This window comes from Bidens hawaiensis, unplaced genomic scaffold (assembly GCF_021521415.1).
Source record: "Bidens hawaiensis isolate Kalapana, Puna unplaced genomic scaffold, B.hawaiensis_p1.1 tig00014826_1, whole genome shotgun sequence".
Taxonomy (NCBI): Eukaryota; Viridiplantae; Streptophyta; class Magnoliopsida; order Asterales; family Asteraceae; genus Bidens; species Bidens hawaiensis.
The window spans coordinates 267336-339424 of NW_027492308.1; the positions used below are offsets into that span (position 1 = coordinate 267336).

A 72089-nucleotide genomic window follows, 5' to 3' on the forward strand; every position below is an offset into this window, starting at 1 on the left:
ATATTCTATTACAGATGTATTCACAATTATAGAAAACATAATTTTTGGTCAATCAACGCCTTCCAATAAGAAGATTTCAAACAGTTAGTCAGTTTTATATTTTTTAGTTACCCTTTAAATTTTTTTAAGTATGCGTATTTTTTGTAAACTTGCAGCTTCAACGCCAAGAGAACTACTTATTAACATTTTGAACGGTAATATTTTATTTAAACGCGTTAATACACTAAAGTATAATTTCTTTATTAACTAAAATATAGTAAATAAAAATTAATATGTTATTACCTAAAAATTTGGCACTTGTAACAGAAATTTATAAACGATTTTTGATATTTTTATTATTAACTACATTATACTTTTTTAATAAACGAATTTTTAATAACATTTAATGTATGTTTACATATTTCTTTTTTCTATTTTCTTTTTTAGAATTGATAGGAAACATAATTTCCAGTTATCCATACTATTTTATTTTCTTAAAACCAATTAAAATATATGTTTTAATTAAGATGTGTATACGAAGAAATTTATGTTAATTAGAGGCGCAAAGATATTTCTCCATTATTTTTTTACTTATATCGGGTTTACTTAATTTATATTGTTTTTATACTTAGCAACAAAATTAACAAATTTAGTTGTGCTCCATATAAAAAAATCATTTTTTTGGTTTTTAATTAAGACCATACCAATTATATTTTTATATTTTAATTTGAACTAAAATTTCAAAAACACATTATGCTAAATAAATCAGAAAGACCAAAATTATTTTGACTCATAGATTGGTTTTAAAAGTCGATGTGCCAATAATGTTACTAAAGAATATGGATTAGAAGAACGGTTTGTGTAATGGAACTAGATTGCAAGTAATTAATTTGGGTATGCGTTTTGTTGAAGTAAAAGTTATTTCAGGTACTAATGTTGGTTATCGTACTTATATAATTCGTTATGGTGTAACACCTTTAGATCGATAAGAAACTTTCGGTTAAATTGAAGAGAATGTAGTTTTTTTTCCAGTTGTAATCTGTTTTGCAATGACAATTAATAAAAGTCAAGGTCAATCTCTAGCAAGAGTTGACATATATCTCAGAGACCCGGTGTTTACACATAGACAACTCTATGTAGCTTTATCAAGAGCGAAGAGTGGTGTCAAAATTCTTATATTAAAAAAGGAAGACAAAGTTACAAATAAAGAATCAATATGGTTTATAAGGAAGTTTTTTTAATAGCTTATGTATTTTACATTTTTAACCTTTGATTAGATTTTCACTGTAATTTGAATGTTATTTTGGTTTATCTTTTTATTTCACAATCATTTGTTTTCGTACAAATATTATTTACAACTTAAAGTATGTTGTCGTCCTAAATAACATATAACAACTTATGTTGTCCTTTCAAATGACACGTGTTAGTTTGAAAATTTCAATATTTCCACTCGTGTCGTACACGGGTTAATAACCTAGTATATATATATATATATATATTTTAATTGATCGTTTTAAAAAAAGTATCATTCATATTAATTAAATACGCATGCAATTTGCTCTATTTATTAAATTAATAACATTAAAATAGACGGTTTCTCATTGATATATTGGTATTCATGATACAAAAGGCCTAATTACCATAATACTTAAATCTAATGTATTTGACATATCTTTTTCTCTACGGTATATCAGAAATACACTGGGTTTATTATTACTTTGTGGTCGAATTGGAAGATGTAGTGATGGTGAGACTAGATTTGAGAACAAAAAAAAAAGAAAAAAAAAAGTAGATATGAGAAATTTATTAGGTCTAATAATTTTTCATCTCACCCAACAATAGTCTAGTGGTATATGTCGGCTGCTCTTATAAATATAAATGGTGAGTTCAAATCTTTATAATTATGGCGTTATGTGTAAAAAAAATGTTAAATAAAAGTTAATTTTTAATGCTGTTTGACCATATTAACATTGATTAGGCTTTGATTAAAGCGTCAACAAACCACGTGGATTATGCCTGTTTTTTTTTTCTTACAAAACAAATCATTGTTTTGGCCGATTCTTAAGAGTTAGGACAGCTAGCAACACTAAACTAAAAAAAAAGAAGGTAAATCTATAAAATTGAGCTTATAAGTGTCTTGTGATAGTTATTACTTACATAGTCAATAAAAGTGGTGATGGCTGGCTGTTTGATAAATATAGCACTTTGCACTTTAACACATACATAATAAAAACAACAATGATTCATGTTGTTTTATTCACTTAAAACCCATATTTGATTACACACCGGCCAGGTGTCCAAGTAACAAGTGGTAGATTTTTTTAAATTGAGTAAATAAAAAAGTGTTTTAAGGACAATAGTCTACGCTGCTATCTTTATGATTCATTAATTTGGCGGGTCATCATTCATCAATGTAACCCAAAGGGGTCGGGTTTGGGTAGGGGTGTCAATTTTGACCCAAATAATTTCAAATGAGTTAATTTGGGTTGTTTGAAAATTATATGGGTTGATTAGAGTAAGAGACTTTAACTAAATGTGTCATTTGAAATTCCACCTTGTTATTTTCGAGTCAAAATGGGTCGGCAAATTCAAAGAAATTGATCGATATGGGTTAGTGTCCTAAGGAAATGTGACATGTATCAAATCAGGACGGGTTTCGGAGTGGCACGGATTTTCGTCACGAGACAGGTTTCGGCACGAAACGAGGTCGGTTCAGGTTTCGAGCCAACACGATTTTTCACACGGGATGAGTTCGGTTCAATTTCTTAGTGTTTTTTTATGGAACAAGGACACCGGAGAAACATTTTTGTTTTTTTAGTTTTTGATTTATATTTTGAGTTATGAATTTTTTATTGAATTTATTTTAAGGGTTTTTGATCTTAATAGAAAACCCTTCCAAAAAAATTCAAACAAAATCATAACTCAACAATATAAGTCAAATACAAAAAAAGGTAAAAAAGAAAAACTAAAATGTTTCCCCCGTTGTCATCGTTTAAAAAAATAAATGATAAATAAAACCCGAAACCCGTTCCGACCCAAACCAAAACACCCTTTTTTATTTGACATGTTATGACCCTAACCCATTTTGACCCTAAACCCATTTCGACCCAACCCAACCCATTTGCCACCCCTATCTTTGGGTATTCCTAAACCCGTACCCAATTATTAAAGGTCGTCTCAAACCCGTTTGGTTTTAATCAGGTTATTACCTGTCAGATTTTGGTTTTCTTATCGGGCTTTGACAAAATATCCGTCGAGTTTACCCGACCCAAACCCGTCGGGTTTTAACAAAATATAACAAAACGATTACAAACTATTATTACCATAATAAAATGTCTCAATAATCGTCATAATAGATTTCGACAAATAATAAATTTAGAATGTACTATATATACGTGTATATACATGTGCGCGTACATAAAATATAATATATAATATAGAAATTGTTATGTCGGGTACATCAGACATATAATCGGGTAAATGAGCCAATGTTATCGCGTAATTAATCGGGTATATTACAAATCTCAAACCCACGAAAATTTTCAAAACTAATCCCAAACCCTAATGGGTTGGGTATTACCCGTCCAAATTATATCGGGTTTCGGGTTTTCCCACCGAGTTCAGGTTTCATTGTCACCCCTACACCGTTCCATATACGAGTTGACCATTTGAGTAATTGACCCCTCATCATTACTTAATTGAGTCATTTGCATATCACTCCAAGTTCTTTTTTCACCAGTTTCATGATTAGAAATTATTAACATGTGTCAAGAGAATATTACATGAAATTATATATCTAGTCTAACCTAGCCTCGAACTTTAAATTGAGAATATGATCACACAACGAATAAAAATATTGGAAGCTTCTTTCAGGAGATACGAATACACTAACCACCACCATCCAAAAGCAGCATAGAGCATCATTCCATGTAGCTCTAGGTTAATAATTATTAATTAAATTATAGATCACTTCACACAAGCACATGATTTTAAGGGGATGTATTACTTGCAAGAAGACATGCCTACTCTCAAACAAGATTAGGCTGTCTAAGGTATCACTATATACATGGCTATATAATATCACACACATATAACTATAATACTCTAATAGCATATGGCATATGCACCTTAAAAATTCACTAATTCCACTTGGATGGTCCCCTTATTATATATGTCTAAGTTCTTCAACCATGTTACAAGCATACCAAAAAGTGGATTCTATTTGATAACCATGTTACAAGAACAAAGTTCGACTTAGAATCTAATACTATCCCAACCGCAAACTAAAACCCTCCCATCGAAAAGATACCGATAAGAAAATAATGTTCCCATCAATTAAAGTTAAGTTGCGATATATACTTTCATCCTCAAAATATCTTGTTAATCTTGACACTTCGATAAGTAAATAATATATATCCTCATTAATATTACCTTTAACTGATGACACTGCTAGAAAACTGAGCAACTGAAAGACAATCGTATCAATACGAATATTGAAAACCAGAAAAAAGAACATATGCAAGATCAGTTGGAATATGGAAAAAAAGATGGTTGCTATATATTCATTTCAAAGGTTCCTTCAACATCAACTTTAGATTAATAAACCCACCCTGGGCTTTCTACTTTCCCTCTTTATTGTTATTTGTTTACTTTAAGCCATTTGCAATTATTAGGACAGCATCAATGCTCCTCTCTGGTGGATGGCCCTGAATACTCATTTGACTGGATATTTTTAATCATTTACTTTATCATGCTTATGAATGCGTTTTGTATCATATCGTATCAATTAATATTATAAAAATTGCGGTTACATTCCAAAGAGATATATTTCCGAGACCCCATTTGTTGGTTCGTTTATCTTTATTGATTCTTGAATACACTAACCTCGGACGTGTGTCAATTCAATCGGGTGTAGCATTTTTGCCTCTCCAATATGACCATTAATTATTAGGGTTTTCGGTTTCGATTTGCGACTTGTATCAATGATTTTTAGGTCATTTAAGTAGAATATATTATCACAAAATGGCATTTGAACCGAAAGGAAGTGAATTAAATTAAGTTGCATGATCATATATCCATGCAGCCTTAGTTGGTCGCTATAAAGAAAAAGATCTAAAAGCTAGCAAGCATCAAATGATGACAAAGAGATTACAATAAATAATAATGGACTAAAAGAGAGTGTTGCAATACTTTGAAAGAGGGCCCACCATATAGTCTAGGGCCCACATCAGATTCTTTTGATATCCTCACTTTTTCTTGACTATATATTACTTGTATATATACTATACTTGAGTATGCACATACCAAAACTCAAACTAACACCAAACCAAACTAAAAAAACTTCTTTTAAGAAAAGCATTTATACACACATCATTAACTAACACTTGCCTAATGGCTATGCCCCCCAATTCTGTAGTTCCAACTACAGAACACACCACTATGGAAGTTCCGGTGAAACCACATCATGATGCCCATTCGCCGTCCTTTCTACGCCTCGGCTTATACCCCATAACTTTAAAGGTTTCTCTCTCGCACTTGCGCACATCATGATCGTTTATGTTTCAATGTTGTTACTAATGATTGTTGCATTTGTTTTCAGTTTGAAGATGTTGTTTACAAAGTTAAGGTCGAGGGAAAGGGTACGTGTTGCGGTGGAGAAGTGAGCATGAAAGAGAAGACAATATTGAATGGTGTGACGGGTAAGGTTAGCCCCGGGGAGTTACTTGCAATGTTAGGTCCGTCTGGAAGCGGAAAAACCACCCTCCTCACGGCTCTTGGTGGAAGGCTCAAAGGTAAACTGCCCGGAAAGATTACATATAACAGCCGCCCGTTTTGTGGCTCAATGAAGAGGCGAACGGGGTTTGTGACCCAAGATGATGTGCTTTATGCTCATCTTACTGTTACTGAAACCTTATTATTCACTGCTATGTTAAGGCTACCTAATAGTATTAGTCAAGATGAGAAACTAGAGCACGTGGAGCGAGTTATAACTGAGTTGGGGTTAACTCGGTGCAAGAATAGTATGATAGGCGGTCCGCTTTTTAGAGGCATTTCAGGTGGAGAGAAGAAGAGGGTGAGCATTGGCCAAGAGATGCTAATCAACCCGAGCTTGTTGTTGCTGGATGAGCCGACGTCTGGTCTAGATTCGACCACGGCTCAGAGGATTTTAACAACTATTAAACGGCTAGCTAGTGGAGGCCGAACCGTTGTCACAACCATTCATCAACCGTCTAGCCGACTCTACCACATGTTTGATAAACTAGTTTTGTTGTCCGAGGGCTCACCAATTTACTACGGTCCTGCATCAACCGCTTTGGAGTATTTCTCATCCTTTGGATATGGAACATCCATCACCGTCAATCCGGCTGATCTTTTACTAGATCTTGCTAATGGTAAGTTACTAATTTACCTTGTAACATTACATATGATAGTTTAAAGAAAGTGTCATGTGTTCATAATTTTACAAAGCATCTTATCTTCATATATGTAAACTTAAATGACAGGTATTGCACCTGATGTGATGCAAGAACATGAGCAAGCTGAAACCACAGAGAAGGATCAGAAACTAGTCAGGCAAAAGCTACTCACAGCTTATGAAACAAACATTTCAACAAGACTGAAAGCCGATTTATGCGGTCTAGACGTGAGCAATCACATAAACCAAGCAAAAGAAGTCGCAACAAGTGAGTTGTGCAAATCCAATATTATTGTGCTTGATCAATTGTGCAAAATGCATAAAACCTAACTTATTTAGTTGTAAATGGTGTAGGAAACCATGTGAACTCAGAACAATGGTGCACGAGTTGGTGTCATCAGTTTCATGTGCTACTTCTTAGAGGAGTAAGAGAAAGACGATTCGAGTCTTTCAATCGGCTTCGAATCTTCCAAGTAATAAGTGTCGCTATACTTGGAGGACTTTTATGGTGGCATACACCAACATCTCATATTGAAGATAGGGTAAGAGTTGTATATAATGATATAATCCCTAAATTTGTATAAAGTTAATAACTTTTGATGAAAAACTAACTTATTATCCTATGGGCAGGTAGCAATGATTTTCTTCTTCTCGGTTTTTTGGGGTTTTTACCCGCTCTACAACGCGGTTTTCACATTTCCTCAAGAAAGAAGAATGCTAATAAAAGAAAGGTCATCGGGAATGTATCGACTTTCGTCTTACTTCCTTGCAAGAACCATTGGAGACTTGCCACTTGAGCTTGCACTACCAACCGCCTTTACTTTCATACTTTACTGGATGGGAGGGCTAAAGGCCGACCCAGCCACTTTCGTCCTATCCCTACTCGTGGTCCTATACAATGTCCTTGTGGCTCAGAGTCTCGGGTTAGCCATTGGTGCCATACTCATGGATGTCAAACAAGCCACCACTTTGGCCTCGGTTACAACTCTTGTTTTCCTTATTGCTGGAGGATATTACGTACAACAAATCCCGCCTTTTATCGTGTGGTTGAAGTATTTGAGCTATAGTTACTATTGTTACAAGCTTCTTCTTGGGGTTCAATACAATGAAAATGATTTATATGAATGTTCAAAAGGGGTTTACTGTCACGTTGTGGATTTTCCGGCTGTGAAATCGGTGGGATTAACTAACTTAACGGTGGATTTGTTGATTTTGGCGATGATGTTGGTTGGTTATCGGCTTGTTGCTTATATGGCATTGCAAAAGGTTCGGTGATGTAATTAATTTACTTGACAGACAAGTTTCGTGATGAGATTTGTCATTTTGTCGGAAGAGGAATAATAGCAATGATAATAATAACGATATTAGATTAGATACTGTATTTGGCCGTTTTCAAAAGATGTAGATGTATCATCACCATAGGCGGAATCGGAGATACTTTTAGGGTGTTAAAACAGTTACTGAAAACTATTCTGTAGAATTGCTTCCTGATAAGTTAAGAATTCAAAGGTTGAAGGTAACCTCACAGTAATAGGTTCTTTTAGATTTATCCAAAATAAAAAAGAATAAATTCCTCATGGATTGGATCTGGATTAATATATATCAAGGTAGATGGTAGATACATGGTTTTACAAGAAATTATCAGAGAATATTTATCTGCAAAATCTTACAAGAATCTCCAGCCATATGAACATGAATATGTTGATTTTATATCTAATCTTAATCTGGATCTAATTGGATCCAAGATCAGTTATAAAATTAAACATATTATTGGAATTACATATAATCATACTCCGTAAAATTTCACCTATATATAGCAAAGCTATTAGTAGGATCTAAGATTGAATGAATACAAAATGCTATAAATCCCGCTCACATATGTATATATACAGTATGAGAAAATGGCACGTGACGGAGCCAAGACGCTTTTTAAACTACGTAAACCGCCATTTCCATTTACTCACTAAAAATATGACACGTGACAGTGTCATTGCGTCTTTTTGAGCTCCAAAAAGCACCAATGGAGAGCGTGGCGTCCTTTTTATTAGATTATACTTTAACTTAATCATTTCTAAGTTCTAACGTTTAACCGGGCTTATTTATAAAAACTTAGTCAAGCTACTTGTGTATAAACTTAGTCAAATGGCACTATCAACCGCAACAGGGCAATAAACCCAAGATTTTCTATAGGCAAAACTAGTTCAACAACTAATGTTTCAGTATGAATATACTAGTCCCATATGTAGCAGGATTCTTTGAATAATAAACAACGGTTACAATTTTTAATGATTTGTTCAAGTAACATCCAAAAATTCCTTTTTCAAGTGTTTATAAGGATGCCTAACTTTGTATGAGTAGCACTAAAACTAGAATTAACTAACTAGCAGCACAACTCAATTTAATAATCCACCCACTAAGCAACTTTTGGTGCTAAAGTTCACATTAATCATCCACCACCATCCAAGTGTAGTCTCAACTCACCTAAAGTCTTGTCATAAACTAGTTGGGATATAATTTATTATTAGCAACTATAAAAGAGTAACAGGCCAAATCCATTTATACACATCGAACCTAATCTAAATACCTTTTGTCTAATATAAACAACCAATCGGTAGAAACGATACTGTAAGCAGACCCGTCAGGTCGAAATCAGAAACGAGTGTAAACTATTAACTACATCTTACTGAAAACTTAAAAATCTGTAACAGGCAGAAACATCAAGAGTTGGTGTGCAGCAAACAATGTATTACACTGAAACAAGACTTACTCACAGAGATGGGATAATAATTGGTTTTCTGACATCTTGAAAGACGGAATCTGCCTGCTTGTCGAGATCACAAGTGGGGTTTGATGAATGGCTCTTGACATCATGAATCGTCACTCGTCAAAAAAAGAAATTGTTGGAATCATAATCATCATCATCATGATTTCCTCTAAATGTAATGTGACCACTTTCTGTACTTCTAGAATATTAAAAGCATCTTATCAAAACATAATTAACTAATAATTATATCCACATTAAGCATAAATCCAATGATACCGAGGCAAGAACCAAGATATCAAAATGACCCACTAAGCAATCAGATTGAATTCAAGTTTAACCTAATGATGCCAAATCAAGCACTTGCACGCGTGCGGGTAAATCAAATTCATTGTAACATTGCTGTTTAAAAGTTCAATGGAATCCAGCTGGTAACTGTGTTTGGATTTGACTAAAGTTGCTAATCACAAAATCAAAACCATTTGTAGCAATTTTGACAAGAACTGGTCGAACCATAACCCAAAAATCAGCATTTAGAGCAGTTTTTGTAATTAAAAAAGTATCAGAAATAGCTTGAAACATTTTGGAATTTACTTTCTTTTGATCCAAGAATCGATGCTCGTTAACTTCATAAATCCGTTTTCATTCCTCTGGTAGTTGTAGCAACTCTCGTATCCCTTGTGAAACCTGCAAGGCCAGAAAAATTTTCACTTTTTCGGTTTTTCAAACCGGTTCCAACAAAAACCAGGTTTTGACTTTTGTTGACCCAAACCGGAAGCGGTTCCAACCTACACTGGTTTGGGAACAAAACTAAAATAACGCACTATGTTTGTGTTGGTTTTGGGTTTTACATTTGGGCTTCAAATGTTTGAGCCCAACAAAAATTGGCCCAAAATAATGAGTTTCAACTTGAAACTTTTAGCCTAAAACTTTTGTTAACCACTTATTAATGAACTTAGGCCTGAAAATTTAAGCCCAAAATAATGAATTTAGATCATAAAATCCAGTAACAAACATTAAAACAAGTTCAGTACAGTTTGCTTCTGAGTTTCGGTTACCAAGTACGGTTCGGTTTTGGAGCGAGTATAACCGAAACCGAACCGTAATTCTCGGATTTCCAAAACAGAAATGTCTTATTAGTTTAGGTCGGTCATTTTTGTGCAGTTTATTAGTTAACCGATTTTTCCTCACCTCTGCACTTTTCATTTTTGAGACGTGTCATCGTAAAGATGATAACTATGCATAAATGTTAAAAAGAAATAACGAGTATTGAGTTAACTTTTTGTAAGTAAACTTACCATCTTGATTTGGGCTTTAATTTGGGCAATGAGACGCGTGTATTCCTCAATATGCCTTTAAAAAAAACAACAAAATTATTACACACTATCATAAACTATACACAAAACTAGAAATAAAACAACTTATAAATTACTTTGCCAACTTTTCTTCTCTAGCGGGGATGATATTCAAAGCCTCGGACCATGTGAGCTCGACATGAAATCCAAGCCCAACATCTACAAATATGCGACGTGTATCAGGTCTGCAGACATATAACAGTTTTAAGCATTAGAATGATTCACTAACTTAACTAATAACAGCCATCTAAATAACATGTTTAAATATATATATTACACATCTGCTTGAGCGTATACTTCAGAACCAAGATTGACCATCGACCTTAAACTCGTTATACTATTCTTCTCTAAATTCTCCAAATTTTTCCTTAAATCTAAGCTACAAGTAAACAATGTCAAGTGAAAGCACACGCAGTTTTCAAATTCACTGATCTATATTCTATACAAATTAATATAGAGTAACGGCATACAAAAGGTTACAAGACTTTCTGTTGTTCAAAAACCTTGTCCCTGAAATATTAATGCAAAACCAATTAGGTTTGAAAATATTAAATAGTCAGTATGTAACAATAAATATTATCATACCTTTCGGCAATGGCACGAACAAGGTCGGGTTTTAAGCGGCGATCAACAAACTCCTCAAACTTTTGTATCTTTGCTTCCCTGAGTCTATCCATTTATCTCCTAGAAGCAATATTAATAAAATTAAGCTTCTACATCTCTAAAAATAGTATCAGTTCATTCACTGTATGAATCATTTAATCAGAATATAATAAATTAGAAACCCTAAGGCTACAATTGGGTCGATAAGTAGTTCGATCTTAAGGGAAAAAGACGTAGATTGTCGAAAATCTTACCTCGTGTTTGCCCTTGTTCTGTGCTTCGGTTCAAAACCCCCCAAATTAGTGAGTATAAACCCTAATGTATAAACAAGTTAAGTTATGTTACTTTTTGAAATAGGCGATATAAATAAAGATGTTTTAAAATTATTAATTTATTTTATTCATATGTCCTAATTTCTTAAATTATAATCATATTTTTATTTTGATCATTTTTGTTAATGATCAAAGTATGGAATTTTTGGCACAAGTAAAAACGGGTCACATAAGAATTGGGGCCGGTCAATACGGGTACAGAGTGTTAGACAATATTATTAGATGTATTTTATATTTATTGTTCTTGGTGGTACTTAAGTGTAACATCTAGTCTTATATATAGGATCATATTGTAATCAAATATTACACAAGAAATCAATGACATAACCTACGGTTTATTATGGTATCACATCCTGGTAAACCTAGCTGCCGTTGCAGCCTCTTTGCCTAACCCTAGCTGCCATCGCAGCTTCTCCTTTTTGTTTATTTTTTTTCTTTCTTCTTCGATCCACAAAAACCACTCCCTTCAATGGCGATGATTGCAGTCTTTACCACTGCAGAGAAAACTGCACATAACTCTCATAAGTTTGCTTTCAAGCTATCACCCACCAACTATGGGTTCTGGAAAGCGATGATTCATCCCTTCTTAGTCTCCAACAATCTGTTCGGCTACATAAACGGTACAATTAAATGCCCACCACCGAAGACTGCTGCAACCATAGTCACAACCTCTGTTGACAACCCTAGTTATTTCCATTGGATCGCCAACGATGCCCACGTAAGAATGATTGTCATCTCCACCATCTCTGAATCATCTTTTCAGCATGTTCAAGGTACCACATCTAGAGCTTTATGGCTCTCGCTTGAAAGGGAATATGCACCGAACAACTCTTCTAGGGAATACACGTTAAAAAACTCATTGTTAAAGATTGAGATGAAAGGCGATGAAAGCCCAGCCTCCTACCTCAGCCGCGCACAAGAGTATGCCACTGCTTTAGCTAATATCGGTGAACCATTTAAAGACAAGGACTTAGCCATGCTTGCTATTTCTGGCCTTCGTGACGAGTATAATGGCCTCAAAGCAACCCTTGTGGCTCGATCACCACCCATCACCTTCAATGAATTGCGTGGATTACTTGGTGATCATGACTTTATGATCAAACATCATACTCCAACCGCACCTCAGGTTTTCACAACCTCCATGGCTGGTCATGCACGTCATTCCAATCCTCCATCACAAGCTTCATTGACCACTTTGCAACAAATGGCGGCACAATTAGGGTATCAACTCAGCCCTATTATTTCTCAAAATACTCAACCTCAAGCCTTTTATGCAAATCGCTTGTCCAACAATTATCGTGGCCCTTATCGTGGAAACTCAGGTGGTAACACGCGTGGCAATTACCACAGAAATCGTGATGACTCTTGGGGTACCGGTGGTCAAAACCGTCAACAGCAGTTTTCTTGGGCGTCTACTCAAAATACAGTGTATGGTCATTGTAACCGATGTGGTATTGAGCATATTCCTGCCCAGTGTCCCAACAAGTCCGGTTCTTCTGCTCGTGAACCGTCTCAGGCAAACTATGCAGCCTTCTCAAATGGATCAGCATCTGGTTCCCCGTGGTTTCCATACACAGGGTCCAACAGCCATGTCACACCAGACTTAACAAGTTTGGACACTTATGAAGCTTATTCTGGTAACAACTCACTTCATGTTGGCAATAATAATCCTCTTCCTATCTGTCACATTGGTTCCTCAAAAATCTATTCCCCTAACAAAACCTTTAATCTATCTAATGTTCTTCATGTACCCCAAATTCAAAAGAATATCCTATCTGTTCAACAATTCTGCATGGATAATGATGTTTTTTTTTCAATTTCACTCATCTTTTTTTGTTGTGAAGGACGAATCTACACGTGCCATCCTACTCACGGGTCTAAGTAATCAAGGTCTATACTCAATTCGCATTCCTCAGTTGAAGTCTCTACCACATGTTTCTTTCACAGCCACTAAAGCATCCTCAACAATTTGGCATCACCGTCTCGGACATCCACATGCTCGTGTTCTCCAGTCTATTATTTCTAGTAGTTCTTTACCAGTTTCATCAAAAGTGTTTACATCTTTATGTTCTTCTTGTCAAATGGGGAAATCTTCCAAATTGTCTTTGAATCTTTCAAATTTTCGTAGTAATAATATTTTGGATTTGGTTTATTGTGACGTTTGGGACCTGCTCCATCACTTTCTTTTAGAGGACATAGGTTTTTTTTGTTATGTGTTGACCACCACTCACGATATATGTGGTTTTATCCGTTGGCTCAAAAATCTGATGCTTATTCAACCTTTAAGTCATTTGTCATTATGGTCGAAAGACAATTTAATACTAAACTTAAGCGCGTGCAAACTAATTGGGGGGGGGGGTTGAATTTCGCAACCTTGCACCCTTTTTCTCTTCACTTGGTATCATTCATACACGCTCATGCCCACACACAAGTGAACAGAATGGTATTGTCGAGCGTAGACACCGTCATGTTGTTGAAACGGGCCTTACCCTCCTTGCTCATTCCAACACCCCTCAACGTTTTTGGAATTTTGCATTCGAAACAACAGTTTACTTGATAAATCGAATGACCTCTCGTGTTAATTCCACCAAATCACCATACGAGAGTCTCTTTAAAAGCCCCCCTGATTATTCCTTTCTTCGGGTTTTTGGGTGTCAGTGTTTTCCATATCTACGTCCGTATAATCGTCACAAAATGGATTTTCGATCCACCCCGTGTGTCTTTTTAGGATATTGTCCTATTCATCACGGGTATCGTTGCTTAGATCTTAATACCGAACGTGTGTACATTGCTAGACATGTTCGTTTCAATGAACAGTTCTTCCCATTCACCCCCACTCCTACACCCACAATCAATGACCAGATGCCTCCTTATTTTTCTTCATACCCTACACCTATTCCTACAACTGAATCAATAAACCAACCCATTCCCAATATTCCAGCTGAACCCATCCACCAGCCCACTACAGCCCCCACTCCTATAGTTCCACACACACCACCACAACCTCTCCCACAATCATCCATAAAGCATCACCCTCATCCATCTAACCTTCGACCCAATCTGAAGCCCACATCTCGCTACAATCCTTCAGCTTATCACACCTCCATTAGCTCTTCTGATTCCTTCGAACCATCCTCCTTTACTGTCGCCAATAAGTCGCCAAGGTGGCGCCAAGCCATGGCTGAAGAGTTTGAAGCTCTTGTTCAGAATGGGACATGGACTCTTGTACCGTTTGTTAAAAAATACTAACGTTATTAATTCCAAATGGGTTTACAGGATTAAAAAGGATGAGAATGGGAATGTAACTCGTTACAAAGCACGGCTTGTCACACAAGGATTTAACCAACAACCTGGTGTTGATTTTCAAGAGACCTATAGTCCTGTGATAAAGGCTAGTACAATTCGGGTTATTTTATCTCTAACCGTAACAAACCAATGGTCTCTTCGACAGCTAGATGTAAAATTTGGAGCAATCCCAACTTGAAGGACCCGAATGGTTAATAAGAAAAGTATAAGGGTGGTACGGAAGATCTCAAGGGGCGGTTTGGTGGAGATCCAAAGTTCAGGGACCAAGTTGAATAACTTGGTGTCATAATTATCTTTTACTTATTATTAAATAAATTAGGGGTCTAGTTTAATTGTGATTCCTAGTTTGAATAGGATTAGAATTGTGGGTGTTATATAAACCCATCAAAGGTTTTATTTGTGTAGAGTAGAGAAGAGTAGAAAGAGTAGTTTGTATTCCGTTGTTTCTTATTAATGAAAAGAGTCGCATAAACGTTTTATGCAATATCGTGTTTGGTGTTCTTGATTCACTTGTCTAAGGTTTAACACTAGATGTCCAGAATGCTTTTCTCCATGGTGAATTGAAAGAAACTATTTATCTTCGTCAACCACCTGGCTTTGTTGACAAATCTAAACCTAATCATGTTTGTCTCATACATAAGTCTTTATATGGTCTAAAACAGGCACCAAGAGCCTGGTTTGAACGTCTCTCAGCTGCTTTGCATCATCTCGGTTTTGTTGGCTCCAAAACCGATCCATCTTTATTCATTCTAAAGGCTCAAGGAACCTTGGTGTATGTCCTCGTTTACGTGGATGATATTATTGTTACTGGTAACAACCCTACGGCTATTAATGATGTCATCATCAAGTTGTGTACCTCTTTTGCAGTAAAAGATCTGGGTAACTTGCATTACTTATTGGGCATTGAAATTGTTCCCCATGGAAAAAACCTAATTTTGTCCCAACGTAAGTATATTTCTGATTTGATCAAATGGCTGGATTATCCGAATGCAAATCGGTGCCTTCTCCAATGAGTAGCTCGGAAAACTTAAGGCTTGGTGACAACCCCTTATTGGCTGATCCTACCAAATATCGTCAAACAGTTGGAGCTCTTCAATATGCCTCTTTGTTGAGACCTGATATCACCTTTGCTGTCAATAAAGTTTGTCAATTTATGCATGCTCCGACTGAAAATCATTGGTCGGCTGTTAAACGGATTTTACGTCATCTCAATGGTACCTCTCACTTTGGTCTTTTTATCCGGCATGATTCTGGGTCTTCTCTTCATGCTTTCACTGATGCTCATTGGCGCACTACTCTGAAAGCGTATTCCGACGCTGATTGGGCCGGGTGTCCAGATGATCGTCGATCCACGGGGGGGGGGGGGGGGGGGGGGGTTTGCTGTCTATTTAGGATCAAATATTATTTCGTGGAATGCTCGCAAACATCGCACGGTATCTCGGTCCTCCACTGAATCCGAGTATAAAGCTCTTGCTGACACTGTTGCTGAAATAACATGGTTGGAGGCTCTCTTAAATGAACTTGGTATTGTCTCCAAGGTTTCACCCACGCTTTGGTGTGACAATTTGGGTGCCACGTATCTCGCTGCCAATCCCGTGTTCCATGCCCGCACAAAACACATTGAAGTTGATTATCATTTTGTTCGTGAGAAGGTTGCTCGAGGGAAACTACATGTTCAGTTCATATCTACGCATGAGTAGATAACTGATGTTTTTACAAAGCCATTATCGTCACAAAGATTTCTGTTGTTAAGGTCCAAGTTGCAGGTCGTTCCCCGCCCTCAACTTGCGGGGGGATGTTAGACAATATTATTAGATGTATTTTATATTTATTGATCTTGGTGGTACTTAAGTGTAACATCTAGTCCTATATATAGGATCCTATTGTAATCAAATATTATACAAGAAATCAATAACATAACCTACGGTTTATTACAGAGCAAATTGAGTTCGAATCAAAACAAATAGTTTTAAAAAGCTATTTATTTGGTATGGGTTAAACCGGATTGTAGCCAAAATAAAGTCAGATTAAAAAAAGTCGTTTTACAAAAAGTACCATAACAGGTTCATCCACTAAACCCTTTACGGTGGCTAGTGGTGACCATGGAGGTGGCTGCGACAACAATTGTGACCGACATGAGGTGGGGTCGGGTGGAGGCACCAATGATGGTGGCTATGAAGGAAGTGACAATGGTGGTGGTGATAGCAGTGGCGACGACAAGTGTTCGATGGCAATGGACGTGCTAGTGGCGGTGGAGAGGTCGCAATGTAGGTGGTGGTGGCGGTGCAGAAGATGTGGTAGAGGCAAACAATGGTCATGGTTCGTGCTAACTTGTTTGGACCCTTTTTTTACTTTAATATGTTTAGCATACTTGCCCGTTTTGATCCGTTGCTTAATTTGAATAGACCTAAATTGACCACTCGACTAATTTAAGGTGATCCAAATGAAAACATTTACAGATAAATTTTGCCCAAATTAACATATTCTTTAAGATTTCCACCAAGATGTAAAAGAAAATAGTGATTACATTGTTTGGTGACTATGATAATATAGATGAAGTTGATATAAGGAACTTTTGATTTAATCTCATTGGTGTCACTAACCAGAAATTTAAGGAGAATGAAAAAGTTTTGGATGAGTTGGAATACATGACAAAGAAAATACAGTAGTTCTTGTAGCAAGTATTACAGAAAAATGACATTACTAACAAGAGCTGCAAAGGTTAAGAGCAACAAGGTCATTAAATGTCCATTGTTTATACTTTATAACAGTGGTATTTGAAATGTGCAGGGTTTATGTAACAGTGTAGTTCGAAACAATTTTATGTGATTTGATGATGCTTTATGCTTTTAAGTATGGGATCAATGTGGTTTCCCGATGGACACGCTTTAAAAGTTCAAAACTCGGTTTACATGTATCAAATTTATATTCAACAAAACCATAAATACCCGATGTTTCAGTATCAATTTAGTATCCAGTTTCAGCAATTAATTTGAGTATAGACATTGGTATCAATTCCAACAACTTTACCCACTGCAAGTCCATGGAACTAGTACAACATAAATAAATACAGAGATTACAAAACCTGTCCAGCTACAAAATCATACACTTCCTCATTCTATTGGCTTCATCTTAACTTGCTTTTAATTTTACTTCAACATTAATAGACCTAAAATGATCTCCATATAAACATTTTTTAGGATTAAACCATCATGTGAATCTTCATTTTCATCCTTGAATTACCAGTATAACTATTTTAGGAAAAATTATGGCTATTAATTCGGCCAAAAGCGCACCTCCCAAGTTCAATAGCATCACTTTAAGTCAAGCTACTCGGGTCTGGACTCAAATCTGCCTCACCTCAGGTTCAAACCATAAGAGCGAATCCAGAATAACAGTGGTATACCAAACTATGACCATCCTTTGGCCCATACGGGAACCGAGAAAACAAGTGTGCCTAAAGTAAACGAGATAATCACAGTCGTGAACGCATACAGATACGCTCGCCAAGGATGCATACTTGCCCTCATGGCTTCAAACTCAGAAATAAAGGTCGATACCGTACTCAAACAACCACATAAACCAAACTGTATACCAGTAGCCACAATATTAAAATGCTTATCCTTCACCTACACACCACAAAACATCCATTAAAGATTAAACCAACATAAAAACAGTTAATATGATGTTAAACTTGAAGGTGCAAAAAAAGTTAACATAAACTCACAGATTTCTTCATTGTTGCAAAGGCTGCCATAATACAAGCAGCAGCCACATTAGCAATCAATGTACCAAAAGGCATCCATTTCATCCTTTGTGTTCTTCCTAACCCTTGACCGTTAAGTTGCGCTAGATAGAACCTAATCCACACGCCGATGGGCCCCACAATACAACCAAACCACATGTGACTCGTACTACCATCAAAATCTTCCTTCAACACCCCATAACAAACCGAGCATAGTTACCATCACCACCATTAGAACAATCTGAATTATCATACCATTTACTTGACAGAATCCACATTTGGAACTTAGTTTTGTTCGGTTAAAAGCCCATTTGAGACCGTTAGTGGTCTCCACCCCGAATATGAACGAATATGCAACAAGAAACAAACCTAGTATAAACCCGAGAACCGAGAAAACCCATTGACCATCTACACTAAGCTCAAGCATTTTCTGATTCCAACCACTAAACGTGGTAAGACTTCCCAAGTAGCCCGTTGTCAACCCGACAGCTAACTCAGGCGAGAAGTTTGATATATCTCCTTTAAAAACTGAACCAAACCAGCCCATAAAAAATGATCCAACCTTCAATACAAAATACATGATTTATGATGGTTTTACATAAAAGTTAGGGGAAGATAAAGACCGAAAGAAACACAGAAACAATGATACCATATTGGGAGCAAGATCGATATACATATAGCTATCATCACCTGTAGCACCAACCACTTGAGGACCAAATAATTTTTCTAAGAGGTACCTTGTCATTACCTGCATTATAGGAAAATGTTATTTCCATCTTAAGCGAAATGAGCTTGAATAGTTAACAATATTTTCAACAGTATGGATCACGTTTGGCTGAAGTCAGCATGTGCGACCGTCATTTTCTAGTGTAGTTTTCTTTTTATCCCCCAAAAACGTCACGCTAGTTATTCATGATCTGCATTTTAACTGCTTTTCTATATCTAATAAATTGGCATGGATTCTAATCTTCTGAAGCAAGTTGCCTTTACAATAACAACCACTAAGTAACTAAGAAAATAACAATAAAGTCAACAATGCAGCCCTTGTTAATTTTGCGAGTATCAAGCCTGCAATCCTCAAAACAGTATTTTTCTTTATCAAACGATAGTCGAAACACATTCTTAGTCAATTATGGCACAAGGTAATGGCATAAAAGTACAAAGTAACATGTAAAGAATATTATCTGGTAGCCCAATAACTTGCATGGTTTAGCACATTACCCCAAGAATGCCAAGTACAGCAAGATGAGCACGAGATGATATATATGTCAAGAACCATGGTAACTCCTTCTTGCATTCCTGCACACAGATTACCAAATTAGCCTCAACGGGTTAAGGGTTATGTACTTATGTACAACAATTTGAGAACTGATTAAAATGATAAGGAAACACACTTCATTCTGGTCATTTGGTGAGGTAGGAGATGCAACTTCAAGCTGTGATTCCTTAAAAGGATGTTCTTGAATTGGTAAAACCATGTTTTCTCCGCTATACCTTATACTACTTAGTGCTCTATCTCCAATATCACCTGCCTCTGAGACACTGTCATCATCAATTTCATACTGGTTTGATCCTAAACGGTTTAATGAGCGCCTTCTAAACGATGAAATTGTACTGCTGATACGACTAAAAGATCCACTTCTTCTTGGTTCTGATTCAAGATCCATTTTGCTTTCACAACCTTTCTCCTACTGCAATAGATCACATCATGCAAAATTCACGAAAGATTACCATGGGTATACAGTAATACAGTTTATAAATATTATAAGCATGGAGCATAACAACTCCACTTATAAAAGAACAACTTAAAAAACCTGATTAGGTCACCTGCTACATCGACTAAAATCCAAATGTTTCATTTACTATCACAATAAATGCATAATACAAGTGACACTGCCTGTTACTAGGTCCAAATGCATGAGCCTTTTTACATACCAATAGTGTTGCATGCAACAAAATAACCAAATAAGTATTTTATTAGTGAATAAACTACACACATCGCCTAGGTTATCAATCAGCCATCTTTGATTTGCGTATACGCTTGTATAGAGGATACACGACTGTTTAAAAACGCCATATGGTCGTATATCGTATGACTGATGAACGGATGTGATGACCACAGGTACTTCATATATGCGCATCGAAAGAGATGTCGTAATATCATTAGCCCTTTAATATTCAAAAGGTGATGCTAGAAGTGTACATCAGTCACATCATAACGGGTCATATGATGTCAAATCAAATATGTCATATCATATTGGGGGGGGGGGGGGGTTGTATACTTGTATGACTTTATGACTTTGTTAGTGGTCACATCAGTCATTTTTGTATAGCTTTCTAGCCTATTAAGAAGGTTATGTTAAGTTAGGTTAGTGGTGAAGCATCATGATAATAAAGTTTCCTAGGACATGAACATAAATAATAATATGATGATGATGTTTGTTGTCCAGCAAAAGGTCAAATCAAACCAATTTACTCCAAAAACTGATTCCAAATTCATTACTTACAAAAACAAGGATCTTGATCGGGACATATATACAAACACAAGAAGCTGCAATTGTTAGTAAAAGGGGTGTGTGTGTGTATATATACTATGGAGATTGCATCATAAATAAAGCAAAACAAACTTTTAAGCTACCTTTTAGGATATAATATTAATTAATTAATTGACTCAGATCCATCAGTGCGTTATACATCAAGTATGCATATAACAAATTAAAAAACAAAAAAAATGCGTAACCTTGTGTAATATAACGGGAGTGAAGATAAAGGGCGTAATCACCTTAGCCTTAAACAATAATAAGATATCGACGGGGTTGATCGATTACTGATTGGAGTTGTTATGTTATGTGGCCTGTCTGTCTTGTTTTGCGGGAGTTTTTTTATTATTTGTGTTTTGTTTGTTTATAAATTATAATAAAATAATAAATATCGTCAGCCACATGATTAATGCGGCTCTCCTGCACTTTACAGAGGAAAAAAGTTGCAATTTGGAAAGCAACCTCGTCGTTGACTTTCAAAACCGATGACACCTCATTGGTGGACCTCGGCTCATACAAGTGAACTTTTTAGAGAAATGATGTCACCCGTTTGAATTGATTTTTGACGTCACTGGCTTGACTCACCTAAGAACACTACTAGTTACCTATTTTGATAGTTTAATTAATAGCCGGCTATGGTGTGCAACCGATTTTCATAAACTACAGTGAGATGGGCTAAAAGTTCGAATAAGTGAAACAAATGGCACTTGAACAACAGTAAGCGCGGGTGGGCTATAGTGGGCCTATGAACATAAGTAATAGGCTAATGCCTTGCAAATGACGAATTACAACTTACAAGGATAAACAAAACTAATGGCTAATTAATGGCTTTAGATTAACAAAATTCAACTATTCACATAAGTAATGGGCTAATACTAATAAAATAATCATAATCTTGATTTGGTTTCACAAGTAAGTAGAGGTGCACAAGATAATCCGGCACGCGGTGATTTGGGTTCACAAGTAACTCTATCCGGTTCTGCGCCCAACCTTACCTGTAGGGTATTAATGGGGTATATATTTTGGCTTAAGAACCTAACCATGTAACCGGCTATCTCAATGTCGATTCTATACCCAGTTTTTCCCAATACACATTTTGTACCCGACCCGAAACCGGTTATTACCATTGGGGACGAATCCTAGGCGGGTTTTTTTTGTGTTTTTTTTTCTTTTAACCATTTTAGCCTTCATTTGTTGGTATAAATAGGCGGTGGTTGTTTTGGTTCAATCATAACACTCAAAACATTCTGTACTAACGCTTGAAACCACGCTATAAACGCCTTCAAAAACTCACTAAAACAGCTGCCGAAAGTGGGCAATCTTCCGTTGGTATTGGTTCTTCATCAAGCCATGGAATCGTGTTGGAAACTATTCCTACAACAAAAAACCAGGATATTTTAAGACACTTGTTGGATAAAATAATTTTACACTGAAAATGCTCACTCATTCGAACTTGTGTTTACAAAAGCTCAAAAATGACATAAAAGTAATTTACCTGATACTAAAGGATAACATACAAACATTAATCACAATGCCTGTTGATTTAAATCAGAGTTAAGACTATATAATGGATGTCACATAAATAAAATCACCAACGGGGATTATCATCTTCTATGGTTTTTGGAGGCAGAGGCTTCCAGTCAGGTTTTTCATCCCAATACATGTCATAATAAATGTGACCTGGAAGATTGTAATCGTGAGATCGACGCAACACCACATTCCGACATACATCTTCACTCGCTTCTTAAACTTTTCTTCCCTTGCCTTGTCAGTGAACCCCTGGAAAGCATCTTGCATCGACGAAAATTGGATAACTTTGACATCCTTAAATGACAATAACACCCTTTTCAACTGTTCAAATATTAACAAAAGTGGTCACTGGTCACAATGAGACTAAAATTTATAAAAGATAATCCATTATTCATCTCGCTTACCGTTTCTTCATTGCTATGCTTTGGAAATCTAAGTACTCGATTCGTGTTTGTAATATTTGATTGGCAATTTTCTGACCCTCCTTCAAATAATTGCACGTCAAGCCATGAATCCTTAACCTAAATGCGGAAAATTATGATTAAATTATAAAAAAATTACCATTATGCCCCTAAGTGAAGACAGATACCACACCTGTGCAGGCATCAACGGATTGTTAAAGAAAGAATACTCTCTTATACTGATTCCTGGCCCGAATTCCTCAATGGGCAATTCCTTTAACATTGTATCCACCTACAAACCAACATTGATATCTATTAACTAAATTCATCATATGTTAAAGTTGTATAACTTAAGTACCTCAAATACATGATCAAGAGGACATATGAACGGTTGCCTTGTCATCGACCCTATAATAACTCCAGGATGAAAATACCATAATTTATCCAATCTACACCACACTGGAGGCATAACCTAAAACATGCAAATTATTAGAGACTTAACATTATAACAAAAGTCAAAAAAGCATTAAAAAATGTATGTGATTTAACATACCAATGTACGGTTTAAAACTAATGATATCGCAAGTGCGGTCCTTATTTGCTTTATCTGCATTTCAGTCACGTAAATTAGTTCGCAATCTGCTAAAAATTTGAAAGATGCAAGAAGAAAGAGGTAAATATTTGTATAAGCTTACTTGATAATTAACAAGAGCGAAATGCGTCTGAATATTATGTTCCCCATCGAGTAATAAACTTTTTGGAATAGACGGCTTGAATGTCAAGAAACCTCCTGGTGAATCATAATATTTTGGTGGATCGTAGAACACCATAGCTTCACGCAACCTATGACGTTTACCTTATGTTCCCGCAAATTGAAATGTGGTATGCACAGCGTACGGCTCCAATCTTAGTTGTTGATGCATTGCCTAAAAATGCAGTCAAATTATAACTTAAAAGTACGCAACAACGACAACAACAATAATACTAATAATAGTTCATACCTGATTACCTGAACAAAATAAGTATGACCACTACAAAATATACCAGCAGGCAGCAAACCGAGCTTTAAGGTTCCATCATATGCATAAACGAGTCCACTTTCATTATCAACCAATGGACCCAATTGATTACGCACAAGTTCATTAAAACCGTTCTTGTCCCATATATTGACATTGGCTAAAAGCATTTTTTTCCATTCTTTTGCCAAATTTTTAGCGGAGTCCGTTGGCCGCCAATGAAAAATTCCTACATTATATGCACCTTCAACTGTCCACTCCAAAAATATATAACCATTGATCAGTTTAACAAACTGTATTATATTAAATATGTAACATATCAATCAATCAATCAATCATGCCCAGTAAAATCCCACCGACAGCAAAGCTATAAGTAGGGTCTGGGGAGGGTGGGATGTAGGCACACCGTACCTCTATCCAAAGGAATAAAGAGGTGGCTTCCAGAGAGACCCTCGGCTCTAAGTATATGTGTATGAAGCAAAATAAAGGGAATCAAAATTTAACAGTTATATAAAAACTACTACTAATTATAGTAATATTAATAATAAGATCATAGTTTAACAGCTATATAAAAGCTAATAATAATTATAATAATAATGATAATATATGTAAGGGAAATACCATTATGGTATGTGATCTAAATAAGTTAAGTCTAAGCCCTAAGGTATTCAATTCTCTCTAAAAATCCTTAACTTTAATTCTACTTCTCCACGAATTCCTATCCTCAACCATGTCCTCGGAGAGGTTTAGGTCTATCAAATCATGCCTAATCCTCTCATCCCAAGTCAATTTCGGTCGTCCTCTACCCTTCCTCCCCTCTATAGTAATGTTTTCTATGGATCTAACAGGATTCGTCGCCTGTCTTCTCTTTACATGTCCAAACCATCTCAATCTCCACTCTCTTATCTTGTCTGCTATGTTCGCCACCCCTAATCTCTCGCGAAACACAACATTTCTTATTTGGTCTAGCCTTGTGTGCCTACACATCCAACGTAGCATTCTCATTTCTGCTACCTCCATCTTCCGCACTTGAGCCTTCTTGATGGCCCAACAATCTGTTCCATATAGCATTGCAGGTCTAACTGCCACCCTATAGAATTTTCCCTTTAGTTTAGTCGGGAAACTCTTGTCGCACAATATACCTGTGGCTGCTTTCCATCTACACCATCCTACCTGAACTCGGTGGGTCACATCACTGTCTAATTCCCCATCGCTTTGTACAAATGATCCTAAATATTTGAACTTCGTTACCTGCGGGACCACCTGCCCTTCAATTGTGATCTGTGCGTCTTCATTGTCGTTTATCCCACCAAAATCACAGTGTAGGTACTCCGTCTTAGATCGGCTAATCTTTAAACCTTTTGTCTCTAAGGTTGTTCGCCACTCCTCAAGCCTCATGTTTAGATCTTGTTTTTTCTCAGCAAGTAACACAATATCGTCTGCGAACATCATGCACCACGGGAGAGTCCCCTGAATCGACCTTGACAACTCATCCAAGACTACTGCAAAAAGAAACGGGCTCAACGCTGACCCCTGGTGAAGACCTACCTCTACAGGAAAAAAAATCAGTATCCCCCACTGGCGCACGGACACTTGTTTCACTCCTGGTATACATATCCATAATTATCTCTATGTATTTCCTGGGCACACTTCTACCCTCCAAGCACTCCGAGAGCACCTGTCGTGGCACACTGTCGTAGGCCTTTTCTAGGTCAATAAACACCATATATAGATCACGCTTCTTCTCCCTATACTTTTCCATTAATCTTCTTATAAGGTGTATTGCCTCTGTGGTGGAACGCCCCGGCATGAAGCCAAATTGGTTGACCGTAACCTGAGTTTCTCGTCTAAGTCTAACCTCAATCACTCTTTCCCATAGCTTCATAGTATGACTTAGTAGTTTGATTCCTCGGTAGTCAGTTTGTAGTATGACTTATACTACAAATTTCACCTTCTTTCCAGTTATCTAAACGGTCATCAGTTACCGTCGGTGTAACTTGATCAGACGATGTTAATACATCTGCTTCAGGATACCGTGCAAGATATGGAAGTGGATTCTGTTATAACTACTTCAGGATACCGTGCAAGATATGGAAGTGGATTCTGTTATAACTACAATTTTTAAAGAAAGTTTTGTGGCTAAATTATTAATAAAGGAACTAAGGAAGTTACCTTTAACCAAACCATATCAGTGTCACACATGAGTAACTCAAAATCGAATGATAGCATTAAATCAATAAGAACCACTCTTTCCCGCCCCATTTTATGAAAACTCGGTGAACCCCAACCGACATCTATCGTGCTCATTTGACTCCCTATATCAAATACCGGTACACCCTTCCAATACAAAGCCTCCAATAGTTTTGTGTCCATTGCACCTAAAAAAACCGTTTTTGCATTCTTAAACCCCTAAGAAAACGTTTAAAAAGTTCAAAAACTTTGTTTAACTAACTAACTAACCGACAATAAGATTCTCAATCCCCAAATCGGTCAAGTGCTTCACCCATATGACGATAAAGTCCATGAAAGCATAGTTACCAAATGTTGCTATAATAACATTATCTTTCACTCTTTCTTGTACCATTTCTTTAGTTAACCGAAATGTTTCCAATGGGGGCATGTTTGAACCTGTCGGGGGCGCTTCCCAAAGCGGTGTAAATTTCCGAGTTGTTAGTGAATTAAGTGTTTGATATGGGGAAGAAGGTGTCACATCTATCATTACACAAACAATGAATAAAATGTTACAAACTTAACCAAACAATCATAACCAAAGTGTGGTTCATTAAAACAAATCAGCCCCAAAACAAACATAAATATGATCAAAATGCGTAATTGAACATGATTTAGAGATCGAACAAGCCAGAGGTTTTGAACCGAAAAAACCGAATCGAAACAAAAACTGATGGTTTGGTTTTATGTTTTTGTAAATACTGGACTTACGGTTCGATTTTGGTTTTACATGTAATAAGAACCAAAAAATCCAAACTGAACCGAATTTATGAATTTTCATTAGTTTTTATTCTAAGTAAACTATAAGAACTTAATAAATATGCAACTTAAATATTTTAGCCCAAATGATAATAATTAATTAGTTATAAATGATTTAGGCCCAAATTCATTATTTTTGGATGCATATATTTTTAAACCAAATATATTCAAGCACAAATGCAAAACTGGACGATTTTCAAATACTTAAAAACCAAAGTTTCGGTTTTAGCCAAAAACTGAACCATGCACATCCAAAGAGCTATTGAAGGCTATAAGTCAAGCCTAAGTAGTTGACTTTAGATCACAATTCAAAAAACAATAAAACGAAGACAGGTTTACGAAAATGCATATATAATATATTTAAAAATAATTAAAAGGAAATAAGAAAGATACGTTGAGATAGGTTCCAAAAGACAACATAAACAGCAGAGAACACACTTCCTGTCAACACTATCGTCAACAACAAGAACAATGGGTTCGAGTTGGTCACTTGTTTAATTGGGTTTTTCCAACTCATTTCTTGATTATCATTGGTTGTCTATAAACCTTAAATCCTGGGTCTGTTTGAATTGAATCTGAATCTGATTTTGGACTGGCATTTGGGTTTTGTGTATCATGTGTAGTGTAGAGGAATTTGAATTCTTTACTACACATTTGTGGATAGTTTATTATTTTTCTAAAAGAATTTTGATAGGAGTACTTTTAAGTAGGCCTGTAACGAAAAACTGTTCGTGAATTGTTTGATGGGAAGTTCATTTATGTTCGTTTATTTAATATACGAACGGACATGAACAAAAAGTTTGTGTTCGTTTAATTAAACGAACGAACATGAACACATGTTCTGTTCGTTCATTTATGTTCATGAACGTTCGTTTATGTTTGTTTATTTATGTTCGTTTTATTCTGTTTATTTATGTTTGTTTATGTATTAATAAGAAATAATTAAATATTATTTGGATGAGTTATCTACTTAAAGTTTTATATTTGTTAATATATGTTCATTTAAGTGTTTTCATTTATGTTTGTTTGTATTCATTTATCTTTGTTCAGTTATATTCGTTTAGATTTTAAACAAACGAACGTAAATGAACACAGATGTCCATTTTTTAAATAAACGAACGTGAACATAAATATTTGTCTATTAAGTGTTCGTGTTCGTTTAAAATTAAATGAACGAACACGAACATGCCCTTGTTCGTGTTCGTTCAATTCGCTTACATAATTTCATTATTCACATTGATGAATAAATCGGTCTTAAATTTTAGGCCCTGCCGATTTCGTTTGTGTTCGTGAACACATTAATTTTCTTAATGAACGAAAACGGACATAAAATCTCGTTCGTAAGTGTTCGTGAACATGTTATTTCCTTAACGAACAAACACGAACAAGGCCTTGTTCGTGTTTGTTTGGTTCGTTTACAGCCCTACTTTTAAGTAATGATCTCTGGTTAGGTTCAAGTGGTTAAGCTGAAATATTAGAAGACTTCAATTTAATAAGGGTGATGTTTTGAATTCAAGTCATGGTCGTGTAAAAAAAATAAGTCTTGTTTAATCATAATTATCTAAGATTATAAATAATTTTAAAGAAAGGATTATAGACCATTAATTATTTTAGCAGTAAGTTTTGGTCGCTAACTCAATGGATTACTATTGTGTTCTTCTCCATACGAATGTCATGTTGGTACGAGTGAAGACGAAGACCCCGTTTGGATGTTATTAGACGACCTCCAAAGCTTTATTCTTAGTTGTGTGTGGCTAATGTGCTCACCGCATGTGGGGCATACAATGTTGATCCCTGGATGCACTTGATAGTCTTTGTTAGCTACATAGCCTACATGCGCATAATTTGTCACATATCAAATAATTAAATATTAGTGAGGACGAGGTTACAGCGTTACAAAGTTTTCGTTAAATATTATTCTTTTTTATAAAATTTAGAAGAGGCTGAAGCGTTATAAAGAGAATCTAGTTGGGCTACAAAAAGTCTCAACAAGTAGCCCAAAAGCCCATAATCTTTCTAAAACAAAACTACACGATAAAATAGTTTATTACTCCGTAATAAACAACCAAACAATAACGACAAAGATAAGTAGCAGCCAGCAAGAAAATAAATATGAGTTTACACATCAAAGAAGCCAAAAGTTTATACATCAAAACACCCAAAAGATGCATCCGATTGTCAGACTAGGGCCACTAGGCCTCGCGAGTTAGTTCTAGCAAGGACTGCTTACACTTGTCTAATGTCGTTTTTAGCTTACTTAACACTCAAGTAAAATTGTCCACAATTTCTTGATGCGCAAATCCAAAATCTATACAAAAAAGTCACGTTAGTTGAAATTACACAAACAATATGAAGAAATTTGGTAGATTATTCTTGTTTGTCTTGCATATCGTATCTATTATCTGCACATAACATGGGTATCACAAAAAAAGATAATCTCCTTGCATTTGGATACCTCTCCATAGTTGAGCAGGTGGATGCGTTCATTGATCATCACCGGTAGCATCCAATCACCGCGCTCTTTAAAATATTTTCATACCAGCTTAATTGGAAAATTAAATATATAGCAAATGATACCCCTTTGCGTTCACCACCACTATCACATTTAAGAAAAACTTTGATCATGTTCCTATTATATTTTTCTTTTGACTGTTGGGTGACTACAACTTAACCAACGTTTCGTGAAGTTTTACACCAAATTCATCAAGTCATTAAGAGACATAAACACCTAAAACAAAATTTTTTTTGTTAATAATAGTAGGGTAGATAGTACTAGAAATATGTGTCATGAAAATATTGAAACGTTGAGAGAATTGACGAGGAAATGAAGAGTGCGCACAGTCCTTTATATAGCATAATTTTTTCGCGCGTTTATAAAAAACCTTATCTAACTAGAAAATATAATCCAACACGCGTTTCAAAGTAGGCATATAGGCCGTAGTATACAATACGAGTTGTATGAGTGGAAGGGCACAATGATCGTAGCAAACAATGCAGGTTGTATATGTCTGATGAATTAACTGATGTGACAATTAAAGACAAAGACCAATATAAATTGATGTCTAAAAAATAGAGAAGTGTGTACAATATCATAACCCAACATTTAATTTTAAAAAGTCAGCATTTGAAGTTGACTTAAAAATCCATAAAAGAAAAATTATTATTTAGTTAGGGGCAATGTTATAAAAGTGATAACATCGAACAGGTAGATCATGCGAGCCGGTTCCAAGGAATAGTGGGTTACCAGTACATGGGATGCCATAACTAAACTTGACTTTTCACTATTTAATCTTGAACTTCATCATATTTTAAAGGCGTCATCGGTAATGGGCTGAAAATCTGGTTTTGGCTTGATACTTGGATCGACTCTACATCGTTGAAATCAAAATTCTCATTATTGTTTGCATTTGTTAGAAACAAAGAATATACCGTGGCGCAATGCTTCGAGAGGATTGGTGACACAATCATATGAAATTAGGCATGGGTGCGGTTACCACAGTTGGTTGAGGCCAACTCAATGAATGCAACTAACTAATTGGGCGTCTAAATATATTAGACGACGAAGATAAGTGGATCTAGAAAGCAAACCACTATGAGTGGATAAATGGGTGCCCAAAATGGTAAATGTATTTTGTTGGAAAGCTAGACTTGAAAGAATTGCATATCGTACGACTCTTTATTAAGATGAAATATACCTGTGAATACAACTATTTGTCCTTGGTGTTTGGATTTCTGACTTCGTGTGAAAAGGCGGATTTTGGTATGGTCAAGCGTATCAATAGGTGATGCCTTGGATATTCACAAACATATCAATTGAAGTGGTGTGCAAAAACAGTTGATAAAAGCAATTTCTCATATTAGTATATAGAGTTCGTGGAAAGTACGGAATAACACAATCGTTAAGAAGTTACATATTAGCCCGAAGAACATTGCGGAGAATTTAAAGTACTAAGCTTCCTTTGTATTGTGTTACGATCAAAGAACTTTTAAGTTAATTGGGATTAATAAAGGGAATTTGAAAAACTAAAGGTAAAATAAAGGTGCGTGCAAATTAATACATCATCCCACTATATGTTATTAAGGGAAAATTTTAAAATTACCGGTAAGAGAAGAGAGATTCTAAAAATGATCCACCCCTATGTCAATTTCTAAAGAAAGATCCTTCCTAATCTCATCTTTACATCAAGATTCACCGTCCAACCAAAACATGACACACGACCGCAAAGATTGATCTCAAATCTCACCTTGACGATGAAATTTGATGCCACATGTCAGGTTCTTGATGAACGGTGAATCGCATCGCCACGATTGGATTGAGATGGGTTATTTCTGAAATTAAACATGTCAATATGAGAATCCCTCTAATTTGACGGGTCATTTTTGAAATTTTCTCAATTGTCATTTTTGAAATTAATCAGTATATATTCAAAACATGTGCAGATTAATTAGTCAAATCACGTCTTAATTTGACAGACCATGCAGTACTGGAATTCTTTAATTATCCAATAAATAAAAGTGATTAAACTGAAAACATCAACTTCAAGTATTTATAATCAACTTTGTACTTTTATGATTTATCTCGTTCTGACTTTTCCTTTGAATATGGTATTTGTCATGTAACATATAATATTTTTACTTAAGATACCTTAGGTTATTATCTTATATTATCTTATGCAGTATGCACTTTTAACATCATTAAAGTTATTTTGTTCGTTGTGAGATCTATAATATGTTTAGTACCGTGCATATGGTTTTGGGCCGATATGCGATAATTACAATACTAAGAATGATTTTTAAGTCCTATACATAACAGTTTTTTAAGCCACAACACCCAATTCAAATTAACTATATTAGAACAAGACAAAAAAAAAGAATAAGAAAAGAGATCGATACAGTCGAAACAGAAAGACTGTTGAATCTGTATTTGAACAAAAAAATCTTCTTATTCCAGGCTCTCCAAATAACCCACCAAACCATAAAACAATTGTCTCAACCACAAGTTTTTTCTTCTTCACCCATAGTCCCATCAAGTTGAATCCAACCAATTGATTATACATTTAGGCCCCATGTTAGGAGGAAACTAAACTTCGAGCCACTGACTAATCAAGATCCAAATCTTTGAAGCAATAAGACACCCACCAAACACATCATTCAAAGTCTCCATCAAATTCGAATACGTCGGGTGTAAGGAGGAAGAGATATCTCCATCGATCCAAAAGCACTCGCCAACTCATGATATTAATTTTCCTAAAAACATATATTTTAAAGTTGCGTAATTATTTAACTACGTGCGTATTTGAGATAAAGATCTTCGTGCAATTCACACACTAATCCCTTTTTGTACGTTAACTCAACACCCCCCCCCCCCCAACCACCACCGCCACCACCACCACCACTACATAGGTAGGTATTAACTGCGGAAAATTTCGATCACAAATTTTGCTATGAATTAGCCATTGACACATTTTGCTATGATTTAGCTACGCATATCCCATTGTAAAAAAATGCATAGCAAACTTGCGAAATAAGTATAATAAAAATGACTTAATTAAATCGATAGCAAAATTATGAAAATGAATTTTTAAAAATTCATAAGAAAAAGTTTAGCAGAATACCGTAGCAAACTTGAAAATATAAAAAAAAAATACTAAAAAGGCATTAACTGTATAATAATTTAGTGAAATCCATTACAAAATCCGTAGCTAATTCGAAAAATAGCATATTTAAAAAATAATTAAATAAAATGTGTAGCAACTTTTGTAGCAAAATTAAGAAATAGTTATGTCAAAAGTAATATAATACTCTGTAGGAAAACCAACAACAATATCAAAAGTCAAACTTTTTAAAAAAATAAGTGTAATAAATTATGTCCAGAGCCGATCCAAGTCAAATATCTTGGTATTACACACATCTTTGTATCATTAACCTTTGTTTAAAATATGTGGGTTCATTTCAAAATCGAAGGTTCTAAAATCATAGTTCATTTCAAAACTAAAATCCAGTTTTATACATCAAGTCCAAAATCGAAAATCCAATCGGCCTAATCGTTTGAATAGCTACCCTAATCACACGTCAAGAATTCATAATGATGAAATGAATTCACAGTGATGAAATGGTATTTGCTGCTAGCGTTGCCAAAGTTGGTCATTTGAGCCGTGGAGTCGGCGTGGACTTAGATCTCAAATGAGTCCCGAAACGCTTTTATACAACTCGGTCAATACTACTCGGATCTCACGATCTCCCTTTACCTCAAATTTTTAATTCTAATTTAACAATTATTGTGTGTCTAGACCAAGAAATTTCACGACATCTTTACTTGTATCATCAAAAATTGCGTCATCACTACTACATGACTAAGACAAGCTAGATGATGAAATTCTAAAAAGATCCATTAAATGGTGTTGGTAGAATAAAATTGTAAAGAGAAGAGGGGATGATTTTTTTGGTATGAAAAGTGGTAAAAGGTTAATTTATTTAGATTTATATTAAATAAAAATTTGTATATAAAAGAAAAAAAAATTGAGCATTGTCAACGGATATATCCACTGAGGGTTGGGATGATCGGCATGGCTAACCCGATCGGGATGGTTTTGGGTCAGTACCGAAGGGTGGTGGTCCTGAGGCCAAGCGGAACCTATCCTGAGGCCACTCCGTCTTCCCTAACAAATAGTTATAATGTTCAAAATATGTATTTTTACATGCTATATATTGGTACCGCAATCTTATATAAATATAGAAGAAAAAAAATATCAAATTGATAACTGACATACGAGATTGAGAGCAAATGTCTCCAAAATTTAGTTTGAGACAATGTGGAACAACTGAGTTATTATTATAATTATTTCCTGAAACAAATGTTTAACATGGGTGCTATTCGGGTCTTTTTATCGGTCCGGTTTTTAGGTTTTCAATGGGAGAAATATAACCTGAAAATTGTGCCATTCTAGATTCGGGTTTTACGATTATGATTTTTGGGTTTATTGGTTATATGGGTCAGGTTAGAACATGTTGGTTTATTTTAGTTTTTGCGGTTAAAATAACAAAACTTTGTTAAAGTAACAAAATCATACTCACATAGTCACATATTTTGGTAAAAGAGAATAATAAATTAAACGCATGGATTGGCTAATTTATGACACATGCTGCTGAGTGCAGACCCGGGGTCGGCTCCGAGATCGCAAAAAACTTTTTGGGTCGAAGGCGAAAACTTTTGGGGTCGAAGGCGAAAATCTTTCTAGGCCTTAGGTACAAGGAGTATTTTATTGGAACCATTTAATTTTTATATATGATTACTTAGTTATAATTTGGATTGTGTAAAAAACTTTTGTATAAAGATAGGATTAAACATGTTTCAAATGAGGGATTAAATATGTTTCAAATGAGACTACAATCCATAACCTTTTAGTTGAGAGTAATACCTCTTTGTCACTAGACCAAACTAGTGGTTATATAATTAAGTTTAAACACTAAATATATATATTGTTTTAATAAAAATACATTTAATTTAAAAAAAAAATTCAGCCTAGCGGGATATCGGGCCTGTAGCCGTCGACCACCCTGCCACACCTTATGACCGGCCTTGTGCACACCATAAAATCAAAATTGTCATCATAAACACCTCTTGAAACATGAAAAGCCACAAAAATAAAGTAACATATGATGCTCGTACTTTCATAGTGCCATGATCAAAACTTAATTAAACACCTTGCGTGGACCCTTCTTTCTTATAGTACCTTAGAGCATCCGCAACCCCTTTTGAAGGGTTTGTGGAAAGGACTGACGGACGGGAGGGTTGGGCATGCGTTGTGGCTCAAATTCACGAACCAAAGTCCTTCCCAGCAAGCTTGATGAAGGACTCCACACACACATATATAATTTTAATAATTTTTAATGGGTTTGTGAAGATTTGGTGTTGAAGTAACAGTTTTGAGTAAAGTTTGTAATATGAGGTGACGGTTTATGAAGTTCTAGCATTGTTGATGTTCTTAATTTTTATTTAATAGGAAACCAACAAAACTAACTTGTTTGTTTTAATGTGGGATGCATAAATTGTCTTCATTTATAACATCAAGTAATTTCAGTTTATCGGTAATAGTCGCATGGATTGTATTATACGTATAACACCATAACATAATTAGATACATACCCACACACACAAAAAAAAGGATTTGAATTCAATAGTTCCTCGGGTTAATTGGGATAACCTGAAATGACAAAAACTTATCCAATAACCACAGAAATAGCGTAATCGGGTTCAGGTTATACACATTCTCAGGTTCGGTTATACACTGATACGGTTGGACTGTCTTTGGGCCGAGCCCATTCAAGTCGGGTACGGTTTTTTGGTTCGGGTGATGATGGGCCTGATGTTACTAGACGATTTATAGACTATAGTTTTTACTAATTGTCTAATTGTATACTTACATATATAAATTGACAACAAAAAAATAAATAATACTCCGTATGATTGCTAATCATAGGTTATGATAAGACAAAAGACTGAAGAGTGGATTAGAGCATTCACATCCCATTTCATATATTTTTTCTATAATTTAGCTAAAAAACATCATTTCATAAATTTATCAATTATTTTTCAAAATTCTTCCACATTCTATTCCCTATTCATATCCATAAATTAATTCTTTATTATTTTTTTCTTTTTTGTCTTATTATATAGTAAATGGTGATTGGGAGATATGTGATATATTATATGGTATGGATAAAAAATGAGTCCCTATATTTAGGGATTTACTTTAGTTGTCATATAACTCATCCATATAATAGGGAATGGATTGGAGATGTGATTTTGATGGTTTTTTTAAAATTTACCCTATATTATATGAGTTTGACAACTTTAGAGAATGGGTTAAGAATGCTCTTATACAACTATAATAATTACACAATTTAATTCTAAGCTTAGTAGGTGTATGTTAGGGAACAAACCCAATTGGCATTTTAACTATTTCCCTTTTGACTTAACTTTTATTTATTAAAATTTAGTGCTGATAAAGACATGCGTCTATGAAAGTATAAAACTGCCAAGGGGTATTCTTTAGAGCACATGGACTCGTAACATAAATTCCTCATTCCGTATTTGTTCCCGGTTCTAGTGGGTCCATTTTTTCCGACTTCTCCACCTTTCTTTTTGTCATTTCCTAATTTCTTCATGGAAACCAGGATACACTTCACGAATTTATGTGAAAAACCATCCGGGAAAACCCGGGGATGGTGTTCCCCACCTGGGGTCGGCTGGGGAAACCTATTTCATGAGTTTTCATGATTGCCACTTTGTCTCCTCTAAGTTTAAAATTTAGTATTTTGATATAAAATATGTCTATCTCCAAAACAAAAACTTAATTAAAATATGGACGGATCGGATCTATATTCAAATAAGCAATAATTTTAGTCACACGTTTTTGTTAACCAAGTAAATAAATGAATTGATAAAAATATTGAGAATGTAACTAAAAAAGCCTCTTATAAGTTAAAAGTTTTCTAAAATTGACTATATTTCGTATATTTGATCAAACTAACTTTACATCTTAAAATAGTTCAATTATGTTACGAGTTCAAATATGTTTTATTTTTATTTATTTTCTAGATGGTATGAAAATTGAAAATATGAATTAGTTACCACCCAAAGTTTTGAAAATATTATTAAACTTGATTATCAAGGTTGAAAGATTCGCATGCCTAAACTTGATAGTAAGTAACATCAACTAGAAAAGCTTCGTTGGCAAAATATTGATGAGAGTCGATGATAACTAACCACGACGGTAGATAAGTGACATCTTGATGATAACTAACCACAAAGCTAGAAAAGCTTAACTTAGTGAAATATTATGAAAGTTTGGTGACAAGTAGCCACATCTATAGATAGCTTAGTTGGTTAATATAGAGGAGAGTTTTATGATAAGTAACCGCAAAGGTTGATACACTTAACTAGCGAATAATGATGAAGTTAGATAATAATTAACTACAAAGCTTGATGAGCTAAGTTGGCAATATGTTGATGAAAGTTTTATCTTAAGTAACCACAAGGCTAATTAGAGACGTTTAAAGGGTGAAATACTTGGTAATTGTAATTAAGTAGCACATGAGAGCATAAATTTATATGTGAATTTATTTTTGTATGATTCTAAATCATTTAGAACTGTTATTGGAATCTCTTAAATGCAAATTAGTTTCTTATAAATGAATTTGATAAGTCTTTCATCATAAAGTCAAAGTATAAAGAAATGGTTTCAGGTTGATGTCGTTACATTCTATTTTTTTATTAAAAACCATGATCGGTATGACTAATAGTTTATGCCACTATCCGCCACTAACCCTTTGACATTTGGTCATGTCACTACCCCCAAGACCAACCCTTTGACCTACGTCATGTTTTCTCTTCGACTTGTGTTAATGTTGTATCTTCCTCTACCACTGAACCCGAAACAGATATAGTGAAATCGACAAACCGTAACTGATGATGTCATCTCTATGAATCATCAAGCGATTAAAAAAACACTATTTTTTAGGTTGTTTGGAAATTGTGATTGGATTTGAGGATATAATATTGAAAATCAATGTGGCCCGGTACATATTTGTAATGACGGGAACACAATTAGTAGAAACATCATGAGAGCGAGATGGGATTGATACTGACCGTATTGGTAGGAAAATCATTCCGCGAGACACGATAAAAAATTCATGTCAAGAGGCGTATTGACTTTTAGGTTTGACCCATTTATTATTGTTATTATACTATTTTTATCACCAATATTATACAATTATTATATTATGATTATATATTATTGTAATTTTTTGGTTTGTCAATGTTTTCGTTTGAATTTAAGAAAACATGCATATTTACACGACTCGATTGGTGAAGGAACACTCGATTTTAAAACTTGAAACTATGTAATCTACACTAATAAAATACAAACGCATATAATTAATTTGTAGATACAAGTTAGAGAAATGAGTGAAAGTTGGTATATTCTCGTATGCGAATTCTTGGATAGTTACCTCATAGGCTCATGCATGTTATGCAACTCAACTAAAAGAAAAGGTTAAAGCGTGTTATCTTGCTTGACATCATTATAATAATGTTATATTATAATAATATTAGTATAAAAAATACGATAGAAAAGTTATTTTTGGAGTGGCTTCCAGCCCACAAAAAAAAAAAGAAAGAAAAAGGAAAAGAAATATATCATTTACCTGAAGTGTGGGGCATATGAAATATTGTCAAATCTCTTTTAATCACCCATCCCATCACTCCACTCGTTTGTCTTATCAATCCAATTTATTCTGCTTTATATATTTTCATGTTTTTCCTTGCATATATTTTCTCTTTTTCCTTTCTTTTTTTATAATTGTTTGGAATCATTCTCAATATCCATGTGATTTTAAGACTGCATGTCAAGCGTCCATACTATTTTGCCACTTCAGACTGACTTTTAAAAATACACTATCGAAGAGAAAATTTAGCCTTAACCATCATCTTTATACTATTAAACCTAAAGGCCAACAAAAAAAAATCGATTGTGAGATATTGTTTGTACCTTATCATATAAATTTCACATACATATATTATTACACGACAAATAAAAATGAAATCTTTAATTTTTTAATAAATTATTTATATTTTTAAAAACTTCATATTTGTTGCATACATATCTACAAGTGATAATACACATCAAAAACCATCAAACTAAACTTATCATGTTTTTATTGCATACTAATACACTATTTAACCATCAGTCAGATGTCTGAGCGATGCAACAAAAAACAATACGTAAAGGTTGTTAGCAAGCAGACCTCGTCCGCGTGCTTCACCCCACAATGGTGAGGAAGAGTTTTGGGTTTGTTCGTTTGATACCACATGGAAGTGTTCTACTAGCTAGATCAAGTTCATTGAGAAATTTTAAGTTTGACATATTGTTTTAATTTAAAATTGGTGGTCAATTAATAATGTAAATTGACAAATAATTACAAAAGTAAACAACCAATCAATGCATGAATTGATGATTCACATACTAAATAAAATCTTAAATCAATTTGAGATTCATATTCAATAAATTTTTTGAATATTTTCATACACAGTGGCCAAAATGCCAGAAAGGCTCTTGTTGAGTTTCGACACGAGTGGTACAATTGCTAAAGACAAACATTTCACAGTTTTGGTGTGGTTGAAACTTGAAATATGGTTTTGGTGTCCGGTGATAATTGCTAGGGTGTGTGTATCATCCTCAAGCTCCTCCTTTGTTTGCTTATCATTTATATGAATCATTGGGTTAACGTTCATAGTAAATTATGTTGGTTGTTAATGCTTTAAATTACTAAAGTAGGCTTTTTATAAACTTTCTAATATTATAAAGGGAACTTTAGAAGATGACCTAAATTTTCATTACGACTAAATGTTTATATAATAAATTCACCAATAAATGAAAAGGTTTAAAATCAACCTTTTTATCATTAAAAAAAATTAGAAAACAAATTCTTAAAAAAGAAAAAAAATAATGCTAGTTTAATTATCACACAATACCTTCTTCTTTCAATTATAATATTTTTATCATTTACTAACCTATATATGTATAGATTATGTACGTGCATGTATATTTTTTTTGCAATCCATGTATATCACATGTGTAATTGTGTATGTATGTCATTGGAGGTGTTCTAATGGCAGATTCGGATATAACCTTTTGAGAATAATCTTAAAGGTACGCAAAAGTGGCCAACTTCTAGACATCTTAATATACCTAAAGGTAGTAACATGCTTACGTACGCAAATGGTTCATATGCATATAAACCATCCACAAACAACAATTCACTCAACCACCGTTAATATGTGCTATATTATAAATAGAGGAGACTGTCTTTTTTAAACTTCAGAGGTATCAAGTTTAATGCTTTATATATCTATAAATTGCTAACGCATAAGGTTACTATATTAACGGGCAAAATAGTCTTTTATGTATATATTTACAATTTTAGCCCCGTATATGTATATAAATACTAACTTATGATTTTAATTTGAAACCAACCGACCAAAAGTTAAAAAAAAATCAACTATGAAATCAAACATATGACCAGTTTAAACGGTTTCAAATCAAACCATGAATGCCTATAACTGTTACGTGGTTACCAACGTATGCATTCTCTACCACATAGTGTAGGCACCCATCTAGTGTGTGTCTATATATATTAATTTTATATAAAAGCTTAATATTTTCTTAACAAATCACTTATTACAAATCACTTATTAGATACTTATTAAATTGATATTGAAAAAAGCTAACGGGGTTCCCGATCATCACTCGTTCCTCCGGTGTGGTGTTCTAGTGAGCATGAGTCCTATGTACATGGTCACTTCTCCTCAGGGGCGCAACTATGAGGGGTCTGGGGTGGCACCGGTCACTGCCGTTTTCTCTTTGTTAGTAGGGTATGTTTCGCGATTTTTCTCGAAATGTTTTCTAGGTATTAAGCGCGGTCACCCCAATGTATTTTTCCAAAATGCTACCGGTCACCACTAATATTTTTTAAATATAATACCCCATCGTTTGATTTTTTTTATAAAACCTCGCAGTTTTTATAAACAAAAATTATAAAATAGTAATCAAATAATAAAACTTTGTTTTTTGTAAAACTCAAAATTGAGGGGGCTATTTGTAAAATTAAAACTTGTTTAAACAAAACAAAAAAGAACGGAATTATAATTTGTTAGGGTTTGGATTTTGAAAATAACTCATTACCTCTTATTCCGTTTGCCATCCGTTGTTCCCTGCCCCTGTTGTTCCTACCGGAGACTGACCACCACTGCCATCTGCCATCCGCCGTCCACGCCAGGTCCACCGCCTACCGCCGGCGCTCAGCCTTGTCAACAAGATAATACTTCATCTTGTTGTTGTTGTTAAACATTGTATTGGATTTATATTGATTAGTTTCAAGGATTATAAAATTAAGGTTTATAATGATGGAATTGGGGAAATTGATCAACTAAGCATGTAATTGGTATTTTATGGTGAAATTTTACTTTAACTCACCCTATTGAATCTTCTTAATTAGGTAAATCATGAAAAAGCAAGAGATCATATATTATATTTTCAAAAAAAAAACGATGATGAACAAACAAGTAAACGACACAAAGCTTCAACTAGTGAGTCGGTTAATTCTGAAGCTCCACAACAACCACAATCAAATACTAATGAAGTGGATTTTAACAAAGTAAATCAACAAGAAAATCATGGTGATTCGGAAGCTCCACAACCACACTCAAATGCTAATGAGGTGGATCCTAACCAATTAGAAAGAGACCCGGCTAAACGAAAACAATTGTGGAAGCATCCGGTAAATTTAAGGGGAACAAGTAAGACGGGCTTATCTTTATTTAGGACCTTACCAAATACAACTTAAAGAATACAAAAACAATGGTCCAAAGGGACATACTTGTAGGTTACACAATATGCTTGATTCAAAATAATCCGGAATTGGCTAGAGTATTCTCCAACAACTCCAACAACACACTGTGCTTATTATTTTTTTTTTGTGTTATCTATTTAGTAATAAGCCAAGTGTGAGTCATGGTTATAATTCATTTACCCTTAAAGCATTTGACACATGGAATAAAGTTAATGGGAAAAATGTGCATTCTTTAGCAGCCTTAAAATTTCAAAACATAGAAATTGTTTGGTATTCGCCGAAAACTTGTTGAACCAAGAAGCACACACTAACACCTGAATTTTGAAACAAAATCAAGAGGAAATAGTGAAAAAACAATATGTGGTCAAGGTTATGATGGTGCTAGCAATATGAGAGTGGAATGGGGCGGATTACATGCATTTGTTCGTTATGAGTGTCCTTATGCGTATTACGTTCACTGCTTTACCTAGAGGTTAATTACTTGTTTGTTTTTCTCTTTTGTCTTTTGTTTGACTAGAATACTGATGCCTATTACGTATTTTTTGCTTTGATCATAAGTTACAACTTGCCTTGGTTTGTGCTTCAAGGGAAGTTATTCCAGTACACAAGTTCTTTAATAAACTAGTCTTCATATTAATGTGGTTTGTGCTTCTAGTAAGTGTCATGATGAGTTACAAAAGGGAAAGGCAGAAGAGATTAAAACGTTGTTGGAAATGGGTGAAATTAAATCGGGATCAGGACTGAATCAAGTTGGGACATTAAGAAGAGCTGGTGATACACGTTGGGGGTTCTCATTTTAGCTCCGTTTGTAGTTTGATTGACATGTTTGGTTCCACTCGAGCTGTTCTCCAAGGGATAATATAAAACTTATCTCATACTGCTTTTTCTCAACGTGGAGATGCTGATACAGCTGGCGATTACTTGGAATCATTTGACTTTGTGTTTATTTTTCACATTATAAAGGAAGTATTGGTAAAAATTGAAAAACTTTCTCAAGCATTACAAAAGAAATCCCAAGATATTCTTAATGCTACGGAGTTAGTTTCTTCAACAAAGGCTAATCTAAATGAATTTAGAAACAATGGATGTGAGTCTTTTCTTGCAAAAGTTACATTTTTTGTAACAAGTATCTAATACAAATGTCAGATATGAATGCTCCGTATACTTCTACTCGATATCGGCCTCGTAAAACAGATCTTCATGTTACATTTGAATATTATTACCGAGTAGATCTCTTTATACAATGGACAAACAACTAGAAGAGTTGAATAGTAGATTCGATGAGAACGCGATGGAGTTATTAACTCTTAGTTCTAGTTTAGTTTAAAAGAGAGTGATGTTGATAAGATTTGTCTTCTTGTCAAGAAGTATTACCCTGAAGATTTTACGGAGCAAGAAATTACTCTTTTACAATATCTATTGGAGAATTATAATTTTGAAATGTCCGAGAATACCAATTTAAGTGGTGTTTCAAGTATTTTTGAGTTATGCAAAAGTCTTGTGGAAACCCAGAAACGTGAGACGTACTATTTGGTTGATAGAGTGGTTCGACTAATCTTGACACTTCTAGTTTCTACTGCAACAAAGGGGGGGGGGGGGTAGCAATGAAAATATTCAAGAATCGCCTTCGCAATAAGATGTTAGATGAGTATCTCGCGAATATCTTGGTGGGTTACATAGAAAATGAAATTGCTGAAACATTTGATTCGGAATCTATAATTGAGGAATTCAAAAATCTTAAAGGTTGTCGAGTTGCTTTGTAAGTCTTCTTCTAAGGTACTCACCATTCCTCTCGGTTCTTGCATTATTATGAATATTTTAGGTTTTGTTGGTTAAAAAATAATCTAGTTTTTTTTTACTTTTATTGTAAGAACAATCTTTTGAATGAATGAAAAACTTTAGATACATAGATGTCATATTGTTTGTTCCGACCTGAACCACCTACACGAACCGAGTTGTCGACCCGAAAATTTTTGGGTCCGTGACTTCCGTCACCGCCGTGACGAAGCCCAAGATTTGCCACTGCTTCCCTTCTCATGCTCACTAGGGGTGCAAATGAGCCGAGCTACTCGAGATCGGTTCGTTAAAAAGCTTGTTCGAGCCGAGCTTTATCGAGCCTGAACTTAAGCCTAAAAATAAGCTCGTTTAATAAACGAGCCCGAGCCTGAGCTTTACTTATCAAGCTCGAGCCGGCTAGCGAGGCTAAACGAGTCTGCCATTTATATAAATTTTTTAAAAATATATATTTAATAATTAATAAATATAATGTTATGAAAAAACAAATAAAATAACTAAATAATATATATTCTTTTATACATAATATTATAATAGAAAAAAATATATAAAATAATTATAATTATATAAAAGTTAATTGATTAATAGTAAACGAGCCGAGCCCGAGCCGAGCTCGAGCTTCAAAGTCCATTCACGAGCCGAGCTAGAGCTTTGAAAATAGAGCTCGAAACGAGCCGAGCTCGAGCTCTGTGCAAATTAAACGAGCGGAGCTCGAGCCTAGTCGAGCTCGGGCTCGGCTTGACTCATCTGCACCCCTAATGCTGTGTTAGAAACCTTATGTAACTATCTTTCTCCTTCCCTTTAACAATGCCACTAAGGGGTGTTTGGGATTCCTTATTTCACCTCCTTATAACTTTTCTCATATAAGTTAATAAGTAACAACTTTGTAACTTATTAACTTATCCACTCACAATAACACATAATACCAAACACATTTTAACTTTTCCAAAGGTTAATAAGTCATAAATTGTTAAAATAAGCAATCCTAAACTCCCCCTAATTATCTTTTATTTACTATGTGTACGTGTATTATGCGTGTTTCTCAGCATTAAATAGGTTAAGTGCCCATATACATGTGTGTGTATATATATATATATATATATAGAGAGTCATGAGAGAGAGAGAGATTGAGATTGGTACTAAACCCGGTTTTACGACCCTAAATTTATTATGTTTGGCTTATTTTATTATATGGACTAATACAATGTTATTGGGCTGAGGGGGTTTTGTGGAGGTAACCCTAACTGGGCTAGGCCCATTAGGGTACCATGATGGTGGCCATGAGACTCTCTATATAAGGAGGTCTCCACCTCCTTATCAAAGGGTGATGCTCAATAAGAGCCACCACCACTTTTTTATGTCTGTAAACAAGAGATCTTCAGGATTTCTTAGCAGTCACCTCCACACCCCCGAAAAACCATTGCAGGTCTCAAGCAGCCGGAGAAGAAGATCAAGACGTGGTTCGTTCATCTCGAAAATCCGTGGAAACATCGTCATGGATCAGGTCAGATTCATTTCGTGCATCGACATTGGCGCCATCCGTGGGACGGCAACGAACTACCCTTCGATCTTCATCTCGGCTGTCAGATCTCTCCCAGGAAAAACCCAGATCTGGAAGTTTACAGAAAAAGGCTTCAAGGCTTGTTCTATTAAAGCTCAAAAAGATCCATAGATCTAAAAGAGGCTTCCAGATCTGTGCAAAAAGAAACGGCCTGATTCGAATGATCAGGTCTCCGGATCTGTGATGGTTTTAAATCTGCTCCAAGCTTCAGATCTATCTAGATCTGATTTACAGATCTAGATATAGATTACAGACCTGGATTTTAGGTTTAAAGTTGCAGATCTGACTCTAAAATTGCAGATCCAGAAATTACCAGACTTCCGCCGCCATGTACGCGCGCCCGCAGATTCTCACTCCGCAGCCGTGCATGTGCCGCCGCGGAAACCACCATCTGGGTTTTGCGCAAGAGACCTCCGCCATACACGCGCACTCACGAGTCACCACTCCATCGCCGTGCATGCGCGCATCAGGCCTCGCGCCAAACTTAAAGGTTGGGAATCCTCATAATATCCCATATGGCTACGCGCCAAACTTAAAGGTTGGGAATCCTCATAATATCCCATATGGCTACGCGCCAAACTTAAAGGTTGGGAGTCCTCATAATATCCCATATGGCTACGCGCCAAACTTAAAGGTTTGGAGTCCTCATAATATCCCATATGGCTACGCGCCAAACTTAAAGGTTGGGAATCCTCATAATATCCCATATGGCTACGCGCCAAACTTAAAGGTTGGGAATCCTTATAATATCCCATATGGCTACGCGCCAAACTTAAAGGTTGGGAATCCTCATAATATCGCATATGGCTACGCGCCATACTTAAAGGTTGGGAATCCTCATAAACCCATACGGCTTCGCGCCGAATACAAGACCGAACGCGGCTCCGCTCCGTTCAACATGCACACCGCCATGATGCTTGAGCGCAGTCGCATATCACATGCTCATGCACCACATATGCTCACGCATCACAGATGCTCACGCATATTACATATGCTTACGCATCACATGCTCTCACATCAGTCTACGCGCACGCGCACGCAACATCTGCGCATGGCGCATGACACGAAGTCTACGCGCACGCGCATGCAACAACTTCACGTGGCGCGGGACATCAAGTCTACGCGTACGCGCATGCAACATCTGCGCGTGCGCATAACACAAAGCCAGAGCCTATGCGCACGCGCACGCAACATCTGGGCATGGCGCACAGTCTACGCGCACGCGCACGCGCAAGGTTCATTATTATTATAGCTCGTAAGCCGCAACTCGCGCAAGCTCTATTATTATAGCTCATAAGTCGCCTCATGCGCAAGCTTTATTATTCTTATAGCTAGTAAGTCGCCTCACGCGCAAGCTTCATTATTCTTATAGCTCGTAAGTCGCCTCGCGCGCAGGCTTTATTTTTCTTACAGCTCATAAGTCGCCTTGCGCGCAAGCTTCATTATTATTATAGCTCGTAAGCCGCAACTCGCGCAAGCCTTATTATTATTATAGCTCATAAGTCGCCTCGCGCGCAAGCTTCATTATTCTTATAGCTCGTAAGTCGCCTCACGCGCAAGCTTTATTTTTCTTACAACTCATAAGTCGCCTCGCGCGCAAGCTTTATTATTATTATAGCTCGTAAGCCGCAACTCGCGCAAGCTTTATTTTTCTTATAGCTCGTAAGTCGCCTCACGCGCAAGCTCCATTATTATTACAGCCCGTAAGTCGCTCACGCGCAGGCTTTATTATTATTATAGCTCGTAAGCCGCAACTCGCGCAAGCTTCATTATTCTTACAGCCCGTAAGTCGCCTCACGCGCAGGCTTTATTATTATTATAGCTCGTAAGCCGCAATTCGCGCAAACTTCATTATTCTTATAGCTCGTAAGTCGCCTCACGCGCAAGCTTTATTTTTCTTACAGCTCATAAGTCGCCTCGCGCGCAAGCTTCATTATTCTTATAGCTCGTAAGTCGCCTCACGCGCAAGCTTTATTTTTCTTACAACTCATAAGTCGCCTCGCGCGCAAGCTTCATTATTATTATAGCTCGTAAGCCGCAACTCGCGCAAGCCTTATTATTATTATAGCTCATAAGTCGCCTCGCGCGCAAGCTTTATTATTCTTATAACTCGTAAGTCGCCTCGCGCGCAGTTTTTATTATTCTTATGGATCCGTAAGTCGCCTCGCGCGCAGGCTTTATTATTCTCATAGATCCGTAAGTTGCCTCGCGCTCAAGTTATGTTACATTATTATCAAGATGCGCGCTCCATCTTTTATCAGGCCTCGCGCCACTATGATGCGTGCTATATCTTATTTATGCCAGGGCACCATCATTATCACAAGGACCGCAACATGTCACCATCATGGGGAAAACCTCCCAAAACTCAGACAATAAAGACAAGGCCGAAGGAAAGGGAAAAAACTGCCCCATGACCTAACACACCTCATAAAGTCCAGCGCTCCACCTAGACGCTTGCGCGCCCAGGAGCAACGCTGGACTTGGGGGGCTTGTAGGGGTATGGTACCAAACCCGGTTTTACGACCCTAAATTTATTATGTTTGGCTTATTTTATTATATGGACTAATACAATGTTATTGGGCTGAGGGGGTTTTGTGGAGGTAACCCTAACTGGGCTAGGCCCATTAGGGTACCATGATGGTGGCCATGAGACTCTCTATATAAAGAGGTCTCCACCTCCTTATCAAAGGGTGATGCTCAATAAGAGCCACCACCACTTTTTTATGTCTGTAAACAAGAGATCTTCAGGATTTCTTAGCAGTCACCTCCACACCCCCGAAAAACCATTGCAGGTCTCAAGCAGCCGGAGAAGAAGATCAAGACGTGGTTCGTTCATCTCGAAAATCCGTAGAAACATCGTCATGGATCAGGTCAGATTCATTTCGTGCTTCGACATGTATATATATATATAGAGAGAGAGAGAGAGAGAGTCATGAGAGAGAGAGAGAGATTGAGATTGGGAGAGATATATGAAGTAGATTGCAATCAATAGCTTAGAGAGGTCCATTGTCCACATCTCAATACATTAAAGAAGAAAGAAAGGATATGCATTCATAGGCTGAATATTGTAGGGTCCATAAGCGGGGCATAATTTGATAGTCTATTTATGTTCATTATAGAGTATTTTAAAATTAACTCGGTCGACATCTAGTCAATAATCAGTTTAAAATTATTTACAATATAGTTTCAAACACAAAACTGATATGTTTTTTTTTTCTTTTCTTGTACTTTTATTCCTTCAAAAAGCAAAATTTATGTGTCAATTGAAACTTTTAAAAAATGATATAATTTATTAGGAGATAATTATAGAACAACATTAATAATTAGTATGTCTGGTTTTCAACCAAAGGCAACAAGACCGTGGTTTTGCAATCCTGCCCACAGATTCTATTTGAATAATTATTGTATCTATTATATAAAAATAGAAATTATTAAATAGCAAGTCGCCAAGTTGACAAAAAATATGAAATAGTATTATATAATATTAAAAAAGGAGTTGATTTCTTGATACTTGAAGTGGGATGCGTATAGCCATGCACATCGAGTGGAAGTTGTTGGTGTGGGGACGTATCCACGCATGCATACTTCGTAAGCAAAAGCGAGACACAAGTTTTATCCAAGAACTTCATAGCAATTCATCTGGCATGAGGCTATGTATAGTAGTTTTAATTTAAAAGTTTATTAAAGTACCATATTATTGTCATATATACGGTGTAACTTTAGTTAACCATCCTTACATGAAGTTGTACTTGTATAACTAAAAATGCATGATTGGTTGGATTTGAGTTGGTCCACATATTCTTTCCCCTAGTGCTCGTTACCTTTGGCGGATGAAGGTTTGGCACTCGGGTGGGATAGCGGGGGAACTTGTTCGCGATAAACCATACGTCGGATCAGACTCGGGTACCAATCCCAGCTAACGTCGTCATCGTACATGCCTCTAGACAGGCGATACCTCTTCGGTGCAGGAGCTTCTAGTTCCGGGACTACTCGGGGTGGCGATAAGGTAGGTAACTGCTGTTCCTTTCCATGAGCATGAGTCATCTGGTCAGATGATGATGATGGTAGCGTCGACATCCCTACACGTAAGTCGTGTATGCGCGCGTATGAGCGAATGAGGTAAAGAGATAAGATAACGAGAGACTAAGCAAAGTATATATGCAGTGCGTATAATTATAACTAATGGGTCGTTGCGGTTATAGTCTAGTATGCATGCAATTTCTAGTTCGCTATAACCAATGGCTCTGATACCAATCTGTCACACCCTCAAAATCCACTAACGGAGTTTTACCGTCAGAGGGTGTGAACTAACAGGATCGGAATCATTAGTTATAATCAAACCATAATTAAAGTTTTCAAACCACGAAAACATTTAAGTGTAAACAAATGCGGAAGCGTAAAACCTTTAACCAAAAGTTGCGTCACACAGGACGACTTAAAAACTCACATAACAGTTTAAAAACAAGTTTGTATAAACATAAACGTTCAAAGTAATGCATGATCCTATACCGCGCGCCCGCCTCGGCTACCTGAGAATAACATACTAACAGTGTCAACACGGGGTTGGTGAGTTCACAAGTTTATAGCAATAAAGCGTTTACGTTTGCGTTTAGCGTTTTGCGTTTAGCGTTTTGTGTTACCAGATAGTGTTACATCAATTATATATCTATAGGTAGCTAGCCTATAAAGCAAGTATTACTAAGTGTTCGACACCGAAGCTGACTGTTTATCATGTGCCTTGCCACCAGGTCTATCCCGACCATGGTAATGTGTTAGCCAAAATTACACCCACTCGACCTCCAGTCGAGTTTAGCGTTGGGTGGGTTTTGTCAAACCCAGTAGTACTACTCAACAGTGACTCGCTATTATCCAATATTAAACGGTTCGATGTGTGAAGGACTTCAGTTGTTTCGTTTGCCACTTAGTCTTTACAAGTGATATATAATCTAATAACAAAATCTAAAAGCGTTTCGGGGTATGTTATCTCCCCCAAGTGAAAAGCGTTTAAAAAGTTAAAAGGGGAACGTGAAACTCACTGTTTGCGAAGAATTCCAAAAACAAGTCACCCAAGTGATGCGCGTCACAGAAAACCCTCACTAACGTTCTAAAACAACAAGGAGATTTTCTAAGTGTTGGAACTATTATCGAATCTCTAGACTCGGCACATAATACCTATGCACAAGATACGTTTCGTGTTTCGTTTGTGAATTGTGTGTGTCTCAACAAACACATTTGTGATACGTTACAAGTGTGAAAAATTATTTACGTGTCAAGTATTAATAGTGTACATTTCTAGCAATTATTCCCCACAAGGGCAATTTGGTCAAAACATAACAATTATCTAGCAATTAGCACGTTTCATGTATTTTCACAAAGTTCAGCAGTTAGTTTCATCAAGACATAATTCTACTTGAAAGATTACTCTATTAAATAGACCATAGCATCTCAATTAATTCACCAAAAATTTTCACAAAAACATACATGAGTTAGGTTTCCAGAACATATTTTATTGTATTTTTATTCCACATATTTTTCTCATAATGATCAAAACATTACAGCAAACTCACAGCAGTTAAAATCATGCGCAACAGAATTTTATTTGTTATTCCCGTTAAATAAAAAATCCAACTAATGCAAGACCAACTGGGTTAGGTTCTTAACTCAACAAGTTAACTTCCAGAACTGGAACCAACCCATTTGGTCTTGTAGTTCATGAGATATGATATTTACAAAACAACCTAACAGCGGGTCTCACAATTCATATTTGCACTTCAGTTTTGTAAAATAATAGAAGTTAACCTTTACTTGTCCAAAAATTACAAAATTGGACTTTATAGAAACTAGACTCAACATAGAACCTTGTAGTGTTAACAACCTCGACCAATTTCCACATTAACATTTAGTTACGGTTGTCTAAACATAACTTACAATCTGTCCAGTACCAGTTTTGACCTTTAATCACATTTAAATCGTTTGACCAACCAAAACACCCCCAAATTAGGCGTGGTTGGACTTTCTAAAAACTAGACTCAGAGTACTAACTTGTAGACTCATAAACAGCTCAGTTTGCTTTTATATTCAACAAGTTACATGTCGTTCAAGTTTAACTATCTCTGCTGTCAAAACTCAGCAAGCACAAACAATCATCTACCATGCATCCTAAGCATACGACATATCTCAAAACATGTAATAAACATAATTAATCACAAAAATCAGTAGTAAACCTCTAGGGTTTACAAGTAATCAATGATTTAACATTCTTTCACCGTTCAAAACCACATATGATCATCAAAATCAATAACTAACGCATAATCAATCATCCTCTAATCAAAATCAAGCACATAAACACTTAATACATAATTTACAAAGTTAGGGTTTCATGTTTATACCTTAAAAACGCAGAAACAACCAAGAGAAACGTGAGAGATGTTTAGAAACGAGTGTGGGATGCTCCGATTATGAAGAATAAGATCAAACGGATGTGATATGAGGGTGGGTGTTGGCTGCCGTCGCAAACAGAGAGGGGAGGGGGGTTGTCCGATCGGGTATAGAGAGAGAGGGAGGGAGGGTTTATTAATATTATTTAATAATAATATGTTACACATAGATCCCTCAACTTTTAAATATTACTTTTCTAGCCTAAAGTAACTTGTTTGCATCTTGAGTTAGTGTTTTAAATGATATTATCAAATAACACATAAGCCTAACACATAATTATCACATAATTATTGTTTGGATGTTTTTTGTTTATTCACCAATGGTTTGCGTCAACTCGTTTGCGTTTCGGTGCAATCCCGAAAGACTACACATGTAGTAATTGTCAAGCGTCATTTAAAACTCTAGTTTAAATGTAATGAGGTGTGCGTTATAGATCAAGTGATCTCAAGTTTGAATTGACGGAGTTTGGATTAACGGAGTTAACCTGAAATTGACGAGTGTCACATCAGCAAAGTTGGTGCCGTTATCGCTTACCAAATTCTGTGGAAATCCAAAACGACAAATAATAAATTCCCAAATAAATTTTTTGATATGTTTTGCGGTTGTTTGGGCTAGGGGTTTTGCTTCTATCCACTTGGTGAAGTAGTCGATGGCTACCACTAGGAACTGAACGTTCCCTGCTGCTGTGGGAAATGGGCCTGTCACATCGATGGCCCACTTCTGGAATAGCCATGAAGAAGTGACTGGAACAAGTTCGTTCTTCGGGCGATGCGTGTTGGGTGCGTAGAGCTGGCAAGATCTACATTTTCTGATGTAGGCCAGCGCATCCGTATGCATCCCCGGCCAAAAGTATCCCGCGTTGTTTAGCTTAGCTACAACTGCGCGTGGACCTGCGTGTACTCCAAAGATGCCTTCGTGTACTTCCCTTAGGAGGTAGTCAGCATCTTGGTCGTCAACGCATCTGAGGAGTGGGCCAAGAAAATTACGCCTGTAAAGTATGTCATCGACAAGTTGATAGTTCAGTGATTTACAGCGTATCTTTCTTGCCTGTGTCTTTGACTATGGTAATACACCCGCTGCAAGGTAATTTATGATTGGTGTCATCCATGTTTCCGTGCCGGGTTGGATGACACAAATTTCCTTGTGCGGGACTAATGGTGCTCCAAGAAGTTCAACGCGGATGTCTTTTCCCAAGTGGGTGAAGGCTAACGATGCAAGCTTGCTTAACGCATCCGCAGATTTGTTTTCACTTCGCTTGATGTGCATAACTTTGCAATCGTTGAAATCGCGCATAAGGGTTTTTGCTTGTGTGAGGTACAGGGCCATTGTGTCGTTCACGGCCGTGTACGTCCCGTTTATCTGGTTGGCTACTAGCATGGAATCCACGTGGGCTTCCAAGTTTTTCACCCCATCTTACGCGCAATTCTTAATCCGGCCAAGAATGCTTCGTACTCCGCTTCGTTATTCGTACTTGGGAAATCCAGCCGAATAGCGTAAGTGTATTCTTGGCCTGCTGGGTTAGTTAGTTTCAACCCTGCGCCTGAACCTTCGTTGTTGGCTGCTCCATCAGTGTAGAGTCTCCAGACATCGTTAATGTCTTGTGCTGGAGAGGGTTGAGCCTCTTCCTGGCACTTTTTTCCCACGAAGCGGGGACTTCTGCAATAAAGTCGGCCAAGACCTGGCCTTTTATGGCTGGTCTTGGCTTGTACTTTATCGCGTATTCTCCCAACTCAATTGCCCATTTAGCTAGGCGTCCCGACAACTCGGGTTTGCCTAGAACGTTTGCAAGTTTGAAGTTGGTGAGAATGGTGATTGGGTGGCCTTGGAAATATCGTCTTAGCCTGCGTGAAGCCTGTACAAGCGCTAAGACTAATTTTTCCAGGGTGGAGTACCGGGTTTCCACGTCTGTTAAGACGCAGCTTACATAGTAGATGGGCATCTGGACGCCCTTTCGTTCTACTAGTAAGACTGCCCCAGTTGCTCTGTCTGTGGCGGAGAGGTAGAGAATTAATTCCTCCCCCACTTCTGGTGCTGTGAGTGTTGGGAGTTCGATCAAGCGTGACCGAATCTCTTGAAAAGCTGCTTCCGCTTTTGGTGTCAAGCGGAAGTGCGTTTTCTTCAAGCAATTTCTCAATGTTGACACGAATGGGAACGACCTATCCACATGGTTTGCCAAAAAGCGGTTAAGTGTGACTAGTCGTCCATTCAGTGTCTGAGCCTGTTTGATGGTAGCAGGTGATTCCATTTTCATAATGGCTTCGACCTTTTCAGGGTTCGCTCTGAAGCCATCTTTGGTAACGATGACTCCTAAGAACTTCCCTTCTTCCATCCCAAAGGAACACTTGCTCTGGTTGAGCTTCATGTTTATCTTTCTGAGCGTGTTGAAAGTTTCTTCGATGTCTTTCAACATCGCTTCTGGCTCGAGGCTTTTGATGACCAAGTCATCCATGTAAACTTCCAAGTTCCTCCCAATTTGGGCATGAAACTCTTTGTCCATCAGGCATTGGTATGTGGACCCGGCATTCTTAAGTCCGAATGGCATCATTTGGTAACAAAATGTGCTATCGGGCGTCCGAAATGCGGTTTTATCCTGATCGTCAACAGCCATGCGGATTTGATGGTATCCTTTATACGCATCAAGGAAACATTTAAGGCGAAACGGTGCTAATGAATCTACCTTAAGGTCAATTTCGGGTAACGGGTAACAATCCTTGGGGTATGCTTTGTTTAGGTCTTTAAAATCTATGCACATGCGCCATTGTTTGTTGGATTTTGGTACCATGACGGGATTTGCAACCCATGTTTGATATTTACTAACGCGTACGATGCCTGCGTTAAGGAGTTCCTTAACTTGGGTTCTACACGCGTTAGCCTGTTCAGCACCCATTACGCGACGCTTTTGTATGACCGGCGAAAACGCCGGGTCACACTTGAGCTTATGTTCAGCCTTACTTCGACGTACACCAGTCATGTCAGCTGGTGTCCACGCGAAGATGTCGGCATTTTTTTGCAACAAGCGTTTGAGTAAGGTGCGTGTGGGGTTAGTGATCGTTGGGCCAATGGTAACAGCCTGGTCAGGGTATTTGCCATTGAAGGCCCATTCTTCTGGTTCAGAGGTGGTTGGTTTAGCCATTTTTGGTTTGGGTTTAGATGAGACAGATGCGATGCATACCTGGGGAATGCCCGTGATCATAGCAACGCCCTCGGCTGTTGGCCATCCCATCATCCCATGGACCGAAGACACCACGGCATTAAATCCTGCCATCCCATCTCTCCCGAAGAGAATGTCGTATGTGTGGTGTGGCTTCCTCATTACAACGAAGTCCACGTCTTCTGTGCGGGAGTACTTCCCGTCCGTGAGAGTGACGGGAAAGGATAGGATACCCAAGGGGGTGTTTGTGCTGCCATCGAACCCTTCCATCGAGGCGTAAACTGTTTCTAGGCGTTCTTTGTCTTCGTCGTCTAGCTTGTCGAAGAACTGCCTATACATGACCGTTGACGAAGCGCCATTATCAGCAAGAGTGCGGGAGGTGATGTAGTGCCCCAGCTAGCTTTTGATGACTATAGGGCCTTCTTTTTTGGGCCCTCCTGGCACACGCGGGAAGCGCACTTCAGCTTCCTTCCACGCACTTGGCTCTGTTGTTCGTCGTTTTCTTCCTCTGACGTTGCCATGAACCATGTGAATGCTGATGTCGACGGGCTTTCGTCCATTGCCCTTGTACCGATTGTCATTCCTCCCTCCGTTCTTGATTGACGCCACGAGGTGTGTGAGTTTCCCATCTTTGACGAATGCTTCGACGATATCCTTCAAAGGTGTGCACTCCTCCGTGGTGTGGCCTTTTGTCCCGTGGAAGTCACAGGATTTGCTCTGATCAGCGTTATGACGCTGTCGGATTATTGGAGCCTTTGGCCATGGGAGCTTCTCGGTGGCAAATATCTCGGTGACGCTTTTGGTGAGTGGCGTCCATCTGGGATTCCGGTTCGAGTGCATGTTGTCCCTTCCGCCTAAGATAGGGCGAGAGCTGGATGAGGTGTCAAAGTTTATCCTTGACTGCCAAATACCAAGCTTCCTCTTTTTATTTTGTCGGGCGGTACGGACGTTATTTTCTCTTGTTCTCTGCGTGTAGAGGTTTGTGTTCTGGGGGAGATTTCTAGCCAATTGCTTCTCCGTTTCGGCAAAGTGTTTAGCTGCCGTCATGATGGCATCCCACGTGGATGGCATGCCATCTTTACCTGTCAACGTGCGATAAGCTCTGGGTACTCAGCGCCCTGGATGAAAGCGGCGCGAACAAGATCTTCGCTTATAGTGCCCAGACTTAGCTTCTTTGAGTTGAAGCGAGTGATGAATTCTAGCAAAGATTCGTCTTCCTCTCGGATGCAGTTGAGGATCGGCCATTGCTCTTCAGTATATTTTCTTTGTTGACTGAAGTGCTGGCTGAACTTGTGCTGGAAGTCTGCCCAATCATAGATGTGGTGGACCGGTAGACGATCAAACCACGCTCTGGCTGCCCCCACGAGCGTCATCTGGAACATGTAACACCATGTGGGTTCCGTCCAATTACTGACGGTTGCCCCCGCTATAAATCTGTTCAAGTGATCGTCCGGGTCAGATATGCCATCGTAAGTGCCTATGTTGGACATCTGTTTGGCACTCTTTGGAGCGATTGCTTCCGCAATGTCCCTTGCAAATTTGGACGTTCCCGCATTCGCAACAGTTGGTCTGAAAGTTTTGGAGAAGTCACGTGGGTTTCCCCCCGTGTTCTTTGGTTTGAAGGTTCCCTCGAAATTCCTTCTTGAGTGGAAGTCTGCTTCTTTACGCTTCCCTTTCGCCTTATGACGAGGGTTTGCGTCACTGTCAGATTCTTCCCAATCTTCATCATCCAAATACTCGCAATCATTGCTCATGTTTAGTTGTTGTCGAGTGCTTCCGAATTCATCATTGGCCTGTTGGAGTGAACGTAAACGTTCGTCCAACTCGGCTTGGAATTCTTTCTGACGTGCTTCCGCCCAAGCTTTAACTTGATCTAGTGTTTGTCGGGGAAGCCTCGTCTGTTGTTTCTCCACCTGGGTATCAATGAATCCCAGGGGAGGATTGTTTACTGCACTTGCCCCAGCTTGGGTAACCGGGGTAGTGTTCGTAAAAATCGTGTATTCACCGGTGTTCCTCCAGGTAGCTGGGGTTGTGGTTACCGGAGTTTCTTGGTCACTCTGTGGCTTTGGCATCGGAGTAACCTTAACCATCTTTCCAGAAGTTTGAAAAAACTGAGAAAAGGAAGAATTAGTTCTAGCTTAATGCACGGATGGCGGCAATGAAGAAACACTAAGTGACCCCGGCAGATTAATGATAATCTTAGGGTTAAGTAGGTGTTTCCCACGAGGGTTAGGTCCGGCAAAGATGGTTATTCTTCTCAACCTGCAAAACAGACACCGTAAGCTCGTCACTGAGAAGGGGGGTTCCTCCTTGTGACCACCCTCCGGCGTGAGAATCAGACTACATTGCTCTGAATATAAGTGTATATAGAGAGAAATAGCTAGAGAGAAGATGATGATACCGTTCCAAGGTGTTGGAGTATTTATAGCCGAAGGTAGGTTTCCAAGCAGGTACGGCCAGCTGTATATAATATTCCTTTTCCACCAACCATGGGCTATGTTCGTGCCACGATGAGAGTTGGTGGGTAGGCAGCGGCTGATAGTGACATTTTGTACTGGAGCGTGCTCCTCCTCGTACTATTGTCGGTGAGCTGTCACCCTGTGATTGGTTCATGGGTCGCTTTTGTCAGATCTTGTCTATTTGTCCATACCTTGGTAGGTATAGTACAAAAGATCTTCTAGAAGCGTACGGGCTGGCTCTTTTGAGCGGGAATATTCCCGCCCTGCTCATTCCTTCTTCAGGTGACATTACTGAAGTATTAAGAGTTAGTGCCTTATGCGTGTAGCCTTACTGTTAGTGCGGGTGGCCTTCCTTCTTGGCTTGTACCCACAACTGTGGGGACAGGCAGGGTACTGTACCAAGGGAGGCTTTCCTGCGGGAACAGCTGGCTTACTGCGTGTAAGGTCTTCATCTCTCTAAGCATGGTGGCTCCTGCGGATCCAGTTGGTCTTTGCGCAGACGTACCTCTTCAAGGTGAGTATTGCGGGTCCAACTGGGCTTTGTGGGGACCTACCTCTTCAGGTGGCGACATCATGGTTTCTGTCATCAAAGCCTACTCTCCCACGACATCATGGCTTGGTGACGTATTGAACAATATATAACATAGTTATGATTACTAGGACCCTTTTTACTAACTCTCTCTAGAACACGGGTGAGTGTTTCAAAAGACCTGTATTCATCAGTAATTAGCAACGTATAGAAGCAAAATCGCAAAAAGAAAATTTGAAAACCCATAAGTAGTGCGTAGATGATTACTAAGGACAATACGTTTTATTTTATTATTTGTATGTTTTATTATAATTTCCAGAAAAAGAAATTCGTTATTAGTTATAACATAAATATAGTTATAATGTAAAACATACCGACGAATTAGTGATGGTTTATAACTACTTTTAGTAACATGACGTCAACATACCGACGAATTAGTGATGGTTTATAACTACTTTTGTTCCTTCGTTCGGAAATCAATCATGAAATATTCTGTTCGTGATCCTGGATAATATTAATTGGAAATCCCTCAAATATCATATTAACCATGGTTCCATGCCCTAGTTTCCAACAAACTATTACCGACAATAACTAGAATCATGAAATATTATACTTTTAGTAACTAACTGAACATGATTTTGTTGTAATGGAAAAAAAATTATGTGTCAATCATGAAATATTCTACTTTTAGTAACTAGAATCCCTTTCATTTGAACATGATTTTGTTGTAATGAAAAATAATTATGTGCCTTAAAAAACTTAACCCATTACTAGTAAACCTACAAGGATTACCGTGTTAAATCAAGCATAATCTATTCTAAAAAGGTACCAGTTGTCATACATCAATATAGCGGGTCGGATCCTACTTTTGGGTTGGACCGACTCTAGATTTCCTGAGGTAATTTAGTACCGCCAGAAGAATTGAATACTGTTAGCCTTGATACGACGGCATAGCTCGTCGGATCTTGCTCATTAGTTTGGACCGATTTCAACTTCCAAATGTTATTTAGTAACAGTAAATGGGAGGAACACCATTGGCAGGTCACATATTTACAAAGTGTATGCATATCATCATTAATGCATGCTTGGTTGTTGGTCGTATTATATAGAAATTGTGGTTGGCATGGGGTGAGAGGAATTAATGCTTCTTACTAGATATAAACATTTTTGAGATTGTTAAAAAGGTATAATCGTTGGGTAACTTTTGGCCACTACCCTATTGCCTTCATTGCTAACGACAATACTTTCGTCATCATATAACAACTATGCATGCACGTATCGTGATAATGACTCTTGTTCGTCCAATCTTTGTTATTACCAGCTCATGAAGATTAATATATGTATGATTTGTTTGGTTCAAAGTAACTAGGGTGTGTGTGTGTTTGAGATCGCATTCCCAGTTATGAATCACATTTGTAGAGCATTGGCGTCCGATTGTGGATGAAAATGTGCTAGGTTTAGGGTCCGTTTGATCATACGTGTCTGATATCTGATTATAAAAGTGTGTCTCATGAACATTAAGTACCCTTATTCATTATATATTGGCTCGCATGAATCAACTATACACGTCTATGGTCTTATGTGGTTGAAAGTTCTAAGCTGAAATGTCAATATCCTGAAACTTGATCTAAAACTCACTTTAAAAACCAACTTAAAATATAAATTATTAACAAGTGATTCAATAACTTAGTAATTAAGTTTCTAACGGTTTTAACATACTTTTAAGTCTGATCATTGGTTATGGATCCATCTCAAATGTCTTGGGTTTCAGGTTTTCTTGTCATATTTTGGTTCGTTTATCATCACTAAATATGATCATTGGTTATGGCTCCATGTTAAATGGAGTAACTATAGTAGTTTCAGACGGGTATGGCCATCCACTAATGTCTCCAACTATGTAGGTTTAGTCGTAGATTATAGTTTTGAAATATGTAAGTTCTAGCATCTATTAGTCTTTAGACTATGCATGCCTAATCATGTATTAGAGTCTCGGTTGATAGTTTGTGTGGGTTGCCTTTAATGTACTTTAACGTATGCTAGACTTACTTAAGGAATCAGTCTCTAGTCAAGTGTGAAAATTCGAATATATATGTTTGTAACAAAATTTACCTTGCCTAATTAGAAATAATGCATGAATCTAGCATGGAGATTGTTAATCTTGTTAAATACTTTATAGTTGTTATTCGAGGAGACTATATTGTTCATCTAGGTTGGAAAGAAAAAAATCTTGCTTAGAATATGGGGTATGGATTAGAGACATCACTACTGATGCTGGTGTGACATCACCAGTTGTAAGGCCCCGGTCATGGTGTCTTACTTTGGGTGTTGGGTTTACTAATAAACACATTTTAATTATCATAGTGAATTAAAACTTTTTGTGGAGTATTTAAAAGTCAACCATATATTACATAACATTCAAAATCTTGTCTTGATCAATACTCAAACGAGTCTCAAAACAAAACATGAAATAACATAAACTATTCTTTTCCTCGATGCCAGACCTTCTTCATATGCCATGTGTCTGTCTCAAGCCAGCTGTCTCATTCTATGTACATGTGTGTATACTAGAGTCAAATACGCTGAGTGTATTAGTTGTCACACCCCGACTTAGGGCCTAAAAGTGTGACCACGAGTTGGTACATGTTTTGTAAATATATCAGAGTTTTTAGGTTAATTTTAGTGGAATACTTTAGGTTGATATAATATTAATTTACATTGAAAATTTACTCGGGAATTAAATACCCAAGTATTCGTTTACAAAATACATGATTCATATTACAAGGATTTAATATCAAAAGTTGAGCCATCTTGTTACGCGCTTCTAACTCCATGACGACTCCAATCCTTGCTACTTCATTTAAACACTTAATTACTTGCATTGGGTTGGAAAAATACGTCAGCTATGTGCTGGTGAACATGTAAGACTCCAAAAGTAATTGAATAACAGTTACAATACAAATATAGTTTTCTGTACACTCAGCAAGAAGTATTTCATTCCTGGGATTTGTACCACTACCCTACACACACAAAAGTGTTCCCCGAGCCACGTAGCCCTTAATGGAGAACTAGTTATGACTGTTAGCCCGCGACCATGTAGCCTTTGACTGTTTAGGCTGAACAGTTATGTATGGATCCAGACACATGTGTAATTGGTCTGAGTTTCTTTTATTTTCTACTTTGTATTATGACGTTTTAGAGATCACGTAATCTCATTTAAACGTTAACTGACTCTTTAATACAAACACTCATTCATATTTTCGAGTATAACTATGTTTTGACTTATTGTAAAGGCCAACGTATTCACCTGTACCGTCGGTGCGTTTGAAACCTTTCTTCGATTAAGAATGATATTAATCTGTACATAAATAGGTTTGTATAAATATTTGAATGGTGTTTCTTGATTAAGCTATTATTCTTAAGCTTAACCTTGAAATCGTTTATCACTTTGTTTGTAAATGAAAACACTTTGTTTTATGTTACGTTTGATATAGCATTCTTTGGCTTAATAGGTTCTAACATGTTAGTGAGTTTCTCCAGGTAAGTAAACGGGTCCCGCGATCGATTAAGATTTATACGAGTTACTTATCCTTAGGCAAGAAACTCACTACTAGTGATATCTTCCTTACAGTTTACTACATATCCGTCAAAATATCTTTTGTTAACATTACTTTATCAAGAAGTAACGTTTATGAAAACTCGTTTGCGAATGTTTATAAAATGCGTTCAAGGTTAATGGCTATAGCATCGATTGGTGTCTAAGCTATAATTTTATATCTTAAACATAACCCCTACCTTAGAACAAACACTCAGAATGATAATACTAAGAAAAGGTGATGGCTGGACGGTATGATCTTGATCTACTCGCTTATATGATTGCTAACTCGATTATAACTTCGAAAACTTGAACGAACTTCGAGGAACGGAACGTCGGCTTGTCGTAATAATCGGGCACACTTCCCTAGACTATGTGTGTGTGTTTTGGTGGTGTTTTTGGGATGAAATGGTTCAATGCCCGTCACCCTCTTTTATAGGCGGATTTTACCACCCGTCGCGATACGCTATGGCGTTCCCTTAGCCCCGTCGCATAGTGCGACGCCGCAATTTATACCGCTTTGCCACGTAGTGACATGTGGCCTGTCAAATTGTGTCACGTGTTGACATGTGGTTGGACACGTGTATCCGGTTACTTAACATAGTCATCGCGATACGTGATGATCCTATATGTTAGGCCATAGCGTATCGCTACGCCGCCCATTTCTGGGTTTATGTGCAAGTCCATCGCTATACGCTTTGGGCCCTATGATTTCCCATTTGCGTATCGCGATGTTTCAGAAATTTCAGAATTTCATTTAAGTCCCTAGACTTATAAATTAGACATTTTTGGCTAAATTCTATGAGGGTATTTTAGGTGGTGTTACATTAGTTAATCAGGCAACATGCATTACATACACATACTTTCATATACGTATCCAAAGATACACATTATATACTGTTGGTGCATAAATGTCAGTAGTTCATATGTCTAATGTCTGTAATCGAGTCTGTAATATTGTTTATGTATTTGTTTGTTTAAAGCGAAGTTGTTGACAAGTTCGCTTAGGCGAACTTGTTAACCAAGCGAAGTTGTTGACAAGTTCGCCTAGGCGAACTTGTTGAACAAGCGAAGTTATGGACAACTTCGCCTGAGGCGAAGTTGTCGTGTATTTATATAGGTTACAGATTATCGTTTTAGAGAGTTCAAGTTCGTGTAATTCAGTGAGTCAAGTGACGTGAGGTTGAGAGTCTGTAACTGTGATTATATCACGTGTTGAGTTATTAATATAACGTGTGTTTGTTCGTCTCGTATTCGTGTGTTCGTGTGTTTGTGTTCTACGTCCGTAACGATCTACACAGGGATTCCGCACCTGTGTATATCGGGATATCTCGTGTGATCCGTCCAGAGAATCTACAATTGGTATCAGAGCTTTTGCTCGATTGTGTGGTTCGGGATATTCACGCGGGTGTAGAATTTGTCCCGTTTTGACTATTCACGGGACGAGTTTTTGGTGTTTTTGCTCATTCTAGCCTCCTACCAGTGTGTTCAAGCCTTTAAACCGTTAAAAACTTCAATAAAATCCGATTTTCAGATCTGCAGAAAGTTTGAGTTCGTCAGGCGAAGTTGCTGTTCATCAGGCGAAGTTGCCGTCAGGATACGTAGGGTTTCGGCGAAGATATAAGGAGAAGCGAAGTTATTTACAACTTCGCCTACCTCCTCAACTTCGGCTAACTCAGCGAAGTTCTCATCAAGTTCGCCTAGCTCAGCGAATTTTTCTTCAAGTTCGCCTACCTTCTAAGTTCGCTTACCCTAAGCGAAGTTATTCTCAACTTCGCCTAGTCACGCGAATTTAAGAAAGATCCAGCGAAGTTATTACTTGAGCGAAGTTATCCTTAACTTCGCCTACAGTACAGTTCAGAAGAAATTGTTTTTAACTTCGCCTACTCAGAATTTTTCGGATTTCTTAGTCTTCAAGAAGGATGTCGTCGATCAACATTTCGGAGCTTGTAAAGATGGAAGTTGAAGCGAGGTCAGCTACAAAGGCCCCAAGGTTGCTGAAGGGAACCGATTTTGTCGCGTGGAAGGATCGGTTCATACAATACGTTAAGTACCAGGATGCGAAAATGTGGGTATGCATCCAAGATGGATATATTCCACCAGTCATGGAGTATGAGGGTCGAGACCAAATAAAGAAATACAGTAAAATGGAAGAGGAGGAGAAAAATATGTATGAAGCCGAAAGCAAGGCTCATGCTGCAATCACAATGGCTCTTCCACAGGAGATCCTCCATACGTTCAGAAAGTATACATCAGCTAGAGAGCTTTGGGAAGCTCTTGAGTACAGATTTGAAGGGAATGTAGGTATTCGGGCTTCAAAGATAAAGTTGCTCAAAACTCAATTTTCAGTCTTTAAGTACTTGAAGAACGAATCTCTTGATGATATTATCACTCGATATTATCATCTAATGACTGAATTGAGTAACTACTCCATTTCCTACCGAGAAGAAGAGATTGTGGAAAAGCTTCTCGATGCCCTCCCACCAAAATGGGAGATGTATACTGTGCTGATGAGGGAAGACAAGGACTTCCCTACTTATGATCTTGAAACCACTGTCAACAAGCTCAGAACTTTTGAGCTTAATATGGTAAGAAAAGAAACATCTATGGATCAGGTTCAAGATCCAGGCATGTACGGTGCTAAAGTAAACTCCAATTCAAGTTCAAAGACTGATTCTGCCGCCTACTACTCGAAGGGCGAGTCGGGTGCCAAGTCTTCACAGGAGGGGCATGTGTCAGTAAACTAAAATGGGGATGTTTGCTTTGTAGCCGGTGGATCAAGTGGTACTCAACAGACAGCAAGCAAGATTAGTGGATCTTCAAGTTCCTCAAGCAATAATTACTCTAAGATGCCAATGAGCGTCAAATCTGCTGAAGAGCAGTTTGGCCTCTATGCTTCGTTTATTGCTTCATATGAAAACTATATTCAAGGAAAGGTTGTTGATCCAGCGATGCTGGATGAAGACTATGACCAGATCGATGCTGATGATCTGGAGGAAATGGATTTACAATGGCAGATGGCCATGATAGTGAGGAGAGTGAAGAAGTTTATGAGAAAGACGGGGAGAAAGTTTGTTGGTGGCAGGCCAGGGTTCGACAAGTCTAAGGTGAGGTGCTATAACTGTCAACAAAACGGGCACTTTGCCAAAGAGTGCAGAAACGAGCGAGTTGAACGTGGTCTAGGCCGGTCTGCATAGCACACTGGGAGTAGTAAAGAAGTCAATGCCATGATGTCCAGAGAAGCAGGTGAATACAACTGGAACCTGCATTCGAATGAAACTAGTGAGCAGGCAAATATGGCTAAGGTTGAGAATGAAGAATGTGAGAAGATTACCGGAGAAGAGAAAGCTACTGGTAAGGAAAAAGCTTTCATGGCAGATAACAAGGATCAACTCTCCAAGGTAAGTTCTAAACCTATTTGTACTAAATGTGAGAATTTGTCTGAGCAACTTGCTACCATAACTGATCAGTATGTTCGTTTAGATGCTGAATTTAAAACTCTTAAAGAAGATCATCACTTTATGAAAGCAAGAGAAAACAGTTACAAAGTTAAAATAAAAGCATGTTAAAAAGATGTTAAAAGCTTAAAAACAAAACTTGCTGAAAAAATTGAAGTAATTGATCTAAGTTATGAGGTTTTAGAAGAAAAGACTAAACTGATTGCTGAACGAGAAAAGCAGATTGCTGACCACCAGGTTAAAGTGGTGGAACTGAACCGAAAACTTGAGCAGTTCAGAAATTCCTCAGCTATTCTTGATCACCTTGTTAGTGATCAAGGTACCTCTACGAAGAGAGGAGGAATTGGTTATCACGAGGTTCCACCACCTTATAACCACAATTACACTTTTAACCCTAGTGTTCAGAAATCTGTTGATTTTGAAGTTCCTCAGACAGTTCCAATCAAGGTTACGAGTAAAGAACCAAGTTTTAGTAGTGGCGAAACGAGTTCGCCTGTTTCAAGTGTGAAAATTTCTGTTACGAGTCCAGTCTCATCAGATTCGGATAAGTTGTCCGAATCGGGTAAGACAAAAGAGAAGGTAGTGTTACCCAATGGTGGAGAAAAAGATAAAACTTATAAAAAGAATACTCCACTCAACCCGTACGTCCCACCTTATGTGAGACGAACGGCAGGTAACACAGCCTCGACATCCAACACAACTTTTGAAAAGAAAATGGAGCATAGGTGTTGTTTTAGGTGTAATAAGTTAGGACATCTTGTTGCAGATTGCCCTCTGACGCCGAAATTCAGAGGTGTGAGGCCTATTAAAACTGAGCATAAGCCTAATGGTAATTTTAATACTGCTAAAATGAAAACCCTTCAAAGTTCCGAAATGTAACTTATTCAGGTTTTCACAGAAACAAACCTCAGTTTAACAATGCTAATAACCAAACCGCAAGATATAATACTTCCAATACACATAGGTTTGGAAGGCCTCACACTCAATTTCCAAGGAGATTTACTAATAGGACTGACAGGAATTATCCAGATGCTAACTTTGGAAAGCAGAAGTACGGGATGTATAGATCCAAGACCAATTGGTCTTGGGTCCCTAGATTCTAATCCTTTGCTTTATTGTGCAGGAACAGTTGAACAGGGCTGCCCACAGTCTTTGGATTGTAGATAGCGGCTGTTCCCGGCACATGACGGGTAACAAATACTTGTTGCACGACTTAAAACCTGTTCAAGGAGCGAGGGTTAGCTTTGCCGGTGAAAGTGGAGGCAGAATTACTGGAAGAGGAACGGTGTCCAATGGAAAAATGACTCTTGAGAATGTGAACTTTGTAGAAGAGTTGAAGCACAATCTGCTGAGTGTGTCGCAGATTTGTGATAAGGAGTACACTGTTCATTTCACGAAGAATGAGGCGATCGTGTTGAAGCCTGGTTTTCAGATACCAGACGAGTGGATAGTGATGAAAGCTCCACGTGATACAAATACTTATGTGATGGATATGAGGTCTACTGAAATGGCCTCGGAAGAATCATGTTTAATGACGAAAGCAGGCGAATCGGAATCCGAACTGTGGCACAGGAGGATGGGGCACATTCATCTTCGGAAGATGAACCACATTGTCAGGAATGGACTTGTGATGGGCGTTCCCTTGAAAAGTTTTCACTTTGAAGACAAATGTATAGCATGCAAGAAGGGAAAGCAACACAAGAAATCCCATCTCACCAAGAAGGTCAACTCTATTGCCAGTACTCTAGAACTGCTTCACATGGATCTCTTCGGTCCCGTGAATGCAAAAAGTCTAGGAGGTACTTCTTACTGCTTGGTGATCACGGATGACTACTCGCGATATTCGTGGGTATATTTTCTGAAATCGAAAGATGAGACGGCTCAAATGGTGAAGAATTTGATTACCAAAGTTGAGAACGTCATGGGTAAAACAGTTAAGTTCATCAGGAGTGACAATGGAACGGAGTTCAAGAATTTTGAGATGGAGATCTTCTGTCTTCAGAAAGGAATTGAACACCAATACAGCGCTCCGTGTACTCCACAACAGAATGGAGTGGCTGAAAGGAAGAACCGAACTTTAATTGAAGGAGCCAGAACTATGCTGGCAGATTCGAAGCTTCCTGTGATGTTCTGGGCTGAAGCAGTTGCTACAGCCTGCTATGTTCTGAATAGAGTGTTAACTGTTAAGAGACTTGGTAAAACGTGTTACGAGCTTATGCATGGAAGGAAGCCCAACTTGAGTGGTCTTGAACCATTCGTGTCCCCTTGTTCGATCTTGAAGACAAATTCTAAATTTGGCGAAGTAGCCGATGAAGGAATCTTAGTCGGTTATGTTGTTGGTACTCCCAACAGACGTGTCTTCAATACTTCGACCTGCAAGGTGGAGGTGGTGTGTAACACCGACATCACAAGTTACCAACCGCCAAAACCAAGCAATGGACCTGCTGAGCTTTTCGACTATGTTAAGCTTTTTAAGTCTTTTAACATACCGGATTTGGAAATTTCAGAAGAAGAAGAAAGAGTTGCGACGAAGATGATACTTGATGAGGAAGAAAATCTATTGCAAAGACAGCTAATTGATAAATGTCAACCTTCCTCATCAAACTCTACTGGTACCCCTGCTGCCTCGACTGAAGAAGAATTTTTCAATCCATTTCACTCTCAGCCAGAAACAACCATTGACGAGATCTCTTCTAATTTGGAAGATAATTTGCATGTCTGTTCTGTTCCGACCACGAGAATTCATAAAGATCACCCTTTGGATAATGTGATTGGTGATGTGTCCTCAGGTGTACAAACGAGAAGTAGCTTGAATGAACATACCTGTGTTTATACAAGCATTAAGGAGACAGGAATAATCAATGAATGCCTGTACACCTGCTTTATAAGTCAGATTGAACCAAAGAATTATCAAATGGCTTTAAAGGACAGCTCGTGGGTCGAAGCCATGCAAGAAGAGTTGGCTCAATTCAAGAAGATGGAAGTTTGGACTTTGGTTGAAAAACCAAAGAATGTGCATGCGATAGGCACAAAATGGGTGTTTAAGTGCAAGAGAGATGATAAGGGGATTATTATAAGAAACAAGGCGAGGCTAGTCGTTAAAGGTTTTAATCAACAAGAGGGGATTGATTATAACGAAGTGTTCGCTCCTGTCGCCAGGTTGGAAGCCATAAGATTGTTTTTAGCGTTTGCTGCTTATGAAAAGATGAAGGTGTTTCAGCTAGATGTGAAGAGTGCGTTTTTGAATGGGAAAGTTGATGAGGTTGTGTATGTTGAGCAACCTCCGGGTTTTCCTGACCCAGACTTCCCAGATCACGTGTACAGGTTGAGCAAGGCGTTGTATGGATTACATCAGGCACCTCGTGCCTGGTATTCAACTTTATCGGATTACTTGCTCGAGAATGGTTTTGAAAGAGGGAAAATTGATAGCACGTTGTTCTTCAAAAGAGATGGAAGCGACTTCCTGCTGGTACAAGTCTACGTGGATGACATTATATTTGCTGCATCAAAAGTCTCCATGTGTCAAGATTTTGAGGCCGTCATGAAGAAAAGGTTTGAAATGAGTGCTATGGGTGAACTAACTTTCTTTCTAGGATTGCAGGTTGATCAGAAGAAGGACGGGATGTTCATTCATCAGACGAAGTATGTTCATGATGTGCTCAAACGCTTCAAGATGGAGGACAGTTCTCCATATGATACTCCAATCTGCGTCAATCACAAATTGGGTGCTGAAGTAGACGGTGATGCAGATGTGGACCCAACTCAATATCGGGCAATAATAGGTTCTTTAATGTACTTAACTGCATCTAGGCCTGATATAATGTTTGTTGTTTGTCTTTGTGCACGTTTTCAGGCAAATCCAAAAGAATCTCATTTGAAAGGTGCAAAGAGGATACTGCGGTATCTCAAGGGCAAGCCGAAGCTGGGGTTGTGGTACCCGAGAGGAGGAGACTTGGAGCTAGTCGCTTACACAGATTCTGATTATGGAGGGTGCAATCAGAGTCGGAAGTCAACAACTGGAGGATGTCAGTTTCTTGGTGGCAGATTGGTGTCGTGGCAATGCAAGAAGCAGACTTCAGTCGCAATTTCAACCTGTGAGGCAGAATACATGGCAGCATCCAACTGCTGCTCTCAGGTTCTTTGGATTCAACAACAGTTGCGCGACTATGGTCTGAATTTCTTACTTACTCCTATTTGCATTGATAACACAGCTGCTATCTCAGTAACTAACAATCCCGTGAAACATAGTAAAACTAAACATATTGACATACGTCATCATTTTAAACGGGATTGTGCTGAGAAGAAATTGATTGTGCTTGAAAAGGTGGATACGCTTGATAATTTCGCTGATTTATATACTAAAGCGTTTGACAAATCGAGATTTCAAAACCTTATTGAACTGAATGGGATGATCAATCCCGAGTAACCATGCTTTTCTTGTGATATTTAAAAAAAAAGGTCACTAATCGCTTAAAAATATGTCGGTTACATCAGTTTGAAGGACTTGTCTTCGGATATGTTTTGGTCCTCATTTTCTACTTGTAGATTTTGAGGATAGCCATTAACCAGATTACTGATAGTGACCGGGGCGGTTTATGATGAGTTTTTCATTCTTTCGCTTAAAATTAGTCGATCATACTTAGTTAGAAGGACACATACTAGTATGTGGTCGGTCCAGCTGATCCATTGGATCTTCGGGATAGCCGTTTACCTGAAGACTTTGTATTGGTCGGGGCGATTAATGTTAAAATTTTGAAAGAAATGGGAAATGAAATTATTTTTCAAGTCTGTTACTTCGTAAGAAGTTCGTTAGCTATGTTTAACAGAAAATTGATCCAACCTTGGAAAATGATAGATATACTAATTCTGTGTGCTTAACTAGTGAAGTTATTAGGCTTAAAAGGCTTTAGGACAGTCATTGTATGTCATGGTAACTTTTTATGGTGCGTAAAAGTAGATGTGATACAAACTAAATTTACTTGATTTTACGTGGAAACTCCTTAAGAGTTTTGCATGTCTTCATATATATCTTTTCGAATGATAGGCAGAAAAGTGATTACCCAGTCATACACGAGCCCGTAAGTGTTCTGATTCCCTTGAAGATAGCGTCTCAAGATACTGCAGTGATCCAGATTCGGGACTTGCAGTTAATTTCTACTTTGAAGTCTTTTTTTTTTAAAAAAAAAAAATAATAATAATAATAATAATAATAATAATAATTTTTTTGGAGTTATTGAAACTTATTAGAGATGACAAAATCAAGACTTCACAATCATTGAGTAAGAGAGAAGAACGGGAAGCAGATCAAGAATACTTACAACTTAATCAGACACTATGGGTCGAGGTCAATTCGGGGTGACTTGGGGAAAGCCAAATACGCTTTGAGGAGAGATAGGAGGCATCAATATTTCTGAGTTGTTGCCCACTTAAATTTTGAGGCATAATTGAACCTAACTCGTATCACAGAAACGATGAAAACCATCTTAAGTATATTACCTGCTTACAACATGTTTCCTTATGTCATAATACAGCTAAACACGGATCTATGTGACAGTCACATACTTAGTATGATTCCTATTCGGATCTTTTCTAAAACGTAGCAGTCACTATCGAGACTGAAATTTGATCCCTTATACTTTAATTGTTAAAAGTTTTCCTTTTCTGTAGTTGTATTTTTTTTAAACAGGTTACTTGGACTTGATCGTGTCGTTTAGTTCTTAAAGGAAAGTTTTATAACTTAATTGGAAAAATGTTAAACTTATAAGGTTAAATTCTGTAAATATATAGGCGATGTTGTTGAACAGGCGAAGTTGTGGATAACTTCGCCTAGGCGAAGTTATCCGTAACTTCGCCTGTATAACAGATCCCCTATATAAAGAATACTTAGAGTCAATTTGTTCATTATTCAGCGAACTTATATCCACTGATTATTCCAGCGAACTTGTCAACAAATCCAAAATTGTTCACTTGTTCTTCGATTTCAAACCGATCTAAAGGTTGTTTGGGTTCTTTTATCTGATGTTATATGTTCTTTGATTAATCTAAGGTTGTTTCGACAACCGGGTAATAACCTCGGACGACCGACCATTAAACCCGATTTCAAAACTCGTTTTCACGTGGTCATGTACAAACTGATCGTCAACCTATTGTTAAAAGCTTGAGTTTAAAAGTCCTAAATCGTCAAAATACCCAGAAAACCTCAGATCTTCACGCTTGAATCATTCGAACTGTCGCCGTTTCAGATTCAGGCGAAGTTAGGGTTTAGGCGAAGTTATCCGTAACTTCGCCTGAAGCTTAAGTTCGCCTGAGGCGAAGTTATCCGTAACTTCGCCTGAAACTTAAATTCGCCTGAGGCGATGTTATGATGAGGCGAAGTTAACATTAACTTCGCCTAGATCATTTTTACTTAATATTAATTAGACGAACTTAAAGCTGAAGCGAAGTTGTTCCCAACTTCGCCTCATCTTTAACTTCGCCTATACAGAATTTATCACAACTTCGCTCATGGTAACCAGCGAACTTGTGTTATTCATTGACGTTTATCTAACTTGGTTCGTTTGTTGCAGATATGGCTGCATGTGACACCCGGTAAATTCCCAATCCCTTAAACCAAGTAATCAACCTAAATATTAGGTAATTATGTTATATGCGCCCTGCGCGAGCGCGCCATGTTAATCAGCGCGTGCATTTGTTATGTGCGCCCTGCGCGAGCGCGCCATGTTAGTCAGCGCGTGCATTTGTTATGTGCGCCCTGCGCGAGCGCGCCATGTTAGTCAGCGCGGGCATATTATGTGCGCCCTGCGCGAGCGCGCCATGTTAAGAACCAGCGTGGGCATATGTTATATGCGCCATGCGCGAATGTTTTGGCTTTATGTTTTCATGTACCTTAACGTTATGTTGTCTAATGGGTTGACCATCCCACATGATGCTAAGGCGGGTGCATCCTAAATCGTTTATGCGCGTGCGGAAGGGAACTAACCTCCCCGCATGGCGGGAACATTGAGAGCTAGTTTGTCTGAAGCTCCAAGATGGAATTGACTTCAACATAACTGATCACTATGTTGAATTACCAAGACCACCTGGAGAATCTACAAATGAAACTCAATGTCCCTAACTGCGAGAAGGTTACGCACCTACCCGCAGCAAAGAAATGTCCTTCACGCAGAAAGCTATGCGCACAAAGTGATACGCACAGAGCACTTAGTCTATTCTCCAGATGTAAGGAGATTACTCCCGCCCAAAAGGAAACAGTAGCGTGTTTCAGAGATTTTCCACTCTTTACTGTACACTGACAAAAGTACCTGAAAAAGCACACTGTAACATGAAAAGTCAACTGTCAGCCACCCTATTCTCACCAACCCCAGACCTGCATGTCCTGTCCAAATCAAATCAAGATCTTTTATCCACTCCTCCACCTTTAAATAAATAATAATAATTTCCATACTTTATCATCATTACACCTAGATATGAAAAGATTACAATCCCCTAAAGCAAGGGATTGTGTTCCCTTGAGTTTGCCTATAAATATGAAACCCAAATTATCACCCAAACACACTTCAAACTTCTCTCTTAAGAACTGCAAACTTACACTAATCATCTCCCAAAGCATCCGTTGTTTTCATTTCCGATCCTGTTACTAGGTAAGCCGAGATTATAACCCTGAGATCTACTTTCCAACCCTTATATTCTCCTATTTCTTGATCTTAATATATATATTTAATCGT

The 72089-nt window shown here is 37.4% G+C and overlaps 2 protein-coding genes and 2 pseudogenes across 4 annotated transcripts; 1 reads left to right on the forward strand and 3 right to left on the reverse strand.

The window, feature by feature from the left end:
* Positions 1 to 5299: 5299 nt before the first annotated feature.
* LOC143547774 (ABC transporter G family member 14-like) lies at positions 5300 to 7991 on the forward strand. The gene is made up of 5 exons (XM_077039109.1): positions 5300 to 5499; positions 5579 to 6371; positions 6483 to 6662; positions 6749 to 6936; positions 7025 to 7991. Exons 1-5 carry the CDS (start codon positions 5371 to 5373, stop codon positions 7667 to 7669), a joined length of 1935 nt encoding a protein of 644 aa, XP_076895224.1. The 5' UTR covers positions 5300 to 5370; the 3' UTR covers positions 7670 to 7991.
* Positions 7992 to 9135: 1144 nt separating this feature from the next.
* Positions 9136 to 11196, reverse strand: LOC143547758 (uncharacterized). 2 transcript variants are annotated; one of them, XM_077039102.1, is made up of 7 exons: positions 11096 to 11196; positions 10991 to 11020; positions 10788 to 10889; positions 10588 to 10695; positions 10454 to 10508; positions 9750 to 9842; positions 9136 to 9357 (listed from the first exon to the last, which is right to left on the reverse strand). In XM_077039102.1, the coding sequence occupies exons 1-6, from the start codon at positions 11185 to 11187 to the stop codon at positions 9798 to 9800; spliced, it is 432 nt and encodes a 143-aa protein (XP_076895217.1). In that variant the 5' UTR covers positions 11188 to 11196; the 3' UTR covers positions 9136 to 9357; positions 9750 to 9797. The 2 variants fall into 2 exon arrangements, with proteins under 2 accessions (XP_076895217.1, XP_076895216.1); XM_077039101.1 differs by lacking the exon at positions 9136 to 9357 and having other exon boundaries at positions 9375 to 9842.
* A 6707-nt stretch (positions 11197 to 17903) lies between these two features.
* LOC143547760 (fluoride export protein 1-like) lies at positions 17904 to 21309 on the reverse strand (annotated as a pseudogene). Its single transcript, XR_013137838.1, has 6 exons — positions 21279 to 21309; positions 19891 to 20187; positions 19718 to 19795; positions 19146 to 19244; positions 18479 to 19058; positions 17904 to 18380 (listed from the first exon to the last, which is right to left on the reverse strand). The product of XR_013137838.1 is annotated as a fluoride export protein 1-like (transcript).
* Positions 21310 to 22624: 1315 nt separating this feature from the next.
* Positions 22625 to 27536, reverse strand: LOC143547761 (arabinosyltransferase XEG113-like; annotated as a pseudogene).
* Between the last annotated feature and the right edge of the window lie 44553 nt (positions 27537 to 72089).

Excerpts from the sequence above, each read along its gene's own strand:
- LOC143547774 (XM_077039109.1), top strand. The coding sequence starts at position 5,371 with ATGGCTATGCCCCCCAATTCTGTAGTTCCAACTACAGAACACACCACT. Across the intron at positions 5,500-5,578 it reads TATACCCCATAACTTTAAAG|TTTGAAGATGTTGTTTACAA; the intron begins GTTTCTCTCTCG and ends ATTTGTTTTCAG. Across the intron at positions 6,372-6,482 it reads TTTACTAGATCTTGCTAATG|GTATTGCACCTGATGTGATG; the intron begins GTAAGTTACTAA and ends CTTAAATGACAG.
- LOC143547758 (XM_077039102.1), bottom strand. The coding sequence starts at position 11,187 with ATGGATAGACTCAGGGAAGCAAAGATACAAAAGTTTGAGGAGTTTGTT. Across the intron at positions 11,021-11,095 it reads GTTCGTGCCATTGCCGAAAG|GGACAAGGTTTTTGAACAAC; the intron begins GTATGATAATAT and ends TTAATATTTCAG. Across the intron at positions 9,843-10,453 it reads TTAAAGCCCAAATCAAGATG|GTTTCACAAGGGATACGAGA; the intron begins GTAAGTTTACTT and ends CTGGCCTTGCAG.